The sequence below is a fragment of the Gymnodraco acuticeps genome, unplaced genomic scaffold (genome assembly GCF_902827175.1).
Source record: "Gymnodraco acuticeps unplaced genomic scaffold, fGymAcu1.1, whole genome shotgun sequence".
Taxonomy (NCBI): domain Eukaryota; kingdom Metazoa; phylum Chordata; class Actinopteri; order Perciformes; family Bathydraconidae; genus Gymnodraco; species Gymnodraco acuticeps.
In genome coordinates this window covers 78,577-150,665 of record NW_022991000.1, presented here as the reverse complement: position 1 = coordinate 150,665, position 72,089 = coordinate 78,577, and the positions used below count along the sequence as shown (strand labels likewise).

General features: G+C 41.0%; 5 protein-coding genes across 5 annotated transcripts; 2 read left to right on the top strand and 3 right to left on the bottom strand.

Annotated features, from left to right (window-relative positions):
- Positions 1-3,775: 3,775 nt before the first annotated feature.
- Positions 3,776-7,026, bottom strand: edn1 (endothelin 1). Its single transcript, XM_034235957.1, has 5 exons — positions 6,788-7,026; positions 6,398-6,542; positions 5,832-5,987; positions 5,536-5,637; positions 3,776-4,626 (listed from the first exon to the last, which is right to left on the bottom strand). Exons 1-5 carry the CDS (start codon positions 6,846-6,848, stop codon positions 4,485-4,487), a joined length of 606 nt encoding a protein of 201 aa, XP_034091848.1. The 5' UTR covers positions 6,849-7,026; the 3' UTR covers positions 3,776-4,484.
- Positions 7,027-9,074: 2,048 nt separating this feature from the next.
- On the bottom strand, positions 9,075-14,593 carry pomca (proopiomelanocortin a). Its single transcript, XM_034235954.1, has 3 exons — positions 12,378-14,593; positions 11,228-11,349; positions 9,075-10,486 (listed from the first exon to the last, which is right to left on the bottom strand). The coding sequence occupies exons 2-3, from the start codon at positions 11,342-11,344 to the stop codon at positions 9,941-9,943; spliced, it is 663 nt and encodes a 220-aa protein (XP_034091845.1). The 5' UTR covers positions 11,345-11,349; positions 12,378-14,593; the 3' UTR covers positions 9,075-9,940.
- A 14,364-nt stretch (positions 14,594-28,957) lies between these two features.
- ndufb9 (NADH:ubiquinone oxidoreductase subunit B9) lies at positions 28,958-35,976 on the bottom strand. The gene is made up of 4 exons (XM_034235958.1): positions 35,817-35,976; positions 30,172-30,364; positions 29,666-29,779; positions 28,958-29,331 (listed from the first exon to the last, which is right to left on the bottom strand). The coding sequence occupies exons 1-4, from the start codon at positions 35,903-35,905 to the stop codon at positions 29,200-29,202; spliced, it is 528 nt and encodes a 175-aa protein (XP_034091849.1). The 5' UTR covers positions 35,906-35,976; the 3' UTR covers positions 28,958-29,199.
- Positions 35,977-36,238: 262 nt separating this feature from the next.
- On the top strand, positions 36,239-41,685 carry tatdn1 (TatD DNase domain containing 1). The gene is given in 13 exon segments (XM_034235959.1): positions 36,239-36,450; positions 37,079-37,144; positions 37,222-37,271; positions 37,548-37,611; positions 37,695-37,851; positions 38,599-38,640; positions 39,376-39,461; positions 39,546-39,586; positions 40,277-40,353; positions 40,803-40,818; positions 40,820-40,874; positions 41,189-41,315; positions 41,458-41,685. Coding segments are annotated over 13 exon segments (1,029 nt in total). The 5' UTR covers positions 36,239-36,305; the 3' UTR covers positions 41,561-41,685.
- Positions 41,686-42,225: 540 nt separating this feature from the next.
- rnf139 (ring finger protein 139) lies at positions 42,226-57,284 on the top strand. The gene is given in 7 exon segments (XM_034235955.1): positions 42,226-42,753; positions 49,339-49,994; positions 51,499-51,646; positions 51,747-51,853; positions 55,045-55,296; positions 55,947-56,503; positions 56,505-57,284. Coding segments are annotated over 7 exon segments (2,091 nt in total). The 5' UTR covers positions 42,226-42,590; the 3' UTR covers positions 56,713-57,284.
- Positions 57,285-72,089: the final 14,805 nt, after the last annotated feature.

Below are 72,089 nucleotides of genomic sequence, written 5' to 3'. Positions count from 1 at the left end.
TAAACCCTCTGAATTTGGTCTGTCATCACATGTGGGCGTGAGAGGATGACACACTTCTCAACAACAGAGGAGAGTCACTCAAGTTGCCAGTGTTGACTTTCTCTTGCAAAGCTAGACTAACATTTTCCAAAACATCAACCGAGCGTCCCTGACAGGTTTCCCGCAGTGCTCAGTCACGCAGATGACTCCTGGTGACCCTTTCAGACAAATCCTGAGTTTGACTTGACCTGCCTCAGTAATGAATCCCCTCTGGTCGGGCTGCCTTTGCGAGATGCTCGCTCACAGCTGGGATTGTTGCTTGGAAAACAGGGCGTGTTGGAGGTAAAGTCGGGCGTTGGTCAGACGTCAGAATTGGAGGCAACTCCTCCCCACCCAGATGTTCCTGGCACATAGTGCTATTGTTCTGCTGCTGAGCTGGAGGATTCCTGTCGTGTCGAGGAGCGTCCTCGCTGTGTAATGGGGTATTATGATAGCGCTGGCTCTATTCAATAGACTAATGACTTATGCCAAAAGCTAATGTCTCAGGGGAGTTCCTTGCATAGAGCGGCATAGTTTAGAGGGTAAGTGCCATTGTGTTTGATCCCGGGCCGTCTGCATGCTGTTAACCTCTTCAGTGTGATGGAATATGAAGGCATGTCCTTTAGAGCAGTGGTTCTCAACTGGTGGGTCGCGGACCCGTTTCGAGTGGGTCGCGGATGTGTGAGTGAAGACAAAAAAATGTAAAGAAAAAAAATTGGAATTGTTTTTGTTTTTGGGGGGAAAAAGTCAAACTTTTATTTTGAAGGCCCAATTTTCCAACGCTGTGCATGCAGTCGGCGTTGGACTGGAAGTACCGGAGACCATAAACGGTTTTAAATACTTCTGTCACGTAGTGATAATCTTCTCAATAAAATATCTTTGCTGATGTTTTTCCGAGTCTTCTGGACAATCAGAAAGATTGTTGCCGGAAGTCCCCACGGAGAATAACTTTGCGGTTGAACTCTTCTTTATACATCCATGGGTACAACTTCAGATACAAATGAACACATAATGAAATATGACCCCCGGTTTGATGATTGACAGGTCACAGAACAATGGGGGCTATCTACCCTTACCCACAATTTAAAGTAAGTCACACAGACTATCTCCTCTTTACTCTTCTCGCAGCAAGATGTCAGAACAAAGTGAAAAACAAACAATGGCATAAAATATTATTAATGTCGGCTAGTAATAGATTTATTTATTTTCTTCTTAGAGTGTACCAGAATGCGTAGTTTGTTAGTATTTCTAAAAATCTCCTGGGGGAGAATCCCCCCAGACCCCCCTGCTGGGGTTGGGTTTTCAGAATGTGTGCCTTTTTTTATAGTTCAGCTTTGATTCCTTCATCTCATTAAACCTTTTTTAAAGCATACTTTAGTTCTGTGAAGGGATATAAGGGATATGCACTGTACTTCACTTTCATTAATATTGTAAGCTGAAAAGCGTATATATATATTATAGCACGATTTTTTTTGTTGAATAGATTTGAGTGCTTCAAAATGTTGGGTCGCGATTTATTGACAAAGGAAAAAGTGGGTCCCGAGGCCTGACCAGTTGAGAACCACTGGTTTAGAGCAATGCCTCTGCAGAACTGGAAGATATATAAAGCCGTGACTGGCTTATGGCGTGGATGCTTTTGAAGATATGAGAGAAAAAAGCCCAGTCATAGAAGCAAACATGATAAAGGTGATCTGATAAGCTATGGAGTCAGCGTTGTGCATGAAGAGTAAAATGTTAGTGGTGGAGAGAATCAAAATACTTAGTTCAGTAGCTACTATTTGTAGGTACTTGTCCTTTAATATTTCCATTAAATGCTATTCTAAGTTTGAGGGAGATATTGCACGTCTTTGTCCACTACATTTGTATTTATGATTAACCAATCATTTGTACCTGAAATGAATTTTTTCTGTTGTTTTAAGTCTATATCCTAGGCCATTTAGAGTACCTCAAAGTTTCAATTATTTCAACTTTTATCTCTTTTCCACTGACCTTACGACCAATCAGCCGACAGCTGTATGTAGCGGCGCAAGCTAGCAGGGGAACTAGCTTTTTTCACCGCAATGCTCTGTGCGCAAACATGTTGAGCAAAGAGCAAATTGCGTACTGTGTGAATGTAGCTTCACTCACTAATGGCTTCTGGTCTGAAACATGTTGCATGTCAAATATTACATCTTGCATTTCATTCATAAGCCTCTGAGAGAGAGATATGTACGAACATATTGTAATTAAGCCACTTTTAAATTAGAAAAACATCACTTTTACTAGTCAGTGTTACTAGTCGTACATTAAGACGAATCTCCAACACAGCGTTTCCTCTGCGTCCCAGGAGAGTGCAGGTCTGCCTCCATTAACAGGAGGTGGCTCAGCGTGTTGTGCACTCTACCTTTCTCGTTGGATTGAGTCCAGCTGAACACATTTCTTGCTTGTCATCCAACCCTTCTGTCTATTATCATCTGACTGTCTCCTGCCTGTCGCCTGCAGCGGGCAAGTCTTTGCAATTGTGTTGCAAACAAAAGTAGGTCTTGCCTGGAAAATATGACATCAGTAATATTATGATTGCACTCTGCACGCAAGAGGACACGACGGGAGTTTCTTTCAATAAGCCTAAGGCGCAGAATTCACCATGGATTTGTTTGCTAAATGGGCTGGAAAGATAAGACTTTACAACCAATTTGCATTGAATTGTTCTCCGCTGCCAGATCAAGCAGCCCATGATGAGTGATGGGAGAGAGTGAGGCGCGCCAATGTTGGAACCGAACCCAAGAACAACTTGTATTACATTTCATCATATTTACATTCGAGATATAGAGGGGACCAATCGGATTCATTCTTTAATCTGAAAAATGTGTGTGATGGTGGAACAAGTCTTATTCTCTAATTCAGCACTTACTGGTTAAGTCTTAGTTATGGATTGCATGATCCCTGGGTTTAAAAACTACTCCATCTTGGGCTGCTTAAAACACATTTTCTTATCTTCAGAAATGCATGAGCCTTAATTCATGCGATGTTTGGCATTTTTATGACACAGCGTTTTCTTTTTTGACGGCAGCCAAATGTGCTTGATGAGTGATTTACTGGAACGAAAGTAGATTTATGAGCTAAAGTCAAATTAGAAAGGAGGTTTGGCTTCATCTTGGAACCAAACCGATGCAAAGGCCTCTGGAGAAAGTGGTTAAAGGTGTTAAACGTTCAGCGGTTGTAAATTACGGTCTTTATGTGCGATAATGTCCGAGACCAAGGCAAGACCTCATTTTGCTGAGTCACAGCAAAAGTAAGTGAAGCTGCAGTGTGAAGGTGGGAGATATCTAAAGGGGTGAAAATAAACAACGTTCTGGAAATCTAAGCTACTGAAAGAAGCTTTCCACTCTCAGCTGATTCAGAAATGCCAGTGTTTGGCACGGAGATGAGAGGGCAGCGTTAGCCGGGTTTTGTTGCTCTTTGCCTCGTCGTCTTCCACATCAACACGTTCTGTTTATCCCCCCTGAGTCTGTCTCCCCGTCCATCAAAACTTTGTTTCACTCATTTATCTTTCACTTTTCCTTTTTGTGTTTTATTTACCAAGTTAAAAACCTCCAACACTGAACAGACTGCTTTTGTTACACACTGTTCACAGAAGATGTTGGCACTCAGTTCCCTGTTTTAGAGTAATTATCTTCAATTTGAGTCAGTGATCTATCATAGCTTCAAAGGTCAAATCCATGCCACATACAACACAAGACAGCATGTAAACAATAATGATGAAGGACTTGATCAAAAGTTTTTTTAAATAAGTATTTATTTTACAAAATTGTGTAAATTTGCCAATATTTGGCACCTCAATGACAAAACATTTCACAGAAATGACAAACCGGAACATGTGACGTGCCAACATGGCAATCCCATTGCAATGTGTAGAAAATAATAAATAAATAGAATGTATGTCGTGAAAAATATTTAAATTATGACATGTATAGAAATCCGATAACATGAGCATGAAAGACTCCCAGCAGCTACTGCACTTCACAGCTACAAAGACCTGGCAGGCAGGAGACTACCTGTTACGCAAAGGCACTGAATAGTTTCAGTCGGTGAAAAAGTGTCAAGTCACATAATCCCTTCTATGTAGGCGTAATAACCTGTTATTGCAACTGTATGATTGCATTGTGGAGTACAATGAGCAGGACAGCAGTGATTCTGACTCAGTTGAAATGCTATTTGATAAGGTTTTGAAGGAGTGACCGTGACAGCAATACAATCAATGAATATCATTGATTTCTCCGTCCGCTTCTCTTCTTTCTCTTGAACTCCCTGTATTGTCTCTGACCTCGTTCATCTGTCTGACGAAGCGCCACTGATAGAGAAATGTCTCTGCTCTGGCACCACGAAGAGAACTGTCTTCGACCCTCTTTGGGCTCTTCATTGTCATCCACTGGCTTTAGAGTTGGGAACCCTTTTTCCCCTCTGGTGCGGAGGAGGGTCTGTGGTGTTTAGGGGGCCCTGCTCTCCCCTTCCCAGGTTCTCCCCCTGTGGTGCTGTCTCACCCTCCACTTCTCCAGCAGCAGACGTGTTTTGAGGGCAGACCTGATGGCTAGAGGCGACACCCGTTTCTTATTGTTTCTTTTCCTCATCCTGTAAACAAAGACAGATAACAGTCAGACATCTGAACCATCGATCCCTCAGCTTATGGAAAAAGTCAACCTAGCGGGGTGGATTTGAGCTGTCACTCATATTTAAGCTGCTAAGTGTCCGAATTTTATGAAGAATTATGAATGTGTCAGGAAGTGCAGACGGATGGCGCCGCAAACTTTGAGAGGCGAGTTTCAGACATGATGGCACATGCTGCTCAGAGGGTATCTCTGTATTACTCTCATGTTGAGATACAGAGCATTCAATTGCACACAGTCTGAGAGGTTAGGTGGAATTTATGGTTGTGCTTGTCAAGCTGGGAATTCCTTGCTTGGGGGTTATTCTCAAAATTCCATGATGACATCTCTCAAGCAAAAAATATGTACACTGCGATCAGTGGTGGAATGTAACCGTGTACATTTACTCAAGTACTTGATCAAATCACAATTTAGAAGTTTGTACTTTATACATCTAAAAGGCACACGTTTTTCTACGCCACTGTATTTGATTTAAAGCTTTTTTTGCAAAAAGTTAATATGTGCAATATATATGTGAAGCTTTGCAGCAGTATTATGAAAATCAGTACACATTAACAGGCTGCAACATTTAAGTTATAAACTGATTAATGCATCACTTGTTATAAGAAAATATGATTCTGAAATGGGGTCTTTTTTAAATGATGTGCTTTTGTTATGCTTGTTTTTTTTAACTTTTACTTAAGACAATAAATGCATAGGCTACTTGTATTACTTGTAACAGACTTTTATTGAAGTAAAACATCTAAATGCTTCCTGTATTTACTGAGATATTTTTGCCTCACAATACCTCAGTGTTGCGTGTGGTAATAGGCTAATTACCACTTGCACTTATTTAGCAAATACACTTTAGGTAGCCTATAGCCTGTTTTTTTACCGTGTAATCCGCCCGGTGTCTGCCGCCAGCCGGGGCTCGCACTGCGGCCCGACACAAGCATCGCGCTCTGCGGGGAGAGTCTCCGTGAGGGAGGCTTCAGACCTGCAGGAGAGAGACCACATGTCATTTATTCATCCCGGACACTTTCCACACTTTACATTTAAGACACGGAACTTGTTTTCACGTATTGGAAACAAGCGCTCGTGCGATTAGTAACCCTGACAGTAAATATGATGAGTGTTCGCAGTATTATTGTTTTTTCGGGAGCTGTGTTGAAAATAGATGACAAAGCCTACCTGAGGAGGTTTTCCAGTCCGCAGAAGTTTCTACACGTGTCGTCGTTTTGATTGACACACCTGCAGCGCAGGGGTCCGCTGCTGGTTGCTATGGATTCCGCGACCGCGCGCCTCTTCCTGGGACCGTTGTTGCCCAGTCCGTATGAAACCACGCGCCTGGAGGAAGAAGAAGGAATGAGAATTAATCAACTGAAATTAAAGTTCAAAACTATTCAGTTTAAAAGCGTTGTGTTTAGGGTTTAAGCTGTCAAAAATAATCCTTTCGCTTTCTGAATTTCGCACTTCATTTTTAGAGTTAGATTAAAACTCTTATAGCCTAAGAGGCCTATGTTAATCGCACTCAAAGAAAGCCCGGAATAAACACATGCACAAACACGATACACATGCAAGTCCGCGCTTTCTAAGAGGTCCGATCGGGACTCGAACCCGGCGACCCTTCAGTTTCCGAGCCAAGTTCCAAAAGACTGAAATACTGCTTTCTAAACTCGCCAATTGCCGATAATAAAACGTCTGATTCTATGCTAATGTTGCTGGAGAAAGTATGGAATCCGTGAATGTAGACTTACTCAGGAGTGTTGACCCAGATGATGTCCAGGTGGCAGAAGTACACGCACTCGTTGTCCATGAAAGTGGCGCAGGAGCAGCGTTTGGTCCGCACATGGCGCCTCTGCGAGTCGGCGGAGGGTGTCTGTGCAGCTGGAGCTGATAGCACTGTAAGGAAATCAAAATTATCAAAACACTGCGTACCAGATATTAAGCCGACCTTATGTCAGGACGATTCATATAACAGAAACATTGCAGATGCGTTGGCTTTACTGTGCACTGTGCAGAGATATAGTTTAACTGACATGATTTGAATCCAAATATTACTATACAATATATGTATTAGTGTATATGCACAAATAGTTAAATGGAAAAGCACAAGACAAACAAACAACTAATTACGCAAAAATTACCTGCGCTGAAAGTCCAGGAGTGCATCATTGACACAACGGAAATCAAAATGTATACATCCATTTTTGTAGGCTTTTTTAAAACAAAAGTATTTATCAAAAATGAATAATCCTCCAGGAGGGTGAAAAATATCCAGTGTATCTCCTTCGCAAAGTGTTTCTGTGCTCGTCCTCGGAGATTGATGCAGAGTTCTCAGTGTCTCAGTGTCAGTGCTGCTCCACCAGCGCAGCCTCCTCACTTTATACTCCCAGTTGCCATACCCCCTCTCCTCCCCCCCTGCAGCAGGGCCGCTGTGTCCTTGACTCCTTTGGCTTGTTCCCAGACAAAGCTGTTTGTTAGCGGCCGGCTGATAAGCAGCAGTGTAGACCAAGCAGCGGGACTTTGAGATGCCTTGGATCCGACTGTGATGGGGGAGACTCCGGGTGATTCACCGCGACCTGTGCCTTCCTCTGGGGGAGTCTGAGCAGCAGTTACACCTCTGAGCAGCAGGGGGCAGGCCAGCAGCACGATCAGTGCACTGATCCACTGTGGTGTGGAAGTTATATATTATAAAGGATAAGTGTAGGCACTCTAGGCTAAATATTGAGTGGTGTTACCTTAACCAAAATGTAAAAGTAGAACATATCCTATTACTCAAGTAGAAATAATTCATATTTGGCTGAAAACTACTGAAATGCAAACATTTGCAATGCAAACATTTGAAATGTATGAAGCCCTTTGATGAGCTGGATTGGACAGTTGGAATAAAGAAATCAAAGTTTATTTGTGCATCCTTCTCTGTCTATAAGAATATGTTAGGGTAATATTTACATTGGCCTGTGTGACCAAGTGTGGAGGGGTGGCAGCAGTTGCTTGAGGTTATAATATGTCAGGTGAGAAAAGAAGATGCAGAGTCCAGGTGAAGAGTTAACATCAGTACAATTACCAAGAGAAAATGTGCCTATTGGGATATTTACACAGAACATTGCTTGATTAGAGCTGCAATTATGAATGCTATTGTAATGGAAACACATGGACGCACACAAACTCACCATGGATGTGAAATAAGAACTGAACTCTGGACCCAAAGATGGCGCATATTCAGTCAAATGACAATTGCTCGCTTCTCACATACCATGGATGTATTATAGAGAGTTCTGGTTGGAGACAGAACCCGGTTCACATGGAAGTTGCTAAAAAAAAAATCAAGTATAGTGACAAGGTATAAAAATGCACGGATTTTACAGTAATCTACCACATCCATAGTGCCCATAAATCAAGCGTGCCCAAGACTTTTGCTGCCCAATCTGACTTCCTGATTAGATATGCTAACATGAACATTCAATCATGTAGCGCTTCTAGACATTACAAAGGCTGCATCCTAGGAATTACATTTGTATGGCATCACATGACAGATCAGACTGTTTGGCCACTGTCTCAAATTGAATATAAAGACTGCTGGTCAAGATGATATCCTGCATTCATATCTTAATTAGACATTCAGACTCTGGGAAGTAGAGCTGTTGTCCTCCATTGAAAGGTTGATGGTTCAATCCATGGCCCGCTAATGTCTTTGGGCAAAATAATGAACCCCCAATTATTAACCCATGAGTATGAATGGTTATTGCTCCTGAATACCAGGTGGCAACTTCTATCAGTAGCACTATACACCACTATTCAACATTCATTCTTATCTATATCAGGAAGAGGCTTGTTATTTTACTGTTGATAACATGTTCTGATTTATTCCTTCGTCATTTAAGGGTTATGCAACGATCTCTCTAAAATTATCTCTGTAAATAACTCCTATTCACTTTAATAAGTCAACAAAATATAACAAGAATTTGAAACCTGGCTTTACCCAATGTCCAGATTTCTGTTAATGAAATAAATGCAAAATACAGAAAAAAGCAATTGTTATATGTTTTCTTTATACGTTTTATGGTTTTATCTATTAGTTAAAACACTATTTAGTATCTCCCCTAATTTTGTTAAGATTATATGTTCATATATATAATAACAAGAATAAATCCAGTGATATATTGCTGGCTTTGTTGAAAACAGTTTGCCTCAGGGTCAGGTAAGGATTTCATAATTTCAGTATGAATGGCTTACAATTCTTATAGTGACACAAAGTATGAAAACACTCTTATGAAAGAGTCAGAACTAAAACCATTTATATTTCTTCTCGTGTGTGCAGCTGGAATCCGGTGCTGCCCTCTTGTGGACGTGTTATGCTACTACACACATGTAAAAGTCATGACAGACAGTAAAGGAAACATCTCTCGTGTTTTGCTTGCAAATCCCTTTATGTTTTCATTTGATTTACAGTTATTTACACAAATCAATGTATAAAACATGTTCCTCTCTTTCTGACTCTCTCATGCCAGTCCCTGCGGTGAAGTGACTGACAGGCAGAATGACAGCGGGATGAACATTAGTTTTCCTTCTGAGAGTAAACATTCAATCATGACAACAATAATAACAACCATCTATATGAATCAAACGGATTTAGAAGACACTGACAACCGATGCCTTCTTATTCTCACCCTGTATCTTAGAAATTACGTTACATTAAATGACTTTTGTACAACAGCCAACATGTTGTAAAACATGTATGTGAAGTCACACACAACGCTTAATGAAAGGGAGGGGGAAATATGTCTCAATCATTTGGAAAAATTACCTTATTTTAAAAAGAAATCTGTTAACAATTGTTTTTAAATCACCTAGTGCCAAAGTGCCTCTGAAGCTGAGCTTTTGCAGGACTCAGGGTCTCCACCAGATTAATGATCTACAACTAGTGTCAGTCAAATCCCTATTTAAATATGTTTTAAGCAAACAAGATTCCTAGTTGTAGAGTCTCTCTCAATTGTGCACATTTACTGCTATTTTCAGTTTTATATCATTGCAAACTGAATATGTTTTGGTTTTGGACCCAATAAGAAATGTGACAAGGTCTATTTAGACTGTGTGACATTGTGTAGACCTAACTATGATCAAGACACAGATGAATTGATATTAAAAAACGTATTGTTGCATTGGTGTAATTTCTAGGAGGCAGGGTTGCCTGCTGATAGGGAATCAGAAAAGTGGGTCTGTTTGGAAGGCAGTGACAATCAATGTGTGTTTAGTATCCGTCCTCTCTCTACCTCCTCCCTCCCTTTCCTCCCCCCTCACTGCTCCCTCTCCTGCTGTCCATCTTTGTTGATGACGTTTTTGAAGAGTGTGAGCAGGGGCCTCTGGCTGTGCTCGTCCCAGCTCTTCATGAAGCCGCCGTAGCGTTTGACGGCCGGCGGGCCCCCCCAGCGGAAGTGCCTCATCTTGTAGGTGCCGTCTTTCTTCTCGTGGACGTCCCCGGGGACCAGCTCCTCGTCCTCTTCTGCCTCCTCCTGGGTCTTCCCACCCTCCTCTGCTGCCTCCATCATCCTGCTGGCCAGCTCCCTCCTCCTCATCTCCCCAGGGAAGAGCTCCGCTGACTCCTCCTCCACGCCATTGGAGGTGTACACTTTGACTGGGCGGCGCTTCCGGCCAACAGGCTTCCCCCAGCGGAAGTGCTCCATGGAGTAGGAGCGCTTGGCCTGAGGGGATGAGGGGAAGGAGGTGGAGGATAAGAGGGATAGGGAAGCAAGGGACACAGGGTCTGACGGAGGAGGAGGGTGGAGGAGGGAGTCGACGGGCACCTCGGCGCTGAGGTCGGAGCGACAGAGCTGGATACACTCCTGCAGGTGGAGAGGAGAGGAGAGTTTACTGTATCTTAAGAAAGGGTGATATGGCAACATCTTCCATCCGGATAAAGGTAATTACCAGTGATGGAAAGTACCATTTACTCAAGTATTGTACTTTTTTGTACATATTTGTACTTCAATTGAGTATTTCCATTTAATGCTACTTTATACCTTATCTACTCCACTACATTTCAGAGGTGAATATTGTACTTTTAAAAACATTTATTTAACACTCAGTTACTTTGTTCATAGAAAAAACACATGATATGCTGATTTAGTATAATGCACTACTGTACTACACGGTATCCTAATTTTGTAAAGTTTCCAATCTACAATACTAAAATACTCTTACATGTATAAAAACAGGATGAAATAGTAATATAATACTGTGAGAAATATCCATTCTGCATAACAAGTACTTTTACTTCTTCTACTTAAAGTATATTTTGATGCTTACTTTTGTACTTTTACTTACATTTGAAATCACAACTTTTACTTGTAATGGAGTATTTTTATACCATAGTATTTGTACTTTTACTCCATTAATGGATCTGAGTACTTCTTCCAACACCGGTTATTTAATTATCCAAATAAAGAGATATTGCACTATACAGACGTGTGTGTGTGTGTGTGTGTGTGTGTGTGTGTGTGTGTGTGTGTGTGTGTGTGTGTGTGTGTGTGTGTGTGTGTGTGTGTGTGTGTGTGTGTGTGTGTGTGTGTGTGTGTGTGTGTTACCATGATGCTACTCTCAGAGTTGATCTCCTGACAGCTCGGATGTTCCCAGCACTGACTGACAGCTCCTCTGGCCACGCCCACCAGCGCCACAGCCGCTAATAACCACGCAGGACACATTTTCCCTGCCAGCCAATCAGAGACAGCCACACAAATATTACAAACTCTTATCAGTGCAGAAATGACTAAATAAAAACCTCACTTTTACAACGCATACAGTCAAATGAAAATCAACTTAATTTGCTTGGCTTTAGTTTGTAGTTACCAAGGTAATGTAATGTAAATAAATAAATCATACATACAGTAACTAATATACCTACAAATACTTATATTGGTAATGAAAAAAATATATATTTAACAACTTCATTTTAAAGCATTCCTTAAACAAAACATAAGAAAATGCCAGATTATAATAATATAGTAGTATTTTCTAAATATACATTCATAAATAATATTTGCCTATGTATGGTAGCTTTCAGTGTCCTCCTTTTGTTCAGATGAGAAAATTAAACATTTATTTGTCATGAAATATTTGCTTTTTCATAGCCATAAATGTTCTTTTATAATCACAAAAATGTATTCTTTTAAAGATCACAAATGACTTAGTTGTAATAATTTAAATGACAAATTAGAGAGAATGTTATGTATGTTGACAATACATACATTGTTGTATTGTACATTGATACATATGATGAACATTTATTTTTTTAAACTGTCGGATCGAAGATTCTCCAAAATCAAAATGATTTTTCCTGTTGAGTTATTACATTACATGACATGTCACTTGTTAGACACTTTTATCCAAAGCGACTAACATACTCAATACTGTGGACAATCCCCACAGGAGCAATTTGGGGTGAAGTGTCTCAGGGACACAACGACATGCTGACTGCAGGGGGTTTGAACCGGTTTGAACCTGTGACCATCTGATCCCCAGACCAGGACTCTAACCACTGCGCCACACGCCGTTATTGTTTCAAAAACATGTTAAGTTTGTGATTATTCACATAGGATATTTCACATCCTATGCTCTTAATGGTAAGTGTATTTGAATATTATTTCTTCCTAATTATTTTTTTAAATGAAAACCCAGAAAAAGCAGATAAAATGGGGTTAAATTAATATTATATGAACAGAAAATGAAGATACTCACCACGCTGTCTTCTCTCGCTGCTGATTGTCGTTCGTTGGGCAGAGACTTCTGTTGTTCCTTAACCTTTGTCTCTGCATCTGACCAGGAGACTTTATATCCTGTCAGCCAAGGACGTGCGCACGTGCACGCGCACACACACACACACACACACACACACTCTCACAGATGACGTTGTACTGAAATATTATACCTCCGGTTCCCCCGACCACACAACAACATCCTCATCATCATCCTCATCATCGTCATCATCATCAACTAACTTAAAATGTATCTTTACCGATTTATTTCATTTTCATTTAAGGGTAGTTTATTAAGGCAGAGACTAAATATATTTGTGTCAATATTTTGTTTAGAAAATTATATCATGGTTAGCCAATTGATATATAAAAATGAAATCCCATTATTTAAAATAAATACGTTTTTTTTCTTTTTGCATCAGGCTGAGTGACAGGTTTTAATGCTCTAAACACACTTTAAGTAAAGGCTTCCTTCCTCACATCTGTTCCCTATTGTTACCACACAGTTTATTTTCTACCTGTAACTCTCTATAGTTGAGGAATACGTTTCCTATGGTTCAACAATAGGAAATGTATACAATATCTTTACGGATGGAAAGAAAGGCCACAGCAGAGATTTAATGTGCTTTGTGAGTATTTCACCGTCCAGGCACTTTGTTTTCTTTGATTTAGGTAAATAAATCTTAGAAAAGTTTCACATGAGCCTCAAATGCAGAAACGCACAATATTACCAAGTGAATAACGATGTGAGAGAATTGCGTAGGTTTAGGCACCAACATTAAGGCAAGAAAAACATTTAGGGTTTTGGTCAAAAAAACTCCTGATGTAATGACACAGGACTTAGTGATGTATCGTAACGTGACCACTTCGCATTACACAAGACACATCACACAGGAAAAACAACTAGCTCACAAATGGGACACGAGCAGGTATCTCCTGGGTGAAAGTCATGTGCAAGTTTGACCCAACCATCAAAATGGACGTAATGGTTTGTTGGAAGTAACTACCAGTATCAATCTCTTGGGATATAGGTCTCTTGCTCTGCGATTTCTTCGTTGTACGTCAATGGCAACCATTTTGACATTTGACGCGTCTGGGATTGGCAGTTAACACATTCCTGATACATCTACACTGATGTTTCATAATGCAAATGTTGTTTATTTGTGTGCCAAACCCACCTGTCTTCAAACACCAAAACCCTGTCGAGACTGCAGACTCCAAAGACATAATGGCACACAAAACACACCATGAAAATCTCCATCCAATGTTCTACTTGTTAAATGTCAAACTACGCATCAGACAGATTAACACCAAACCGACATGTTGTCAGAGGATGGAAGTGGGGCTTCAGACATGTGGGTGAGAGTGTACAGTTACACCCAGACTCACCTGCCGTAGCATCTTCCCTTTGTCTAGGGCCTCTGTGTGACGTGTGATCAATCTGAAGGGGATTGACTTGTTTAACGGACCACCGGGGAAAAGGTTGAACATCTTTTTATCAATGCTCTGTGTCCACGAGGAGCCTCTCTTTAAGTTTTTAATAAGGACCCACGTTTAAAAAACAAACAAACCCAGCAGCCTTCATTTTAAACCTTTCATACATTGTCAATGGAAGTGCTTGGCTATAAGTGGTACAGTGTCTGAAAAACGACCCGTTCCAACCTTGGATCTGGTATAATAATTGTTTTGTGTGTGGAAACAAACCAACAATGAAAAAAGGTGATTTACCCTTTTTTCCCCTTAACTAGGGGACACATACTTTTGTGTTCCTTCCACTTAAATGCTGAAATGCGCTTACTCTGCTTAACGTAACCAGCTTTATCCACATTTACTTGCCAAATAAACTTTATTATAGCTTGAAAAAAACGTCATTGATGATTTATAATACATTTGTGAAAAGCTCTAAATAGTTTTTAAGCTAATGTTAGCTGGCGAACATTAGCTATCGAACGTTAGCGGGCGAACGTTAGCTGGAGAACGCTCGCTGGTGAACGTTAGCTGGAGAACGCTAGATGGTGAACGTTAGCTGGAGAACGCTAGCTGGAGAACGTTAGCTAACATATTTATAAATGTCAACTCTCTGTGCTGACCATGTGCTGACCCTTGCCTTTCAACTCGAGCATCATATTCGCGTGACGCGATCTCGTGCTAGCCAATCAGCGGTGAGGATCTCAGCCTGCCGTCACTGATGTTCAACCAGAAAACATCAGCCGTTAGCAGTTAGCACACAGAGCTCACAGCTCCTCATATCTGTTCAGAAACTGGACAAAAGTTAAACAAGTACAAACCACAGATTGTCTGTGTCATGGCGAATACAGTCGCTGGTTTATTTATGTCTGTAGGCCGTTGTTATGAGTGTGGACGGAGCATATACAACGTTAGCTTAGCCTGGTCGATCCAATCTCCATTCAGAAAACAAGCATTTTAAAAGGTTTTTCTCCTGCCGTCTTGTCTGCAGACTTGTCAAGCATTAATTCATGGCTTTTACTAACCGGCATCAGTATGTTGTTACTTCGGCATCATTCAGAAATGTGTATTACGAGGTGAAATATGTTAATTTTGTTGTAGTTGTAGCCCCCGAGCCAGCGCGTCTTGTTTGAACGATGCGAGTAAACACAGCTGACAGCCGCGGTGAAACTCGAGCGTTTAGATCGTTCTTATTATACATCCATGGTTTAGATGCGATGCGAAGCTTGCCGGCGGGCGTGTCTGAAACTCGACCAACAACCAATCACATGAATCTCCCGCCCCTGACACACAAGCAGCGGTTTGATTGGCTAAAGCTTGTACTGGCATATGATTCGATTGGCTGACGCTTCTGCCGAGGTGTCAAAAGTTTAACATTGCTCAACATTTGCCGCGAGCCAGCAAAGCTCTGCGTCGCTTCCCACAATGCAGTTCGGCAAAAAGTGACGTCACACCATTCAAAGTGAATAGTGAAGCGCACGCCGCTGTGTGGACAGGCCGTAAGAGCGATTAGGGCGAAGCGAATATTCGCATCGCGTCCGGTGTGAACGCAGCATAGATGAGAGTAACAAATGCGTCACTTCCGGGCAAAAATAACGGCTCCGCCCACTTTTGGGGGAAAACAACGCTGTCAGTTGAACGGCGGTCAATACAAATTCTGAAGTTTTTGCCAATCCGATCAGAAATGTAAGAAAACCGGAGACTTTTGGATCTTCAAAGAGCCCGATTCCAATGGCCAGACAGGCAAACAATTGCATTAAGCCATTAGAAATCGACGATCGGGCTCGATATATGGTTAAATATAGCAGTAGGCGATCGATTTTCATAGATGAGAGTAACATCTACGTGACTTTACGGCCCGCCCACTTTTGGGGGAAACAACGCTGTCATTTGAATGGCGATCGAGCCTGAAGCCACAGAGCTCTTCTGTTACTGTCCTTTCTTCTTAGAGGAAGTACAGAAACACTGAACTCTTGATTATTTTTTAAGTAGCAGCTTTTTGGCATGTTAAAACTATTATGTTCCGCCTCGCTCATGAGAGTAACAGCTGGAGAAATTACAGGCTCGCCTACTGATTTTAATTTAACCATATATCGAGACTGATTGTCGATTTCCAATGATCGAATGTAATTGTTTGCCTGACTGGCCATCGTAATCGAGCTCTTTGAAGATCCAAAAATCCACGGTTTTCAAAAAAATTTGATCGGATTGGCAACAACTTCAGAATTTGTATTGACCGCCATTCAAATTACAGCGTTGTTTTCCCCCAAAAGTGGGCGGGGCCGTAATTTTTGCCCGGAAGTGACGTAGGTGTTACTCTCATCTATAAGTAAGAAAATAAATGTATTTGTCTTTTTTTCAAGGTTATTCTGAAAAAATACTTGGACCATATCTAAGTGCTCATACTTCCTTTGTTGTGCTAGATAAATGTGCAAAACGTAAACTTTTGGTACATAGCTAAAACTTGAGAAGAACTGAAGTTTTGTTGGCTTGATATCAAGCCTCTTTTATAATCACGACATAGACTTAACTTCTGTTGTATTCTGTTTTTCTAATGGAACAAACAGAGCAGCTTCGAGGGGCAGGATGGTAAATATAAACCCATTAGATGACTTCCACGGCCTTGAACCTCCATTCAGCCCATTATGGACACACACTCTAGTATGTTCAGAGAAGACACTAAGGTAATGGCACTATGGAATAAGAGTCAGACTAGACGATCGATGACATTATTGATGCAGTTTGGGAACTGGAGGCACTTTATTCACCAACTCCTTCAACTAAATTCAGTCGGTCTTTCTGTCCTTTTGTCTACACTGAACAGAAATAATAGATGTTTAATATTAAGTTTAATCACATTTAAAAATTAAAAACAGATACACCGTTTATTTTTCTCTTTGACCAGGCCAAGAGTTATATTTCTGCAAACATAAAGTAATTTTTTATATCAATTACTATTTATTTGAAATGGCATTTGGCAATATCAACGTTGAGTGGTTTGTTTTGGTCAACATCTTCATATACGAATACATATGTGCCGAGTCCTTCACAACATACAGTCAAATGCTTTGCCTTAGTGCAGAGATGTTCACAAGTCTTTTTTTGCAAGTCCAAGTCAAGTCTCAAGTCTTTGGTCACGAGTCCAAGTCAAGTCTCAAGTCTTTGTGGGGTGAGAGTTGATCAAGTCTCAAGTCTTTGGTCACGAGTCCAAGTCAAGTCTCAAGTCTCTAAAAAATAAAAGTCTCATGTCTCTTCTGGTTGTAATAAGCCTTCTATTGTCTGCTGCTATCCAGTCTGTTAAGAATACTGCACAGCTATATCTAAGAAATTCAAAGCATTTGCTGTATTATTATCACTCCTATATCTATTAGCACACAGTATCAGTACTGATTAGTTGTTTGTTATATGATCACTTTAAACAGGCTATTGCAATGCAATATGAGGAAAAACATCACACTTTAGCTAAATGCAAACAACTTATAAGCAAAACACTTCAGAATCAAAAATCAGTATCACAAATACTTTATTAATCCCCCGCAGGGAAACTGTGTTAAAAGTACTTAAAAGTATACATTTGTTCTGTGCCATTTGCAACTAAAAAACTATTGCTGCAATATTATCTGAAATATACTGAACTGGTGATATTAAAACATGACCTGTTCCAAAAGAGATATTTACCATTAACACCATTTACCAGCCAAATGCTGGTAAATCATGCAAGTGGCTGGTACTGTATGTTGCACGCACCAGCCAAACATAACAATGGCAATCTATTGAGTGGCTGGTAACATTTCAACATTCACTAGGCTAGCCATTTGGCCAGTGGACAAAAATGTTAAAATTTGACCTCTGCAACCGTATTGTTTAATTACACTGGGTCTCTAATTACATCTTTTAAGTCTACTATAAATAAACATATTCCTCTATCCTCTCACTCAAACCCAGTGTAATGGTAACCTGATAAACCTGTAACATTAACGTTACGTGGTCAACAATAAACCTGTAACCTGCCCAGGGTCGGCGTCATGGGGGGTCATTCGAGGGCCATGCCCCCCCAAATGAGTCACTGTGCCCCCCAACGCAGGGTGGGCAAGCCTTGCCACTTTGCCGTTTTTTTTTTTTTTAATCATATAAGTGAAAACGTTTCCACTAAAGGTTTTTTGTGTGAAATACATCAGAAATAAAGAATACAAATATAAAACACAGCCTGAGGTGTGCTCACTGCTGCTCTCTGATTGGTGTGTTGCTTGATCAATGACCCCCGACTTTTGTTTTGTTATCATTACGTGGCTGTGTGTTTTAGATGAAAGCCGGTGGCAATCTGTTCATCTGTTACACTGATTATACAGTAAAGCCATCGAAAATAATATGATATACAGTACAGTACAAGTAGCCTACTTCTGGGTCTATGTGTTTCATTCAAGCTCGGCTCTCTGTGTGTGTGGCACGATCGCATTTTGTGAGTGCGCGAGCGGTAACATGGAATGTTGTTGTTAGCATCTGGTTAGCTGGCTATGCTAACAGATATAAAGAGCTGTTTCTACACCAAGGTGGAGGAGAGTCCTCTCCTGTCAGACTGAGAGGATCTTATAACGTCAGCTCAGTGAGGTAAGGACTCTCAGTGTTTAGATAGTTCACTTTAGTGTAAGTTATCTCAGTGGGTCTCAAACGGTTTGGTCACCATTTATGTAAACAAGTATTTGCGAGGAACACATGTATATGATCATTAGCCTATAGCCTAGTTATTAAAAAAATAAGAGAATAAATGAAAAACGGGTATGAAATACTATAGGACAGTAACACAAGAATACAGTTTAAAAGGGGAGTGATTAGTAAAATATCCATAAAGAAAAAGTAAATCTGTACAGTTCTGTTTCATATGGATGCTGAGAGATGTAGGCTATCCATAGATCTCTTCATTTTGCTCTCAAAGTGCACCAGATTGATGCATTTAACTTCAATATTTTAAAAATAATCTTCCCGGGGGAGCATGCCCCCAGACCCTCCTAGAGGAGGTTAGGTCCACCCCCCACCTAAAACATGTTCACATGGATAGGATACAAAATACATTTGCACACTTTTCATATGGTGGCCTATGTCCATATGTTTCTGTTTTGGTGGTTGTGCCACAACCGTGCATGTCTGCACAAGTCATAGGTGCGCTAGGAAATAGCACATACACCCCTGCAATGTGTGTGAAAGACAATAGACTTTACAGCATGTTTTTTTAAATTGAAGTTGCGTTGGTGTTTGTGTGTTGGTTGTTGACGGCAGTGTGTGCCCCCCCTTGGTAAATGATTGCCCCCCCATTCGATTTGTTCTAGAGCCGACCCTGAACCTGCCTATAAACCGACAGATGTATTTATGTATGTAACTATGTATTTTTCTACGTTTAACGTTAGCCAGTATATGGTGGCAGCGGAATGTAATGATTAACGTTACCGACCTTTTTTATGTCATGTCAAGAGTTGGATGTCAACGCCACTCAACGCAAACAAGTGTGACAAGCAAACATTCACTCATCTTTTCAAATATTCAGTTACAAAGCTAGTAGCAAGCTAAGTTAACATTACATAGCTGATGCTGAGCTAAACATGTTTGCTAACCGTCCATATGCGTTAATGTGACTGACCTCTCCGGGTGAGTTTTCAAGTGCCTGATGAAATTTGACGTTGTTGGCACCAGCATCCTTGATTTTAATATGGAGAGGCGAAGTCCCTCCCCTTCCGAAAGCCTCCATGGGACCCCGGAAGCGGAAAATTATACATTGAAGTCAATGGAGAGAGAAAGGTTATCTTTTGATCCCGTTTGAATTGTACCACGAATGACACATATGATGTTTGTCAATTTAAAAGAACATTTTGCAAGTCAAAAAAATAAAAATGTGTCGTAAAACTGTGAAGTTACAATTTTTTTTGTGTGAAACCGCTCAGTGAACTACAGGTCTCTGGTCTCGCACAATACGCGTCACCAACATAAAGATGGCCGTCACGTTAGCACATTTCACCACATTCTTTCAGAATGAGAATACAATTATTTTACGAGGTGAAAATCACTACAAGTCTGGGCACGTTGAGAGCTGTACCTATATGAAAGGGGAGTTAGTCGGTTCTGTAAGAGCCAGCATGCGGGACCGGCTGTACAAGGTTTCGGTGAGTAATATGAGTGCAATGTTTAACGTTAATGTCAGCTAGCTAACATTAGCTAACAAGGTACACTAACGTGTTTTGTTTTAGCAACTAGTTTTCTCCTTAAGAACTTCGTGGTCTCTGTGTATGCTGTGGATAACATTAGTGTTCACAAGAACAAGGTACACTCCCGTGTTTTGTTTTAGTTGCTCTTCAGATTGAAGCGGCCAGTTTTATATCGACTATACTGTATGTGTGATCTCCTTTTTCTCGTTGTGTCATTTGAGTTTATTTGCTGTGTGTAGATTCAAGGATTTTGGTTATCTAGGCACAGCTGTGTGTGACTCCCTCTGGTACACTGGTATGTGTTTTCCTAATGTAGAGAGCATTGATTAATTAATAAACTACACACTGAGTCTAGATCCTGACCAAATCCTTTTTTATTGTTGATCAAATGTTTTTCAAAAATGTATTCATACACATTTAGAAAAATACAATGTACAATCACAACCAATACAACACAAATTACAAAAAATACAGAAAAAACAAACAATAACAACAGACAACAGGACAAAACTATGGAAAAATAAACCCTCCCACCCCCAGATCCGGACCATCCTTGTATTATTGCTCATTCAATCTATTATAGCATGCTAACAAATGGTACTTACTTTATTTTTACAGATCTGCATGGGAGACGATGGCACGGTGCAGAGCGCTGTCTGTGATTGTGCACAGGGGATGTACAAATGCAGCCACGCTGCAGCATTGGCAATATTTGCCATATGTGGCAGATCAGCTCCACAGATGTTGAGTGCCAGTGGAGGAAGCCTGGCACTTAAAAAGTAGTCCAGCCGGTGTCTCAACTTTACCAACAGCGAGAGGAGACATACAACCCACTGGCCAGAGACATCGCCAACTGTCAACTGGGGGGTTGTAAACGAAGCCGAAGGGGTGAAGGCTTTTGTGGAGGCTTTTGTGGAGGCCTATCAAGTGACAGTGTTCGAATCGAGTCTGGTCTCTTTGTGAGTGAGTCGGGTGTTTTGGGAGCATCACCCGATGGATTTGTGCAGCCATCTGCCCTGCTGGAGGTGAAGTGTCCACACAGCCAGAGGAACATGACCATCGCGGAGGCAGTCCAGTTACCATCCTTCTGTCTCCGTGCGGAGGGTGGGTCATATATTCTCAAGGAGAATCACCCATACTGGCACCAGGTCCAAGGGCAGCTGCATATCACAGACCGGAGTCTCTGCTACTTTGTTGTGTGGACCACGAAGGAGGCGATCATCATCCCCATCCCCAAAGACCCTGCATGGCATGGAAATCTCCTCCTCCCGGAACAATTCTACACCCAGCATATGCTCCCTGTGTTGGCCAGTAGAGAGGAGGACATTTCAATAAACATACTCTTAACACCCTCGGACTCTGCGTTGTGTTTCGTATGTGTGATGGGGTGTTATGCAGAGGGGAGGAAAACAGGACACAGCAGATTGGGATTGTGGTGGAGATGCTGAGCAGTTATTTAATTGTTGCATGTAATTATTATTATACTGCGTGCTTCTGAGTTATTCCATCTTTTGCTGTAACATGGATCTGTATGTAACTCTATATTTACTTGTTATCTAACACACTTCTTTCTACATCATACACCATCATTATACATGGTGTATATAGGATATATATATTTGTATACATATCTGTAAATTGTATAATTTTATTTAAACGTCTTTTTGATCTCTCAAACTGAGTAAGATTGACAATAAAGTTGACTTTGAAAAATATATATATATTCTTTATGAAAATAGTTGACTGTTGTCAAATGAAACGTTGGATTGAACTACAACTATGCCTTTAAATCTCTACGGACTGTTTTTCAGTGGGATGGCAAGTTCCTATCTTTAAACATTTATTAGTTTTTTCTCAGAACAGATTTGATTTTCTGAAGTTAATTTAACTTTGCCGACCATGTAAGGTCATCATTAAAAGGTACAATCAATTTGTTTATGGTTGACTAAAATAATGAAAAACATTCATTTGGATAATTTACTGACAGAATAAGAAACTCAATGATGCTCTACTCACCTGTTCCTTTTTTATAAAGTGAAACAGTTGAAACGATAGATTTTAGTAAACTTAAAAACAACCTTCTCCAAAAGCTATCAAGGAATATACCGAATACTTGTTTTAGAACTTTATTACATATTTGTATATAAATAGTTTGAATGATCCATAATTGACAGAAGCTTGTGTTTACACTGACCTGTTACTCATATATGAATGTCTTTGTAACTTCAGTAAACCACTACCTCACTCATTTCACTTTCATTCATCACGGTTCAGTAAACTAAGTGATACATGAACCAGTTTAAATCATTATAATAACGTAGGATTGCAACTCTTTGAAACTGTAGGTGGCTCTTAAAAGAGCCGTTGTGTTTGGGTGTGCTGGTCTCAGGTCAGTCTAAGCCCTCTCTCCGCGGATGCGGCGGGCCAGCTGGATGTCCTTGGGCATGATGGTGACCCTCTTTGCTTGGTTCATCTTACTGGGGGGCAGCTACATGGATGTCGGTTGCAGTCCACAATCATTGCGCAGTTGAAGGCAGAATGAATTTATTATTGACTCCGAATGAAGCACAACTTCATGTCATACAATACAATGACTTTATTTGTAATTGTGTAAAAAAATATGAGCATTGATTAGCAAGCAGGACCTGCAGGAACAGAGAATGGTGATGGATGGAGCTGGGAAGAGAGAAGAATAAAGAAAACAGATCAACTTTATTATCGGATATTAAAAATTCAATTTCAAAACAAGTTGCCGCTCCTACAGTTTTCTAGTATGTAAAGATGATTTCACATGACCTATGCAAAATATCACACTCAATACATGTGTGTCTCTGGGGGGTGCATTGTGCCTTTGATGTATATAAATAATATACCATAACCAAATACTATTACGTACAGTGGAAATCAGGTTGCCAGAGCAGGTCAGTGTGTTCCTCAACGTCTCAGCAGTTACAGGTGAGGTAAAGAAAATAAAAGAGAAAAAGGTCAGTAACAACACTTTAAAGTAACAACACTTTGAATAATTATCTCTTCTAACAATTTTCTCTCAATAAGCACACAACGACTGTCTTTCCAACAAACAGATTGTCATCACAATGAAACACGTCCAGAAGAATGTCATGCAAAGCTCCATGCCTGCCTTCGACTCTCCCTGAACTGCTTCCTTAGCACCCGGTGGAGGGCGCAGTAGGCTACTCTTCAAATGTTTCACGAAATACTTACCATCATGTTTGGTTACTGTTTAACATTTTGGTTTACTTCATGTAATAAAATAATAACTTCATGGTAAGGCTACTAAAAATGACACGGCTAAGTAATGTAATGCTAACTAACGTGCTCGCTACTCGTCGCTACTAGCTAGGTAGCTAACTTGACTATGCACATGAACATGCACAACATGTATATTACCTATGATATTACCTGATATGTCTGATCCAGCGACTCCTGGTCCTTTCATCAGACGGGAATCGATAGAAGGAGCAAGTGGTATGATCACTTTTATGACTACAACCTGGTACAAAGCACACAGGCATCTTGTAAAAGTGAATTTATTTTAGCGATCTATAATTTATTGGAGGGAAATAAATCAGTTATGAGATCTTCTTCTTCTTCGCTTTAATTACGAGTCTTATTATAAATCACCGAGCATGCCTGTGACATCACTTACGCGACCCAGAATGGGATTTGGGATTTGTAGTCTTTGTAGTAGCGTATTTTTCATAGTCTTATATTTCAGCAGTTTTACGACAAAATGTGACTTTTTTGACATGGAAATGATTGTTTAAGATTGACAAACATCATATGTGTAGTTCGTGGCACAATTCAAACGGGATCAAAAGATATGTGTTCTCTCTCCATTGAATTCAATGTAAATTTTTCGCTTCCGGGGTCCCATGGTCCGGAAGTAGATGGGCGTGACTTCGCCTCTCCATAGCAGACTTTGCAGTGTGCGCTCCTTTTGTTGGTGCCGCCGGCGTTTTGTTCGAAGTTTTTATAGTTTAACCTAATTACAAGCGATACAGCTGCAGGTGTGCCGCCGGTCGCCATGGTGTTACCATGATGTTACCATGATGTTAATGTTAAAGGTGGGGTAGGTACGTTTGAGAAACCGGCTCGAGATACACTTTTTGTTATATTCTATGGAATGCTCTTAACATCCCGATAGCCGGCCCGGCTAAAATAACTGGATGGCCTACCTGCCTGTCAGCCTCCCTTCTGGGCACAAACTTATCTCGTGCCCTCATTGGTCATGTGCGCGTTCGTGTGTGTTGGAGGAGGGGCTCTGTGAGGAAGTGGCAGATTTTCTCCGGTTGTGTATTTTCAAATTCTAGCGATCTCGAGCCGGTTTCTCAAACTTACCTACCCCACCTTTAATACGCCAAAAATAGAAAACACAATGATTGTTCACGAGTCCCAAAACACGAGTCCAAGTCGAGTCCGAAGTCTTTTGAGCAGGAGTCCAAGTCAAGTCTGAAGTCTCTGTGTGTGCGACTTAAGTGCGACTCGAGTCCGAGTCACAAACTCGAGTCCCCATCTCTGCCTTAGTGTCACTGTGACATATGCGCTTGTTTTTTTTTACTAATGTTTTGAAGCTTCACGTTTGGCATACAATTAATTTCCATGTTACAGTTGTAAGGTGAAAATACTGGACAAAGGAACAATTGGCAAATTTTCTCATAGACTTCTATACAATCTAAATGTGTTGTAACCAGTGAAGTCTGATCCTGCTGGCCATTAGAAAGAATGCAGGGTTTAGGCACTTTTCAGTTCACTTTCACCTGGGTGAATATATAAAAAAAGACTATTTATAAATAAATGTATCTACAATGTTGCTGTCGAAAAATAAATAGCTTGGCAGACATGTTCAAAAGTTACATTTAACACTCCAGCGGATAATGGTTGATTATTTACATACAGCAAGTAACTGTTAGGTTCATCTCCTGTTAAGCATAAGTGTTATATACAAAAATGTGTAATGGTTTTATACCAATACAATGTTGTTTTAAAAAACATTATGTAAACCTTTTAATGGTTCCATTTTATATTTTTTATAATAACAATTGGGACTCCTCATATGTAGACACATTTTAAATTTCCAATATCGTCTTTTATATTCAACCCGTTATGGTGCCTTCTTATGTTTGCTTATAACTACTATACATTTATTTTATAAATCGTTTTAACAAATCAAACCTTATAATAATAATAATAATAATAATAATACTGCTAAATCTGGGAGGTTAGTTAAGTGCAGAGAGTGAATATTAGACTTCTTCTCATCAGGCTGACACCTAGAGTTGGAATATAATGTTGCTCTTTATCTGCTGGATGTGTAAAAAGGCAGCTATTAAAATATGCCACAGGTTCCGAAGAAGATAATGTGAGGCCCTAGAATCTTGAGTTAGACAAGAGAGTGTGGATCTTCCAAAAGTGTGTCACCATGAATTGCCACATGTCCTTAACCTGAAATCCAGTCAGTGCTTCGGCTAAAGACTTGCATTTTTTGAAACTTTAAAATCACATATTTGATATGTTTATCTGGATAAGCATAAATAAAGTAAAAATGAGTGAACACATGGACCTCAGCTTGCTCTCTACACCAAAACATGTATTGCAATGTTTTGGAAAAAGGATCATAATCCGAGCATTACTCATTGGTTATGACGGATGTTATCAAGCAGGGCCGTCCCTCCCTACAGGCCGATCATGCAGGCTGCATGGGGCCTCGCGCAGGGGGCCTCGGCTTATGAGCTCGGCTTGTGCGCAGTTATCCGCGCAGTTATCCGCGTATAGTTCTCCGCAATATCAGTTTTTGAGCATGTAATAAGCATGTTTTGTCTTGACTATATTACAACTATATTATAATACAATAATATACTATTTATATTATTTAATTGATTATTATTATTAGTAGAAGTAGTTTATTTGCACTAATTATATTAAGAACTGCTCTGGAGATGTTGTCATTTCTCCACAAAAGCGAGTTACAGGAACTGTACCCAAATCTCTGGATTGCCCTCCGCATTGCAGTAACTCTTCCTGTTACAGTTGCGTCTGCTGAGAGAAGCTTTTCCAAACTGAAGCTTATGAAGACGTACCTCCGGTCGTCAATGGCACAAGAACACTTAAGTGGCCTGGCTATCATAAGCATCAACGCACAGTTGGCACAGCAGCTGTCATACGATGACCTTGTAGATGACTTTGCATCCAGGAAATGCTGACGTATTCACCTGTAAACGCATACTGAACGACATACATGCACATTTACCATTTTATCTTACATATTCAGGCTCTTCAGAATATATGGAAGCCCTTTATTATTATTATGTTTAAGATTTGGATTGAACTGACGATCAAATGGATGACTAATCGTCGTATGCAGTTTCCAAGCTTGTATACTTGTTATATCCGTGTTTATGTCTAGGGGCCGGCCCTAGACATTTTGGTGCCCTAGGCGAGATTATGATTTGGTGCCCCCCCCCCCCCCCCCCCCCTCCAAGCACTACACAATAGAATATATGAAGAATAAATGAAAAATCTCTACAAAAGACCAATACACTACAAAAACTGAAACGTATTGACATGTTGGTTATATACACATAAAGAAGGTTTCAAATGAATGAACACATTTTAATTGGGGGGTGGACGTCACATCCTCTAGGTTAGTGGTTCCCAACCTGGGGGGTGCGCCAAAGATCGCAGGGGGTGCGCCAGGCCTCAGATGATTTGAGGCCAAATATCATATATTTAGACTTTTTTTACTTTTGTTTTACATATAATTGTAACGCAATACATGATTGTCGCCAAAAGCCTTGTCTCTACATTACAATAAAATATAAAAAAAATTGATTAATTAATTTCAATACAAATTCAAGTTAGTAGCTATTAAAGGCATAAAAAGACAGAAATGTATAATTTTTTCTTTAATAGAAATGTTTCTTCTGCCCGTAAAGTGTCCAAAACAGGCTTATCTGGATAAGCGCATTTTTAAAACATAGTCATTGTCCATGCCGGTTTCAGTTGGATTATTTGCAGTTGCTCCAATCAGATCGGTCTCTTTTAAACTTTAATTAGGTTGGGAAAAGGTTGGGAACCCCTACTCTAGGGGGGGTCCGGAGGTATGCCCCCCCCCCCCCCCGGAAAGTTTTTTTTTAACATTTTAAAGTAAAATGCTTCAATCTGGTGCACTTTGAGCAGAATTACTAGAGATTAGATCTAGGGGGTACAACTCTAAACACCCATATGAAAAAGATCGGTTTACATTTTAATCAAATAAGTAGTGAACATAACCAATAACCTACCATAGCCAATAACAAATAAATGCAACGTATTTTATTTTTGTTGTTCATTCATATCTTATTTTAACTAGTAAACATTTATTTATTCATGCATTTTTTTTAATATCTCCAGTTTTAAACGATATTTTTTGGTTACTGTCCTATAGTATACATTGGAATGATTTCAAACCTGTTGTTATTTATCCTAATAATTATAAAGGTGTGCCTTGGAAATATTTGTTTACATCAATTGTGACCAAACCGTTTGACACCCACTGAGATAACTTAGACTAAAGTGAACTATCTAAACACTGAGAGTCCTTTGCCTCACTGAGCTGTAGTTATCAGCCTCAATCCAACAACAATCCGCGGTACCGATGCGCGCCATCTCTCTCTCTCTCTTGCTCGCTCGGAGGCTCTCTCTCACTTGGCTGTGAGCTGCAGGCGCCTGATAAGTCAACATCCCCCACTTTCATCACTTACAGCGCCCATCGTACAGGGCAAATGCAAAATGTTGCCGGCCCGGGGTGCAAAGGGTGTTTACTTTATTCCAGCGCAGCACCCCTCCAGATCTGGCACCCTAGGTGACCGCCTAGTTCGCCAGTGCCAAGGGCCGGCCCTGATGTCACGTTTAGGGTTACTGGCAAAAGATGCATTGCCATTGTGTTGTTATACAGTTGAAAGCAAGTACTATTATGAAAACTTTCTTGAATGCGAGTGGCCTAATATTTGAAAAGGACATAGATATTGTATGAATCTGCAAAACAAGCAAGATGTTCTATGAGAGTGTTTTCAATGTTGGCAATTAGTAAAATGTCAGAATATAGAAGTGGTGGAAAGTTACTAAGTACATTTACTCAAGTACTGTACTTAAGTACCATTTTTACTTTTTCCCCCACAAAATGTAGTTACTCGCTACTTTGCAGGTTTTGATTTATAATACATCATATAAATCTATGAAGTATTATAGGTTAAGCTACCAAGCAATATATCAAGTAATTTAAATAACCCCCACCTTTACCAAGTGCAACATTGATATTAAAGCATTGATAATTATAATACAAAATGTTATATTTTGTAATTCTGATATGGGCCATACTGGAAAATTAGTACTTTTACTTGAGTACAGTTTTGATTGCAGGAATTATACTTGTAACAGAGTATTCCTACACTCTGGTACTTCTACTTTTATTTAAGTATCAGGATCTGAGTACTTTTTCCACTTCTTGAATACAGTAACAAATGTCAATCCCAAACTGTCGAAGTCCAAGGTAATGTCTCCACAATCCATATATTGAAGAGGCTGGAAACTCTATTTTCTGAAATGTGTCTGAAAGAAAAGTTGATGACCACAGAAGAAGCCTAGCATAGTTCTTATATAGACAAGTAAAAGCACCAGTATATCAATTTTCTGGAGAATACCCAAAAAGCTGTGTCCATGCAGAATAAGATGAGAAAATCTATTAACGTGCATTCAATTGGAGTGGATATTTGGAGATGCAAAGGATATTCTGACCAAATTAAAGTAGATTCATGCTCTACATTTAACTCATTGTAGATGTACAAAGAGAGTACTTTCTTGTGAGTTGTGTGTAAATATGTCTTTTTGTGCACAACAAACACAATTTACATTATATATATATTTATTGGAACAATTACAGGTTTTAATTGATGCATCTACAAGACCAAAATTCACAAAGCTCCTTAAACTGACTACTGAAGGATCAGAGTAAATTCAGACAGGTTGTTTCCTCGGCAACCTGAAGGTGAAGACTACAAATCTTTCTTTACAGACAGAGTTCAGATGGCGATCAGCCAGGAGTCCGTGGAGATGGCTTTCCACCCAGGAGGAGGAGGTGGAGGGGGTTTATGCGCCTTGCGCCCTGGGGCGGGTGACGATATGCCACCACAGAGGGGGGAGGTCTCCATCTATGCGGGCGGGGGGGAGGGCTTCAGTCTTGGGGCCGCCGGCTTCAGCCTCGAGCTGCAACTGGGCGATCTAGAACAGACAGGAGCAAAGAAAAGTTTATAAACTGGTGAAAACGTTTTCATTATTTCAACGTTGACCTCAATCGTCGGTGACCTTTCGCCGCGTAACCAATCGGATAACAGCCGTTGGATAAAAGAGACTTGGATGATGCTACACGAGCTGTGTGAGAGTTTGTAAACTAATGTTTGATATAGTTTTGGTGATTGTCAATCATGGCCCCCATTCATTTGTCTGTGCCAAATGAACAAATGGTCATTTTGGGGGTCACATTTTGGAAAAACTTCTTGTCTGAAGGTGAGCTGAAATGTGCCTGGGGAGGGTTAACTGTGTGCGAGCAGCCCACCTCTTTGTCCCAGCTCTCCAGCCTCAGTGTCTTCCACTGCTCTCTTTTGGAGAAGTAGTCTGGGTACACAGCCTTCTCTGAGGGGTGCCAGTGTTCCAGAACCCACTCAGGGACCTACAGGGACAAAGCAGAGATCAACACTATGATCATGTCACATCAGGATTGTCTGTTTTTTCCCACTATACTTTCAATTTCCAATATTTGATACAATTATTTTTTGAGAATTCAAAAGATGAAGTCTTTTCAAAATCTGAATTTATAAGAATTGGAGATCTGTTTAAGGTAGATGTAGATACAATCCAGTTGCACTCCCCTTACATCTCCAGCAGAGGGCGGTAACATTGGACAGGCACTTCCCCACATCTTACAATTTTTTTGTTTTACATTCTCAAATTATTATAAATAAACCCTAACCCAACGTAGGCAATAACTCTCTAGCTATACACACATTTTCTTAGTCATGTAAGAGAAATGATTGAACAAGATGTCCTGGTCGCAGGCCTCACCTTGTAGCACTCGTATCTCTCGTAGGACGTCCCTCCGGGGGAGTCGGGGAAGATGTAGGGGGAGGGGTGCTGTTTTGTCCAGAACTCCTCCTCTCCTGTCTTCAGCAGCATGGTGGCCTTCACCATGTCCTTCTCTGCTATGTTTTCATTGAAGCGACCCCGTAGAACGCAGGCATGGAACCGGTAATCGTGTCTAAAACACAAAAACAACACAATTCCATTTGAATATCGCAGTAAAAGGCATCTCTCCCTTACACAAATAAAAACACAATGCATGTTTATTTCTTCCTCTCAAGAGAAGCTCTACACTGGTTCCAGCATTATCTTGCACTGTAACATCAACATGTGAACATATAGAATATCAAATTAGTTTAGATTCCTCTGCAATGTACAGTTTGAAAGGGAATTTTAACGACCACAATAACAGTATTTTAATCCAACAACAATATTGCAGAACAATACCCAACATGTGTTTGTATTTGAGCACATAGATAACAAGAAATCCTTATCTAAAAACTTAAATATTAATCATATCTTTAAGCTTTAAATTATAGTTACTATCCTCAAAGGTTCGGTATGATTTAAACTTTAGGGTCTAATTTAGTTTTTCGGACAAAAAAAGTCAGTTTTAAGCGTTAAATATTGTGTAACTTCTTACAGATATTTAAGGTTGTACATTGACTACATATAGAGCATATTTATGAACTACTATATGTTTAAGAAAGAGAAGCCTTAATACTTTATATTAGGGATGCTCCGATCGCCAATTTCGGGGCCGATCGCCGGAATCAGTATCGGCCGATACCGATCGCCGATCCGATCGAGTGGGCGGGGCCTAAATGGAAGATTTAAACATCACTTTAAATCTTCCATTTAAAATGATGTTTAAAACTCAGTTAATGGGGCTCATTCACTGGAGCTTCCACAAACAACAATCAACTTAATTATTACATTCAAATGATGTACATTATTCAAGTTTACATTCACTTTGGATAATAACACGGGAGAAATTAGCGGAAGTGCTCTCTTTTCCTCTCTCCCTCTCTCTCTCCCTCTCCTGACAGCCAGTCAGTATCTCATGCAGCTCACTGATCCAGTAAGAGTGACCCGACAATGAAGAATACATATTTATAATAACTAGTTTAGCTTGTTCCAGAGGTAGATAAAATAGCTAAGTGTGTTAGGTCTAACTCTTACGCCCCGTCTACACTACAGGCATCGAAAAATGCTTTCAACGCTTCGCCCATTCATTTGAATGGGGTGACGTAGAAGATTTTGAATCTTCGCCGAACTGCATTGTGGGGAGCGGAGCATGGCTTTGCAAGCATCGTGAGCATCAAAAGTTGAGCAATGTTCAACTTTTGATGCTCCCGATGCTTTCGAAGCTGGCATCAGCCAATCAAATCCCGTTTATGCAAATCCCGCCAGTACAAGCGCTAGCCAATCAAACCGCGTGCAAGCTGCGAGAGCCAGACCGCAGTTCATTTCCTCATATTCCAAACGAGAAATTACGGTAGCAAATCACCCGGTTCTTTACGACCAGAACTATTTGCCGGGATACAAACCGGAGGAGCCAGGCATGGAGGGAGGTGGCAGAGACAGTGGGGGAAATTGGTAGGTTTTCGTCTGTTTGGGGATTTTATATCCAGTTTACTTCGTTTTAACATTGCTATTGCTTTGTATGTCGGGGGCGGGAGATTCATGTGATTGGTTGTTGGTCGCGAGAAATCGCCAAGCCTCAGACACGCCCAGCTTCAAGATTTTTTTATGCCTGTAGTGTAGACGGGCCGTTACAGCTTTTAAAAAATCTTGAAAATCTTGGAGCTGGGCGTGTCTGAAAGCTTGGGGATTTTTTGCGAGCAACGCGACCAACAACCAATCACATGAATCTCCCGCCCCCGACATACAAAGCAAAAACCCCCGGGGATTTTATGCGAGCAATATATATATATATATATATATATATATATATATATATATATATATATATATACACAAACAAACAGGCGAAAACCTACCAGTTTCACCCACTGTCTCTGCCACCTCCCTCCATGCCTGGTTCCTCCGGTTTGTATCCCGTTAATGGTTCTGGTCGTAAAGAACCGGGTGATTTGCTACCGTAATTTCTCGTTTGGAATATGAGAAAATGAACTGCGGTCTGGTTCTCCCTGACGACGCTGAAGTTGGCTTCCGATTCAGAGCATCCGATTCGGCAGTTAAGGGGAAAGTTAAGGGACATTTAATTTACAGCGCTGAGCGAACAATTCTCCGTGTTTGAACCTCTTAAATCGCTGTATAACCGATTTATTTGGACTGGATTATCCCAGAAAGTCTAAATAACCCAGTTTGAGATTTGTGAAACCTTTATTCTATTTGTGAAAATACAAACAAGGGAGATTTCAGTGCTTTTTTTTACATGTAGACCACATTAGACCAGGTCCTGATCTGAAACCACTAGACCTACACTCATCTAATCGGGTAAGTATGGACAGCTAATTAAGGAAGAATAAAGTCTTTACTTCTCAAATGTATTATAATTTTGTGTTGCAAATAAAAATTCAACAGATAAGTAGGTATACTTATATAAACTTAATTTATCTACAGTTGCAGGCAAAACATTTCAACAGGAAATTAAATATAGTCTATAACTAGCATTGGTCAAGTTTACTTTAAGCAACAAGCTTTGCCTAATTACAGTATGTCATCTTGAGTACTAGGATTGCTTGGAATGTGAAAAACATTATAAGATTAGAAAATAACACTTTGGTAAAAATAATTGCTATTCATATTTTGCTTTAGGACAAAGCAGGTCACCCTTGAAAAAGAGATCTTTTGATCTCAAGGGGCTTCACCTGGTTAAATAAAGGCTACAAACAAAGCAGCAGAAGCTGTTCAAAGTGGATGAAAGACTGAAGGTTAGCCTTTTTCTTTATCTCATGAACCTGAATTCCTTTAACATCATTTTCATTTTTTTGTTTGGTATGAAACAGTATTTAAGATACGAAAACTTTGTAGATAAAGAATTATCACCTAAATGAGGAGCATATACTTATTTTTATTTATTTGTTTAACAGGGACAGTGCACATTAATTAACATTCCTGTAAATGTGCCAGAGTTAGCCAAGAGGCTATTTTTCATATGTTGTCCCTGGACAGATTTGATAAGTGAACCTAAAACAAATTTCATTTAAACAAGTAAATACAATCAAATTAAAACATGCAACATACATTACTGGAATACTTAAATAAATAAAAAGACAGAACAATAAAACAAAACAAAAGAACATGTTGTGACGACCCCTCCCCCCTTCTGCCTGTCAGTGCTCCCTGCCTTGCTGTCCTCTGGCAGGTACTGGGAGTGTTGTCCTGTTTGTGCCCGCCCATCTAGAGGCGGAGCCTCAAGATGGCATAAAGGCTTGCCCAGCTGGCAGGTTCACTTTCTGATCCTGGCCTGCTGCAGCAACCTCAGCCTTCCACCTGTGTTTGTATTTTCACAAATAGAATAAAGATTTCACAAATCTGAAACTGTGTTATAAAGAATCTTTAGACCCTCTGGGATAATCCAGTCCATATTTGATGAGTGTAGGTCTAGTGGTTTTAGATCAGGACCTGGTCTAATGTGGTCTAGATTTAAAAAAAGCACTGAAATCTCACTTTTTGTATTTTCACAAATAGAATAAAGGTTTCACAAATCTCAAACTGGGTTATAAAGAATCTTTAGACTTTCTGGGATAATCCAGTCCAAATAAATCGGCTATGCAGCGATTTAAGAGGTTCAAACACGGAGGATTGTTCGCTCAGCGCTGTAAATTAAATGTTTACGGCCCGTCTACACTACAGGCATCGAAAAAGCTTGAAGCTGGGCGTGTCTGAAGCTTGGCGATTTTTTGCGAGCAACGCGACCAACAACCAATCACATGAATCTCCCGCCCCCGACATACAAAGCAATAGCAATGTTAAAACGAAGTAAACTGGATATAAAATCCCCAAACAGGCGAAAACCTACCAGTTTCACCCACTGTCTCTGCCACCTCCCTCCATGCCTGGTTCCTCCGGTTTGTATCCCGGTAAATAGTTCTGGTCGGAAAGAACCGGGTGATTTGCTACCGTAATTTCTCGTTTGGAATATGAGGAAATGAACTGCGGTCTGGCTCTCCCAGCTTGCACGCGGTTTGATTGGCTAGCGCTTGTACTGGCGGGAATTGCAAAAACGGGATTTGATTGGCTGACGCCAGCTTCGAGCAAGCATCGAGCCTCAAAAGTTGAACATTGTTCAACTTTTGACGCCGATAGACGCTCGCGATGCTTGCAATGCCTTGCCATGCTACCCACAATGCAGTTCGGCGAAGTTTGAAAATATCCTACGTCACCCCATTCAAATTAATGGGCGAAGCGTTGAAAGCATTTTTTGACGCCTGTAGTGTAGACGGGCCGTAACTTTCCCCTTAACGGCCCGTCCACACAGCGGCGTGCGTTGACGCTTCACCATTCACTTTGAATGGGGTGACATCACTTTGCACCGAACTGCATCGTGGGAAGCGACGCGGAGCGTTGCTGGCGTGGCTCGCTGCAAAAGTTGAGCAATGTTCAACTTTTGACGCCTCGGCAGAAGCGTCAGCCAATCGAATCATATGCCAGTACAAGCTCTAGCCAATCAAACCGCTGCTTGTGTGTCAGGGGCGGGAGATTCATGTGATTGGTTGTTGGTCGAGTTTCAGACACGCCCGCCGGCAAGCGTCAACGCACGCCGCTGTGTGGACGGGCCGTAACTGCCGAATCGGATGCTCTGAATCGGAAGCCAACTTCAGCGTCGTTTCTCCCTGTGTGTGTGTTTCGCTGCGCTTACCGGTCCGGCGGGCGGAGCTGCAGGATTTCTGCTTCACACACGTTGCATACCGCTATTTTACTGTCTTTTTCGGACACCTTAAAATAATGCCAGACCGGTGAAGCCATTTTGGCGAGCATGTTTTGCCGCTCACAGAGAAAAGTGTCATGTATTTTACGTCATGCGATCGGCTCTCGCGATCGGCATGTTTAGAGAGCACCAATCGATCGGTAGAGAGTGAGTATCGGCCGATCTCGATCGGAGCATCCCTACTTTATATAATGCAGTATGATAAAATAACATAACATTTATCAACAAGAGAACATTTGTAATTATCAAAAGATGTGCTACTACTATAATAAGGTTGCTTAATTAATTACTTTAAAATGATAAGATACAGTAGAGTCATGTATTTAGAACTGTCAAAATTCCTAACTTATAATATATTTGTATTGATATTAGGCCTGTGTATTATGATTTGTAGTTACAGCTATTTATATGTGTTTGAGAGTCAAGCTTACATTTTGCTATTATATTTCCTTTGCTAGCTCGACCCTTTTCAAAGTACAGATTAACAACTGCTCTTTGATCTATTTCATGGTTTTAATAAACAGTCAAATGTCAGGGATATATTCTTGTTTTGATGCAGAGTGGGTTAGTTGGTGAAGGGTGAATATATTTTGCAGGAGGACGGCCAGGAATGAGTGACCTGACTAGCAGTTAGCTTAGCTGTTAGCTTAGCAGCACAGCAAACAGACTCCCGGCGTCCTGTTTGTTGCATTTTTCCCCACAGAGCTTCAACGAAGACAGTTCCTCTTACCTGTTGTCGCTCCACGACTCAAGGTGTCTTAGTGATTTCTTGTAAAGCCGCAACACCTTTTGGTGGTGAGTAAGAAAGGCAGAGGCCATGTTTACCGTCCCCTGTCACCTTCCCAGCAAGCGGCGCGAGGGATTGTGGGATTTCTTCTGTGGACTGTATGACCGTAAACTCGTGGGAAATGCGCAACAGTTCTTCTTATCTTGACACTTTCTTACTCTGGAATACATACAACTAATACCAGTGTGGAAATGCTCCGCTTCGAGTTAAAGTCCTTCTCTCAAAATCATGTTTATTTTATTTTATAAGCCTATCCCTTTTCCGTAAATTAACTAATATTGGCACCTAATGTAATGGAGTGCAAACTGCAACATTTCCTGTTGTAGAAATACAAAGATAATGTAGCATAAAATCAAAAAAAGTGGAATACCTTGTATGTACAGTAGTACTTAAGAAAATCAATTAAATTAGATTGTATCACTGGTATCAAGAATGTTACATAATTCTTACTATTTCAGAAATGTAACCCCTGTTACAGTTATTACGGTATGTAGCATGGGATTGCTGCTGAGAGCTGCATGTGTGCTTCTTTTCAGGAGGAGAGCTCTTACAACCATGGCTCAGCACAAATTCATTGGTGAGACACTTGTGTTTAATGAAAATGTTAATACAACAGTGAGAAGGTCAATAACTGAGTGTCAGTGTGTGTAAGTGAATTGTGTAAGAAGACAAGCCTGCATGTGATAGTTAGCATGATGCTAGTTTGAGTTAGCCCTGCTGAAAATGACAACACAGCACTCAAAGTTTGCAGCTGTGTGTGGAAACTTCTGATGGATTGTTTTAACTCCTGGTGACAGTTTATACTGCATTACTAATGCTATTACCTTTATCAGCTATTATTACGTTGGGATTAAAGTAAAGAATGCACCATTATGTCATTTACACCTTTTTATGTCACTCTTTTACATCCTTTCCCCTTTAATTCTCAAGTTTATTGTATGTTTCAATGTTGGAGGCTGGGATTTAAGATTTGCATTGCCCACAACTATTCGGTAGCTAATGTGCCTATGACAATAAGGTATTTGAATCTTAAATATTGAATCCAGATAGTGTCATGAAGGTTGATGTGGAACATTTAGATTTTACCTCTGTTAGATTCAACCGCTTAACCGTGTCTCTCATTGTGTAATTTCACTACGTACACTACCAATGACAATGAAGAAATGATAACAACAAAATTGACATTAAGAACCTTCCCTCTCCAGATATTGGTGTGAACCTGACAGATCCCATGTTCAGAGGACTCTACAGAGGGAAGCAGAAACATGACGGTGAGCAACTCCTTCACTTTTCACCTGTGTGCTGTTGAGAGCAGAACATCTGAGACATGTTGTGATTTTTTTGACAGATGACTTCAATCAGATCATTGACAGAGCGGTCACAACCGGAGTCAAAAAGGTAAGCCATGTCATCAACACTTTAACATAACTGTTACAGTTGTTGCAGCACAAGCAGCCTTTCTTCAGGGATTAGAATGCTGGTCGTCTTCTCTGTCCACCTCTTTAGTCAAAACTAAAATATTTTTGACAAATATTAAATCGATTGTCATATAATATTTCACCAAACCTTGAATGCCTGCACTACATTTGAATAATTGTTGTGGTACACGGACAAGCCATTTTAAAATTATATTTTTGTCTCATCATTTCTGTAAAACCTGGTGCTTTGTTACAGTTTATGATCACAGGAGGAAACCTTGAAGACAGCAAGGAGGCCCTGAAACTAGCGGAGACCAGAGGTGATGATAACAATGATGAATGAGCAAAATCGGTCTCTTCTCCTATATCTCTTTGTATTTTTCCTTTGTCATTGTTATTACAGATGAGTTCTGCTGCACGGTGGGCTGCCATCCCACCCGCTGCTCTGAGTTTGAGCAGAACGGAGAGTTGGAATACTTCTCAGGGCTGAGGGAGCTGGCCTCACACAGAGGGAAGGTGGTGGCCATCGGAGAGTGTGGACTAGGTGTGAGCTGCTGACAGTGCTGCGTTTGTAATATAACACAATAAGATGCAACACAGTGATGAAATGATTCACATTTCTATCCTCAATAAATGAGTTACTTATGGCTCCTTGCTTTTCTATACTACTGTGAGTGTCAACATGTTATTGGAATACATATTTTATATTTAATAATTCATTATTAAAGGTATAATATGTAAAATGAATGCATCTAAACACGACATATATCTTATCCAATATCCACAACCCAGATACATTTGTTAGTTAGTCCATTCTATCTGGTCGTGACGTGGCTGTCTGCCAGAAGCTGTAATTAATGTACTTTTTATCCAGTTATAAGCCACACTTTTACATTTGAACTTGACCAAAATGAGCAAAAACGATGTGAGCAACTGGGCTAGCAGCCTCTTCAATACGTCTGTGTTCTGCCAAACTGCATCCGTGAAATTAATTGATTCAGTGTTTTAACCAGTTTTCTTGACTCTGAGAACAACTCCTGGTAAACACTTCCTGAATGATGAATAGTGAAGGATTTCTAAAAGGAGGATGCTGACGGAAAGGACAAACTATGACGATCCCATGTTACTTCCAATGCCACCAGATTCTGTCTTTCCATTGTTTTGATTAAGAAACCACTTTTGGCAACACTTTACATATTATGCCTTAGAGTCCCAAGTGTGGGAGTAAGATGTGTGGGTCGTATCAAAAAGTATTTATTTTGTTTAGTTATATGTTGATGCCGATTGTCTTTTTTCCGTTTTTCCAGATTTGACAGGTTGGAGTTTTGCCCAAAAGAGACTCAACTAAAGTAAGGTTATTTGTTTTATTTGCATATTAACTTTCAGTGTTTGCATGTGCTGTTTAGGCCTTTAAAGTGTACTTTCTGGCAGTTGTGATGCCTCATCAATAGTTTTGGGTTTTGTCACTGAGAAGTTTAATCAGAAACTTGGAAATTAAGATTTCTCCTTCTAACAATTTTAAATTAAACTAACATTTTCAAATGAATTCAAATGCTTTTTGGAGGTTTCAAATATATCCAGTGCATCCTACAATTGCAGATGTTCTGATGCCTTCCAAGCATGGACAGAAAGGCTTGTTAAACTTAATGTTAGAAATGCACTTAATGATTATTTTCCTCAACATCTTGTCTATTCATTATTTGTTTCTTAATTGTTTGTCAAAAAAGTATAAGGAACATGTCCACTGCAAATTCCCAGACCACAGAGACATCTTAACATGTGTTGTTGTGTCCGACCAGCAGAGAAAAACACATGTAAAGGTGAAGCAATTGGATATACAACTCAAAAGCAGCAAATCCTCACATCAAGGAAGCTGGGAACTCCACGAGTTGGCCTTTTAGTTTGATACATTATGAATCACTCATCAACATTTGTCTATTCATCTTTTGTTGATATACTCCTTGATATTTCAACTGTTTTAGCACTAATTGGAAATAAATAAAGCATTGTTACTGTCCATACTCCACAATGATAACAATAAGTACAGCCCTGAAAGAAAGCCCTCTGTTCTTGGTGTGTAACAGATACTTTGAGAAGCAGTTTGAGCTGGCAGAGGAGAGCAGGCTGCCCATGTTCCTGCACTGCAGAAACTCCCACCAGGAGTTCATCGGTGGGTTTCTGCTCCAGGAGGTCTGCTGCATGAGAGGGACTCTTTACACAATCACCTTACCGTCCATTTGTCTTTGCTTGACAGAAATCATGAAGAAGAATCGGGACAGATGTGTTGGAGGAGTGGTGAGGACACTGTTCTTTATTTTTATTAAGCTATCTTTTTGGGCAAGAGGGTCTTTATTGGACATCTCAGGGGTGAAATGGGGAGACAGGGGAGGACGTTACTGGCAAGTCTCAGCCTGCTCGGGTTTTGAACCAGCTTACTAGGCAGCGGTGACTGCATATGAGCCGCCAGCTCGAACTGCTGAGCTATCCGGCGGCCCAGATCATTTGTTTTATACTTGTTTATTACTCTAGTATATACGCCACACTGTTCTCTACAGTTAGCTGTTTAGCTAAAGTACACAAGAAAGTATTGCACTAATAGATTTATAAACATCAAAAATTACATTTTATATGTACGTTTTACTTCAAGATGTGGTGGAGGCTGTCTTGAAATTGTTTTGATTAGCTTTGTATCACTCTTCAGTGTCCATTGTGCATTGCATTGTGGGATACTAGAAAAGTTAGAGTTTACAGGAAGAGATTAATTTAATCCACACATTTTAAATTACAGTAAAATGTATACTCCTGTAAAACCGTGTTACTATTTTAGAATGCGCTATGATGATACTAATTATCATAAACCAGTTGCTTTAAAATGTTAAAACAAATGCAATAATCATGATAAATACAAATGCAGTCATCAAAATGAAATGATTAAGTTGTCAATTGGAATATGATGGTCCAGCTACCTGTAATCTCTCCTCTCAGGTCCACTCATTTGACGGGACAGCAGAGGACGCTGCTGCCCTCATCGACCTGGACCTCTACATTGGAATAAATGGATGGTGAGAGGAGTTTGTTTTCTGCTGAATCAGACAACCCTAACCTCATCTGGGCTCAGCTACACAGATCTAATACACCCAATATCTGATGAGTGCCTACAAAGCAGACTATTGCCTTAAAGCTGGGAAATCTGCAGCTGCTTACATGTTATGGAGGAGAAATATGTAATTCAATCTTTAGTGAAGGGAGATGTTTTAATGTGGAAGCATAACTCCTACAATATGCATTTTTGAGAGTTTTTTGTTAAACGTTTGTTCATGTAAAGTTTAAACTCTCATCAATAACATGGACAATACAGAGTCCTGATATTGAATATATGAAATACTGAAGATAAAACACTTTTCAGCTTTGTGGATTACACAGCAAAACCTCTGTTTTAAAACAATCAAACACCATTTTATTATTTATTACACAATAGTGCAACTTGAAATCTGTTTTATTTTATTTTCAGTTCCTTGAAAACAGAGGGCCAATATTGAAGCCATGAAGTCTATCCCCACTGAGAGACTCATGATAGAAACAGGTGAGATAAAGCGCGGGTTTATTGTGTCAAAGAAGGTATTTGAATCATATTCTTGAATCTTCAAATAAAGCTAAATACAGTAGCATAAAGCCACATGTTACTGTTACATTCTCAAAGTGAAATAGAACCAAGTATTATTGTTGTTTTGCAATCATCATTTATATCAGTTTTAAACATCCACCATGCTGTGTTTTTACTGCAGCATTATAGAAAATAAACTAACATTCTAGATATGTAGTGTATCACATTGCTGTTGTAAGGTTGCTAAGCAAACTATTCCATTTATTTATGCTTTGACACCGTCCTGCTCCCAGATGCTCCATGGTGCGGCGTAAAGAACACTCATGCAGGCTCCAAACACGTAAAAACTACATTTCCCACAAAGAAGAAATGGGAGGCAGGACACTGTCTGAAGGACAGGAATGAGCCCTGTCACATCATGTGAGTAATGTTGTGGTGAAGAAAGAGGGACAATTCCAATACAAATAAATTGACCAATTTGCAAGCGAGCAGAGATCAACGCTTTTAAATCACTTAAGCAATAACTGTAAATTGATGAGGTTTCACTATTTGTATTTTTCAGACAAGTGCTGGAGGTGATGGCAGCAGCGAGGGAGGAGGACCCTTTGGAGCTGTCCAACACCATCTACAACAACACCATCAGAGTGTTCTTCAGCTCCAGCTGAGGATGGAGCAGGAGACACATTCAGGAGACGGACTACTGTGTGTGTGTGTGTGTGTGCGCGTGTGTGGTTGTGTGTGATGTGTGTGTGTGTGTGTGTGTGTGTGTGTGTGTGTGTGGGGTGTGTGTGTGTGTGTGTGTGTGTGTGTGTGTGTGTTGTGTGTGTGTGTGTGTGTGTGTGTGTGTGTGTGTGGTGTGTGTGTGTGTGTGTGTGTGGTGTGTGTGTGTGTGTGTGTGGTGTGTGTGTGTGTGTGTGACAATGGTTGATAAACTCTCCCTTTGCCAATTTTGAATTGTCAAATAGTTTCTGGTCTTATTCTAAAATAAAAAAGTGTTTTCCCTGAATGCATTTACAATTGGTTATTTTTTTTATGTTTCGTGTACACCACGAGTACAAGGTCAGCCTCCATTTTCCTGTAATTAGAAGAACTATGCACAAAATGGGAAATATAAAGGGTTTTATAATTAAATAAATACAATTAAAATAACAGCATTGTAACAGATTCAATTGAACATGTTTTTAAAACAACAAATGCAACATTCCTTTGTGTAGGACAAAGTCTTTTTTTGTTTTTATGTGATATTACAGATTTTCAAAATGTAAACGATTGTTTTTAAAGCTACGTCAGCTGCCACACCCACTGACGCAGGAAGTTACGTCACGTTACGTCGGAACCAACAGCCTGGCAACTTCTGCGGTGTTCCCAAAGCAACCAAATTGTCATTCAAGAATGATCCTAATATTTTAAACGATAACTGACGAGACGGGATTGGGGCAGGAGTCTGAAGTGTAACTGTTGGAGCCATAACTCTCCTGATGGGAGCAGCCACACATTAAACAGAAGAAGAAGAAGCAGCAACAGGAGGTTTAGCTGGGAGGACATGGCGGACGTCAGCAGGTTACAAGCTATCGCCTAAACGCCTAAACGCCAGGGAAAGCGAAACCGAAGCGGCTGCAGGAGGACCTTCATTTAGTTTAATGTTACATGGATAGCCGGAGCTCCTCAGGACTGTTCGCCCTACACTGAACCTGCATGGCGTCCACTCAAGTCCGGCTAGGCCAGCAGGCCTTAGCGGTACTTGATGTGGCTCTGCGAGTTCCCTGTATCTTTATTATCGACGCCATTTTTAACTCTTACTACGACCCAGGTTCGGGATGGGCCGGGGCGATGGGGAAGGTGTTGGTCAGAGTCATGGGTGAGTATTTGAAAGTCCAGAACAGGAGCCTCCATATAGTGTCAACAACAGCTAAGCTAACTGACAGCTAAGCTAACTCTTAGCCTGTCATCAGTGTGGAGCTATGTCAACTGTCACACCGACTAAAGCCGACTTAACCACGGGCTATAACATCAATAAAAGCCTGCCACTTCCCACATGGTGCTAAAATAGTTAACCTCAAACGTAATTCAGTCTAAGTTGATGCTCAATATTCGCTATAAGATTAGCTAACCGCTAACTTCAGGTATTTGTAATCTCAGGTGTCGTGTCAAATTCTGTGTCGACGCCGGAATCCAGCGGTGGTCCTTCAAGTAGCCTATCTCTGGGGGACATTAGGAAGCCTAGCACCTGACTGTAAAAAAACACTTTTTTGTATCCTTGTAACCTTGACCTGAACTCTTATCTTATCAGAACCAGGGTCTGGGCTCTGTGAAGTTGAGGTTCTTAACCTTGTTGGCAGGTGTCCCCCTACAGCCTGTCAGATAAACTACCCTTCCTCCCTTATCAACACCGCCTGTCATGTTGCAAATATGATCTAAACTCATTTAAAACTGGGTGTTTTTTACACTCATGATTACACCAAAGTGGATATTGCTGCAACTCATACGTTTGCCAATATGGTCAATATATGATGTTCTACAAGTACTTCTTGGAGTGGCAGAAACTTGACAATTATGTATCCATTAGTTTAATATGTACACCCAGTTGCCAATTTATAAGTTACCCTAGCTAAAACGAATCTGATCTTTTTAGTTTAGGTAGTTTTTGTGAACCAATAATCACTTTTAGTTGAATACTTCACTGATTATCTGTTTAATTAAGCTTTTACAATAGTTTACCAATTACCTTTAGCTGAGCGTACTATTTCAAGTAGGTTCATGAAATATTTCTGAGCTAATTAACAATCTTTCATATACCCTTGGTAAGGGATCAGTGCTGTATACTGTAGGACTTGGTGTAGGCATCTGGGATAATAGCAAAAATGATATTGCAAAAAACCACTAGGGCTGCAACCAAAGATTATCTTTATTCCATTCCTGATAATTGTTAGTCCGTAAAATAGTCAAAAAGGCCCATGACAGTTTCCAAAAGCCCAGGTTGACTTGCCTAAATGTCTTGTTTTTGTCTCACTAACAGTACCAAACTCAAATCTATTCAGTTATTTATCAGAGAGAACCAGCCTCTCTCCGTGAGTCATTAGCAGAAAACACTGTTCCCAGACAAACATCTACCACGTTATATAACTGTCCATTTGTACAGCTAGAAGACCTTTGAACAGCGTAGGCTCAATGGAAGTCCTTTTGGTGTTAGCACTCAGGGTTTAGAGGGGCAAGGGGCTAATAAGGTTAAAGTCAACCAACAAGATCATGTTACCTCAGCCACAATCTTTTGATGTTTGTACATGCACACAAACAAAGACTATCTAAACTAGACTTTGGGAAATAACGATAAAATAAAAGAACAGTATTTCAATCAATTCCAATGAAGACATCCACAAATACCTCTGGTACAACAAAGTTCACGGCCCTGAGTCAATGTAGTCATTGAACTCTGAAAGCTGGTCCACGGTTAACTCTGTCTCTGTGCTCCTCAGACAGTTACAGGTTCATGTTGGAAGGGAACTAAGGTCAAAGTGGAACACAAGCAGTGGGATATAAGGACAGTGAAAGCCAGTAAACTGACCTAAAGATGAGAGCAAAGAGTAAACTGTTGCTGCTACTCAGTTTTCAGATGACGTGAGTCTAGTTTTGCTGTGTTCAGTTTAATATCTTAGTTTGTATCTGCTGAGACCCCAACTGTTTTTGTTACAGCTCAAAACGACTTTATGTAGAGGCCTTGAGGTACACAAGTAAATAGTAAAAGTGTATTCATTAGGAAACCAAAACAAGTTTAAACTCTGTAACTTGCGTCGTGAACAGAACATAATTCTATCATTTGATATAACTTATTACTGCATTGCCAAGATACAAATAGAAATGCCAAGGACCGTCTGACCGGTTCCTCCCGTTCCCTTCAATAACTGTGCTGATTTATGTTAGAAAACAAACATGTCATGACGGTCATGCATGACGAAGATAAGGGCAAAACAAACAGTATATAGTTGATGCTACACACTCTTATGTGTATTGTTGAAGGCATTCCTTTCACACTCAGGCTCATTCAATCTGAGGACTCTTTAAGTAGAGACATACATACTGATATACACCTGAACATCAGCAGGAGAGGACTCTTAAAGTAGAGACACTACATACTGATATACACCTGAACATCAGCAGGAGAGGACTCTTTAAAGTAGAGACACTACATACTGATACACCTGAACATCAGCAGGAGAGGACTCTTTAAAGTAGAGACACTACATACTGATATACACCTGACATCAGCAGGAGAGGACTCTTTAAAGTAGAGACACTACATACTGATATACACCTGAACATCAGCAGGAGAGGACTCTTTAAAGTAGAGACACTACATACTGATATACACCTGAACATCAGCAGAGAGAGGACTCTTTAAAGTAGAGACACTACATACTGATATACCACCTGAACATCAGCAGGAGAGGACGCTTAAGAGTAGAGACACTACATACTGAATACACACTGAACATCAGCAGGAGAGGACTTCTTTAAAGTAGAGACACTACATACTGATATACACCTGAACATCAGCAGGAGAGGACTCTTTAAAGTAGAGACACTACATACTGATATACACCTGAGCATCAGCAGGAGAGGACTCTTTAAAGTAGAGACACTACATACTGATATACACCTGAGCATCAGCAGGAGAGGACTCTTTAAAGTAGAGGACAACTACATACTGATATACACCTGAACATCAGCAGGAGAGGACTCTTTAAAGTAGAGACACTACATACTGATATACCACCTGAACATCAGCAGGAGAGAGGACTCTTTAAAGTAGAGACACTACATACTGATATACACCTGAACATCAGCAGGGACTCTTTAAAAGTAGAGACACTACATACTGATATACACCTGAACATCAGCAGAGAGGATCTTTAAAGTAGAGACACTACATACTGATATACACCTGAACATCAGCAGGAGAGGACTCTTTAAAGTAGAGACACTACATACTGATATACACCTGAACATCAGCAGGAGAGTACTCTTTAAAGTAGAGACAACTACATACTGATATACACCTGAACAATCAAGCAGGGAGAGGGACTCTTTAAGTAGAGACACTACATACTGATATACCCTGAAGCATCACAGGAGAGGGACTCATTTAAAGTAGAGACACTACATACTGATATACACCTGAACATCAGCAGGAGAGGACTCTTTAAAGTAGAGACACTACATACTGATATACACCTGAACATCAGCAGAGAGGACTCTGTAAAGTAGAGACACTACATACTGAATACACCTGAACATCAGCAGGAGAGGACTCTTTAAAGTAGAGACACTACATACTGATATACACCTGAACATCAGCAGGAGAGGACTCTTTAAAGTAGAGACATCTACATACTGATATACACCTGAACATCAGCAGGAGAGGACTCTTTAAAGTAGAGACACTACATACTGATATACACCTGAACATCAGCAGGAGAGGACTCTTTAAAGTAGAGACACTACATACTGATATACACCTGAACATCAGCAGGAGAGGACTCTTTAAAGTAGAGACACTACATACTGATATACACCTGAACATCAGCAGGAGAGGACTCTTTAAAGTAGAGACACTACATACTGATATACACCTGAACATCAGCAGGAGAGGACTCTTTAAAGTAGAGACACTACATACTGATATACACCTGACATCAGCAGGAGAGGACTCTTTAAAGTAGAGACACTACATACTGATATACACCTGAACATCAGCAGGAGAGGACTCTTTAAAGTAGAGACACTACATACTGATATACACCTGACATCAGCAGGAGAGGACCTTAAAGTAGAGACACTAATACTGATAACACCGTGAACATCAGCAGGAAGGACTCTTTAAAGTAGAGACATCTACATACTGATATACACCTGAACATCAGCAGGAGAGGACTCTTTAAAGTAGAGACACTACATACTGATATACACCTGAACATCAGCAGGAGAGGACTCTTTAAAGTAGAGACATCTACATACTGATATACACCTGAACATCAGCAGGAGGAAGGACTCTTTAAAGTAGAGACACTACATACTGATATACACCTGAACATCAGCAGGTAGAGGACTCTTTAAAGTAGAGACACTACATACTGATATACACCTGAACATCAGCAGGAGAGGACTCTTTAAAGTAGAGACACTACATACTGATATACACCCTGAACATCAGCAGGAGAGAACTCTTTAAAGTAGAGACACTACATACTGATATACACCTGAACATCAGCAGGAGAGGACTCTTTAAAGTAGAGACACTACATACTGATATACACCTGAACATCAGCAGGAGAGGACTCTTTAAAGTAGAGACACTACATACTGATATACACCTGAACATCAGCAGGAGAGGACTCTTTTAAAGTAGAGACACTACATACTGATATACACCTGAGCATCAGCAGGAGAGGACTCTTTAAAGTAGAGAACACTACATACTGATATACACCTGAACATCAGCAGGAAGAAGGACTTTTTAAAGTAGAGACCACTACCATACTGATATACACCTGAACACTCGCAGGAGAGGACTCTTTAAAGTAGAGACATATACTGATATACACCTGAACATCAGCAGGAGAGGACTCTTTAAAGTAGAAGGACACTACCATACTGATATACACCTGAACATCAGCAGGAGAGGACTCTTTAAAGTAGAGACCCCTACATACTGATATAACCGCTGAACATCAGCAGGAGAGGACTCTTTAAAGTAGAGACACTACATACTGATATACACCTGAACATCAGCAGGAGAGGACCTCTTTAAAGTAGAGACACTACATACTGATATACACCTGAACATCAGCAGGAGAGGACTCTTTAAAGTAGAGACACTACATACTGATATACACCTGAACATCAGCAGGAGAGGACTCTTTAAAGTAGAGACACTACATACTGATATACACCTGAACATCAGCAGGAGAGGACTCTTTAAAGTAGAGACACTACATACTGATATACACCTGAACATCAGCAGGAGAGGACTCTTTAAAGTAGAGACACTACATACTGATATACACCTGAACATCAGCAGGAGAGGACTCTTTAAAGTAGAGACACTACATACTGATATACACCTGAACATCAGCAGGAGAGGACTCTTTAAAGTAGAGACTACATACTGATATACACCTGAACATCAGCAGGAGAGGACTCTTTAAAGTAGAGACACTACATACTGATATACACCTGAACATCAGCAGGAGAGGACTCTTTAAAGTAGAGACACTACATACTGATATACACCTGACATCAGCAGGAGAGGACTCTTTAAAGTAGAGACACTACATACTGATATACACCTGAACATCAGCAGAGAGGACTCTTTAAAGTAGAGACACTACATACTGATATACACCTGAACATCAGCAGGAGAGGACTCTTTAAAGTAGAGACTCTACATACTGATATACACCTGAACATCAGCAGGAGAGGACTCTTTAAAGTAGAGACACTACATACTGATATACACCTGAACATCAGCAGGAGAGGGACTCTTTAAAGTAGAGACTCTACATACTGAAATACACCTGAACATCAGCAGGAGAGGACTCTTTAAAGTAGAGACACTACATACTGATATACACCTGAACATCAGCAGAGAGGACTCTTTAAAGTAGAGACACTACATACTGATATACACCTGAACATCAGCAGGAGAGGACTCTTTAAAGTAGAGACACTACATACTGATATACACCTGAACATCAGCAGGAGAGGACTCTTTAAAGTAGAGACACTACATACTGATATACACCTGAACATCAGCAGGAGAGGACTCTTTAAAGTAGAGACACTACATACTGATATACACCTGAACATCAGCAGGAGAGGACTCTTTAAAGTAGAGACTCTATATACTGATATACACCTGAAAATGAACAGAATAGGGCAGAAATATCTAGACTATTTGTCTCTGTTTGCTTCACTTTGCCCTGCTGCTTGTTGTATCTTTGACCTGTCAGGATTATTGCACTGAAAGCCGATTGTTCTCCTGCTAATCTCCTTTGTGTTTCGGGCACTCATGCCATTCTCTCTATAAGAACCATGTTTACATCCTTCACCTGTTTTTGCAGACAGCTTTAGCACGTTTCATATCAAACATTACAAGCTACAGTCGGCAGAAGTCTTCTGTTCATTTTCTATGTGTGACAGGAAGGGAGTTCCATCACGTCCATTTTTGCCTGATACTTCAGTTGCGAAATGTTTTGATATCTTACAGAATTATTATGTTTGAAGTATTATCTTAAACATAATATAGAATACCATGTATAGGCTGGGATATATCTGCAGCACCACAATACTTCATTGAGATATTTTCATAAATGTTGCCTTTACCAACATTTGCTGTGATTTGTATGAATTGTGCAGCCCTAATCCTCGCCTCTCTGCTGTGCCTCAGGTATCCTCATCTCCAGCATGGTGCTGCTGCTCTCTCAGAAAGCCTTGTTCAAGTTCTACACCCTCTTCTTTGCTGTGCTCCTCGGCATGGCAGCGGTGCTCATCAACTACTACGCCACCTCTCACATAGACTTCTACAGCGCCTACTACAAAGCGGCTCTGGGCTTCAGACTGGTGCCTAGAAACGGGCCGACGTTGTGGCTGGGCATGGCTGCCATCCAGCTTGTTTTTGGAGTGGGCTACGTGTTCCTTCTCAACCTCCAGTCGGTGTTCGCTGCTCTGGTGGTGCTGGACATCATGATCCCTCTGTGGGGGCTGATGATCGAGCTGCCCGTGGACGTGCGGCAGCTGGTGGCCGTGTTCTCGGGCCTGGCGCTGGCGCTCAACACGGCCGTGTGCCTGGCCATGAGGCTGAAATGGTTTTACTACTCGTGCCGGTACGTCTACCTGCTGGTGCGCCACATGTACCGGATCTACGGGCTGCAGCTGCTGCTGGAGGACACCTGGAAGAGGATCAGATTCCCAGACGTGCTGCGGGTGTTCTGGCTGACCCGGCTCACTGCCCAGGCGCTGATCCTGGTGTACGTGGTGCGGGCCGTGAGGAGGGAGAGCGGAGACGCTACAGGCAGTCTCACAGACGGAGGCTCCGACTCACAGGTGAGACCAGGACCATTGAGTCTGCTTTAAAGCTCATATCTGCCGGTCTTAAAACACTCAATTCATTCCCCTAGAAAAGGTATTGTTGGCTATTTATGTTTTGTTTTCGCTGTTGAAAATAAAGTAGGTTGTAAATATGTTATGTGTTTGCAAGCTGCTCTAGAAAGCGTTAAATGATCTATAAACTTAAAGTGTGATTTTGGCTCCAAGCCCTCCGGATTTATACAATGAACTGAATGGATATCCTTGTTATAAACAATTAGTAAGAACTGAGTTTGAATAAACCACCCTGGATGCATGTACTTAGACCTAGGGTGTTTAATCGTGGGTAGCTAGAGTATGGTAGATTTTCAAATGCTCCAACTAAATACCCAGTATTAGTTGCAAGCCCTTTTTCTATGAGAGGAGCTAGCAGCACTACTGTAGCTCCAAAAGTGTCTAAGTCAAAAAGTCGGCAACGCTGACAGACAATTGTTTACATTCAAAACCACTCTCCCCGAAGTTATCATCTTGAACAGAAACATATCATAATGAATGTAAACAAGAAACTTGTCTATTTTTTAATGTAAACAACAAACGTGGCTATTTGTAGTACTCACAGCTGTCAAGTTAGCAGTTTGTGATAAACTGTGTTCAGGTAGACGGGGCTTCCCTGGCTGCGAGGGAGTGCGTCGACTTTCAACCAGAAGGTTGTGGGTTTGATCCCAGCCTGTGCAGTCAACACGTCCATGTGTCCTTGGGCTTAATCAGTACTTCATCAGTTGCTCCCGACGGCATGGCCAACGGTGTTTGAATGTGTATGAATGTTAGTTCCTAGAGCAAGGGGCACTGCTCTGTCTGAATGAGGTGTGAAGGGGTGAATGATGACATGTAGTATGTAAAGCGCTTTGAGGGCTCGTAAAGACTGGATAAAGCGTTATATACGTACAGACCATTTACAGATGGGTCTTATCATTTTATTTAGCCCCAAAATTATAATGAAAATTAAAAAAACAATAATAATTAGACAATTAAAAAAACATTTGATTCAACAAACAGGAATACAAACAAAACGTACTTTGTGTTTTGTCTGAGAATTGGTTTATTAATTGCTGTCGATATGTAGAGAAATATATACACATTTTCCTTTTTTTGGAAAGACCAACTCGAGATTTAATGCATTACTATAAGCCGAGTGGCCCCTACTGTTTTTTTAAATCATTCTTTGACGATTATGACCGTAAATAACTTACATTCATTTTTTTATTTAAAAAGGCCATTAAACCCATTTTGTTAATTGCAGATGTGCAAAATATGAAGGTCAAAATGTCTGTACTCGGCACCAAAATGTGTAACGCCAAGCAAATGGCTTTCCCCTGGGAGGATTACATCTGGTACTAAGATCAGGAGTACTGCCTTCATGGAACGCCATATTATATCGTAGCTTGCATAATCTGAATACAAAGAGTAAAGGGAGCTCTAGGTGATGCTGACATGCTTCCTTGTGTGACCTCTCTGTTGCCAGGGTTACCTGTTGAGCTGGGATGTGTTCTGGGATCTGACCAGTAACCTGATCATCTCCGGCTGTGACTCCACGCTCACCGTGCTGGGGATGAGCGCCGTCATCTCCTCTGTGGCACACTACCTCGGCCTCAGCATCCTGGCCTTCATAGGTACGGCTGAGTGTGTGTCGTTTACAAACGTTGACTATCTGATGTAACTGCTCATAAGAAAGGTCCTGGAATGCAAATGTTGTCTCATGTTGACCCTCAGGCTCGACGGAGGAGGAGGACAAGCGTTTAGGCTTCGTAGCTCCTGTTCTGTTCTTCATCCTCGCCCTGCAGACCGGCCTCAGCAGCCTGGACCCCGAGGAACGCCTGGTAGGGGAAATGAGTCAATCGTTTCAGTTTGTCGACAGTTGGTTTATTACGATTTGACCTTTACTGATATTGTGGTTCACGCTCAACATTGTATTTGTAGTCTTATTTAAATGTCCTATTGGCAAAACTAGGTTAAGCTTTCTGAAGTAGATATGTCACAAATATGACACTTCGGTACCAAGTCGATGCCAACATTTGGAAAGTGCAGCATTATTGGCTTTGCTACAGCACAGGGAAGCATAAGACAAAAAGAAAAGTAATCAAGCTACCCAAATGTTTCCATTTTCTCTGCCCGTTTGCGTATTTTTATATATATATATATATACAGTGGCGTTTTTATATGTACAAAAGTGGTGGGGCACAAAAAACTTAGATGTCTATATATAAGCTTCTGCAGTGAGGTTCATGGCTGGTGAGGCTCTGACTCTTCAGGTTTACAAATATTATATTTTGACCTAAATCAAAATATAATATTATTTTCAAAAGCTTTTTTTTGTCTGATGCTTCAATTAATTTTAAACAGACAGTTCAACAAAAGGATACCCAAAAAATGTAATTTTATCATTTAAATATTGAATTATTCTCTCTTAGTAAGATCCCATTTTCAATACAATTGCGGTCTTACCTTGACATGAAGATGAAGTCCATTTGCCTATCCTTCTGGACAAAAATCTCTATTACTTTTTTGTAAAAGTCCTCCTTATGTTCTTGTAGTTTCAAAAGTCTATCATAAATCTGATCTAATCAATAGATTTATGATTAGAAAATTATAAAAGTAGGGTAGACATGTGGATATTATCCGGCTGAACAAAACGTGCATTTATCTAACAGGTCCCACAGACCTTATTTGGAGCTATTTTCTAAAATCCTATGGAGAAATCTCATTGCTTTTTTGTGGAGGGAAGCCATGCGCAGCTTACTTCCGGGTTGTAGGACGCCTCACTGCAGCTCTCTCTCCTCCTCTTCACACACCACACTTTTCGCGGCACATGTACTTACAGCCAATCAGCTCTGAATTATGTGAGATGATGTATGGTGGGGATGGCAGCACTATGCCCCTATGGTCATTATTTTTTTGCCACACACATTAAATAGGAAAATATTCTGAGCATGCGCAGTGTAGTTTTTACAGTCACCGTTCACTTAGACTGTGAGAGGGAGGGGCAGGATCGGGTTTTGTCCCACATGGCTCTAAACAGCTCAATCGGCACACACTGTAGACACTAATTAGAAGAACACAGACTAAAACAGAAATGTACAGACGAATCAGATGATTAAACATGATCTTAAAATATATTTAATATATTTTTTAATTTATTTTTTGCATTTTGTTGTAATCATTATTTTGAATACTTTCTGCTGACACTAGGTGGGGCTGTGCCCCATCTGCCCCTAATGTCCAGTCGCCACTGTATATATATATATATATATTAGGGGTGTAACGGTACACGTACCCGTACCGAAATTATTCGGTACGGGCCCTTCGGTTCGGTACAGGTGTGTACCGAAGTGTACCGAACGAATATAACGTTAAACGTAAAAAATTGAGAACGTAAACAACTTTTTGGAAGTAATCTCAGGTGCTGCGTCGCAGCATTCAGAGTAATTTGGTCACATTGGGTTCAACGCGTCATAGAGCGAGCAAGTCATTTCATTGGATGAGAGGCATACTATGAGAGCTGGTCAGAGGGATGCGTTCAAATGTAGTCAGTAATTTGAAGAACTGTCGAAAATTAATGGCGAACGCAGATAAAGTTGAGCTCGAAAATCCTCCAGCATCATTGAAGTCTCCGGTTTGGGAACATTTTGGTTTCGCAGTTACGTACAAGGATGAAGGACAAAGACAGGTGGACCGAACCAAAGCTGTTTGTCGGCATTGTTCAACTAACATTGGTTACGCGGCTGGCAATACATCAAACTTGCACACTCTTGAAAAGGCATCACTCGAACGTGAATATCACCGGTACCAAAAGAAAAAAGACTGAAGTGCAAACCCAACTCCCACTAGCATTTAAGCCTCCACCACTCGCAGAGAGTTCAGACAGAGCCAAAGCTATTACAAACGCCAAATATCCTTATGTTGCCATGTTAGCAAAGCGCTACCTGGCTGTATCTGCTACCTCTGTCCCTAGCGAGAGGGTGTTCTCCACAGCAGGAGACATTGTTAGTGCCAGCAGATCTGCCCTTTCGGCAAGCAATGTGGACAAGTTAATTTTTCTTTAAAAAAACATGAAAATACAATGACAAGCCAGTCCTAATGTCAAGCTGGCTGCTTAGGAACTAGTACAGTACAGTTCAAATACAGATTATTTCAGTTCATCGAAAAGCTGCACCTTAATGTTTATTTTATTATATTTTGTATTTATTTGAGTGAATATTCAGTTTAATAATAATTAAAAACCCAAAACTAATAGTTTATGTTTTGTGAGTACTAGTAGCCTACAGTAAAGTTCAAATACAGATTATTTCAGTTCATCGAAATGCTGCACCTTAATGTTTATTTTATTATATTTTGTATTTATTTGAGTGAATACATTATTCACAGTTTAATAATAATTAAAAAAATATATTTAAATATGTTTTGTTTTGTGAAAAAAAAATCTGCTGTACCGAAAACGTACCGAACCGAACCGTGACCAAAAAACCGAGGTACGTACCGAACCGAAATGTTTGTGAACCGTTACACCCCTAATATATATATATATATATATATATATAGTTGGATGTGCACGGACAGGCCCCTGAACAAAACTCCAGGAACAAGTCTTTTCCCATCACTTTTGCCTCGGAATCACAGATGCTTCAAGCATAGATCTGGCTTTGCTGTAGAATCTTAAAAGACGCAGTGACCTCACTATGGACACGTCCTGGGTACACCCCTTTTGCCCCCTGCTAGATAATAGCAGAGGGTTGGCATCGCACTCCTTGGTTAAATAACAGAGCAGCGCTAGGTTCTACTGAGTTTGATTACGGTGTGTTCAAGCTCTATTGAGTAAAAATGTGTATTGAGGGAGGGTATATACAAATGTTATCATGATATGTTTAAATACAGTGTTGTAAAATGTAGTTTTTGTTTCAGGAGCAGTATTAACAATTGATCTGATTATGTGGAAATCATCCTGTGTGTGAAAGTAGAGGACATCATTTAACATTTTGTATCAATGACGAGACCCTCTGGCTCTGATTTGCAGGTGCGCCTGAGTCGGAACATGTGCCTTCTGCTGACCGCCATCCTGCACTTCATCCACGGCATGACGGACCCCGTCCTGATGTCCCTCAGCGCCTCCCACGTCTCCTCGTTCCGCCGCCATTTCCCCGTCCTGCTGGTGTCCTCTGCGCTCTTCGTGCTCCCGGTGGTGCTCAGCTACGCCCTGTGGCACCACTACGCCCTCAACACCTGGCTGTTCGCCGTCACCGCCTTCTGCGTGGAGCTCTGCCTCAAGGTGAGTGGGAGAATCTGCTGCTACTTTAGTTTAAGAAGTGACACACAGATACCTACTATAAGTCTCATCAGTCTGTGAGGTTCAGTGTGTGAAATGTAAGGTCGCAATGTGTTCCCGTCAGTGTTTCCTTCTGTCTGTCTTCTCCTGGTGATCTCACATTATTCCAGCACTTTGTGGCTTTAAACCTCTTTCCTTTTCCTCTTTGTGTTTTTATTTTCTTTAAAGGACAATATTAAGCTGTCTAACAATCTCAAATGTTATGCACCCTCAATATATAAAGATGAATATTCAAAAAGTATTCCACTGTGTTTGCTGATGGAGTGTCAGACAGTGCTAAAGTTCAAATCAGCGGATTGACATGACTGCACAGTCAGAGCGTCCTTATCAGCAGTCTGCTATCCAAACCTCTGAATGTCCAAATGTATCAATCAGAATCCAGTATTCTAATAAGCCATGTAATAATCTGTGATAAAAGATTGAAGTTCACCCACTTCCCCTCCGTCTTTTCACTTTTGAAACTGAAAATACTCAAATCATTTTTGGCCCTTTTGAAAATATAAATAAATTGGTGATGGTTCATTTGCAGATAAGAGCAGAAAACGTTGTTTCTGTTTGTGTAGTTATCTGAAACAGTTTCTATTTCCCTGCAGGTGGTGGTGTCCCTGACTGTCTACGGCCTCTTCATGGTGGACGGCTTCTCCAACGTCCTGTGGGAGAAGCTGGACGACTACGTGTACTACGTTCGCTCCTCGGGCAACATCATCGAGTTCCTGTTTGGCGTCATCATGTTCGGCAACGGCGCCTACACCATGATGTTCGAGTCGGGCAGCAAGATCCGCGCCTGCATGATGTGCCTGCACGCCTACTTCAACATCTACCTGCAGGCCAAGAACGGCTGGAAGACCTTCATCAACCGCCGCACGGCCGTCAAGAAGATCAACTCGCTGCCGGAGATGCGCGGCGACCAGCTGAGGGACATCGAGGACGTGTGCGCCATCTGCTACCAGGAGTTCGCCACCTCGGCACGCATCACTCCCTGCCACCACTACTTCCACGCGCTGTGCCTGAGGAAGTGGCTCTACATCCAGGACACGTGCCCCATGTGCCACCAGAGGGTGTACGTGGAGGACGAGAGCCGGGACAGAGCGGCGTTCTCCAACAACAACGGGGGCTACGCAGCGCCGCAGGACGTCGCTGCTGAGGCAGAGGGGGGGGGACCAGCACGGACAAGAGGACGCAGAGCTGCCGGGGGAGGGAGGGGCAGCTGGGGGTCAGGCTGCGGGGGAGCCGGACAACGAGCTGCTGGAGGACAACGACAGCATAGAGTACGACGAGGACGAGTGGGGGACGCAAAACGGCAACGCACACATAGAAGAAGACTATATCAACGACGACACAGACTCCACCGAGGACTGACAGCAAGAGATCTATAGAGAGAAATATACATATATCTTTATTATATTTAAGTTAAAAAATAATTATAAAACACTATCTTAATTTGTTCTTCAAAAATGTCAGGGATATCATTCTCCGTTTCCTCTTTAGTCTCTTTTTGATTTGGGATGACTCTATAAGGGCTCATGGAAAGAGTAACTGCTGCTCTCGTTCTGTGTGTGTGAGGGAGGACTGCATGATATACACCAACAACTCCTAAGGTTATTTTTTTATAATTGTATCCCCAAATGATCGGAGATATATATCTTGCTATGCGGGCACAGCTGTCTCAACACGTTTTCCCCCAATGCCTCAAAGCTGATGCGCATGACTGAGTCAGCATCATGTATGTTCTGCAGCACGTATGTTAGCAGGTGTGGAAATATATTTTCGTCCAAAGAAAAGAAAAATAATTTAGATCACAACTTTGTTTCGATTTGTGCAGCCCCTGTGTGTGTGTGTGTGTGTGTGTGTGTGTGTGTGTGTGTGTGTGTGTGTGTGTGTGTGTGTGTGTGTGTGTGTGTGTGTGTGTGTGTGTGTGTGTGTGTGTGTGTGTGTGTGTGTGTGTGTGTGTGTGTGTGTGTGTGTGTGTGTGTGTGTGTGGTGTGTGTGTGTGTTGTGTGTGTGTGTGTGTGTGTGTGTGGTGTGTGTGTGTGTGTGTGTGTGTGTGTGTGTGTGTGTGTGTGTGGTGTTGTGTGTGTGTGTGTGTGTGTGTGTGTGTGTGTGTGTGTGTGTGTGTGTGTGTGTGTGTGTGTGTGGAGCCCGAGGCATGTTGCGCGTCAAGCAGTTTGTTTCCAACCTGCTGCTCTTATTTTCTCTAGGTTTCTTTTGTAATCGTGCCAAATAATATCTGTTAGTCCCTTTGATGCTTACTGGAGTTGTTCCCTTTCCTGTAGTGTGTGTGCATGTAAATGGTCAGCAGAGGCTACACTCCCTGTGTTCCCTCCAGATGGAGTTTCCCTCCCACACACTCTGTAACAAAATGACATCACTAAGTAACACTTGCACATCTATAGGCTAGCGCTCCAACATATTGTATGGGATAGGCTAAAGAGTGCAACATCTGTAAGTGATTGACCAATCATAACAGATCTGGCAAATTAACCAATCAGAGCAGACAGGGTTCTGGTTTCAGACGGAGGGTGAAAAGTGCCTCTGTAGCACAGTTGATCCAGAAATATTTGTCTTACCAAACAAGTGCTCTCAAAGCCTGACTTACAGATGGATCACAGCTCAAGGAAGTCACACAGCTGTTCCACGTGTGTGTCTCTCCTAACTGAAACAGTGTATTCGTGTCCAGAGAGAAAATGAAGGCAGGAGAGTGAAGCGGTTTTCTCTCAACCCAGAGACAAACTGAGAGGTGTTTGATTCTAAAGAAGAAGTGACTTGCTACTGTAATCACTGATATACCTCTATCATTACTTACTACTGGTCTATTGTGCGACCTCGCTTACAATTGTGTACGTTATTGTACATATAATAAAACATGTGCACACGCTCTCCCTTAGGAAAAGAGAAGACTTATTTTTCTTTCAATAATGCACATTTCCACATTTCTCTTCACACAAATCAGTATTTCCTTTGGTTAAGTTCTTGTTTCAAACCCAGAAATAGTTTGGAAGAATAATGCAAATGTATTGGGATTATTTATCTTTGCTTATTGTAATTGACACATACAGTATGAAAAGATGCCACTTGGTTCGTCTACCATGAAGTACTGGTTTCACAAGGAACGAAGTACCGTGGTTTGTTTTAGGTGTCTGTTTTCAGCCATGTTGTAACACCAGAAGTCATTTATGTTCCCATGTTATTCAGTAAATCACTGGTACAGATGGACAGGAGCTTTATCCTTCTGTCCAACAGCTACAAGAAGCAATCCCTCACTTGTTTTCCAACAGCAGATGTCCTACTGAACACTGAATACAAATCTTGAACTACTGGAATGAAAGAAAGAAGCAGAAAATATTTAAGAGCCATGTTTTCACCTTTTCGACAGTACAGCGACGTCAGAGGTCTTCATTGTGAATTTGTGTTAAATCACTTTCAAGCACAAGTCCTCCGAGTATGACATTGTTTAGACTTCCACAGCCTGAACGTCTTTAAGAGTTTGACTATAAACTCGTGTTCATTACTGTTGTAATTACTGCTGGCAGAAGAGAAGCTGCAAGGAATCCGTGAACTTCTTGATGATGATGCGCAAGAGATGCGAATTTGATTAGAAAGCTGTGCTTTTTGACCGGTTTCAGCTATGAAGGACTTTGATTATTAGTTTGATTGTTCTGAAAGCTTTTTCAAAAGGTAAAAGCTGTTTCTTTTTGCCTTTTGTTTTAAAAAGAGTTATGTAAATAAAATCATCTTTGATATTGCGTTTGGACTGTATCTCAGATATCACCCATAAAGGACTGTCAATCAATCAACAACTTTATTAATCCTGCAAGGGGCAATTGGTTATGAGCAGCAGCTTATGTCATTAACACAGGCAGGAACATACAAGAAGAAAACCCACAGATACACCCGGGAGCACAGATGTGGATAATTCCAATTTACACTATAAATAGTTCAAAGCATCACAATAATAAATAAATAATCAAGTTAAAAGCCTTTTCAAGAATTTAAAAGTTTGAGTGCAGAAGGGATGAATGATTTAGAAAAGCGATTAGTCCTTTGAGCAGGTAGAGCATATCTTCGCCCTGATGGCAACAGACGAAATTCATGTGAAAGTACATGACCTGGAGAGTTCAGAATGCTCTCTGCTTTCCGCAGAATCTGTTGCTTACAGAAGGAATTTAAGTCTCTCTGTTTCACGCCGATGATCTTGGAGCAGGTTTTAACAATGCTGTTCAGGCTGTTCCTGTCTTTCAGTGTAAGGCTATGGAACCAGCAGATAAAAGAAAAACAAATAAGGCTCTCAATGAATGCTTGGTAAAAACGACAAAGAATGAAACGCCTGACAGAGAAAGAGTTCAGTTTGCGAAGAAGGTGCATTCTCTGTTGACCCCGCTTCAAAATACACTCAGTATTCACATCAAATTTGAGGTGGTCATCGAAAATGGTGCTCAAGTATTTGTATGATGTGACCATTTCTACCTTGTCATTGTGTATGATGCACTCCTTAGGAACATCCTTGTGACGTCTAAAATCAATGATCAATTCCTGGGTTTTTAGAGACATTTAAATCCAGAAAAGTACTCATGTGACACAAAAGATAATGTAGCTTCTGCATTGCAATCATCCACTTTACACATGAGAGTACAGCTTTCTGTGTGTAGATGCAGTTGACTGATTGAACCAGCAGATGGCGTCATTGCACAATGTTTTATTTATTAACCCTGTTGGCTTCGGGTCAAATCTGACCGATTTACTACTTTCATCAATCATAACTTTTTTGTTTTACATTCGATTGCATTAAGGCTTTATGATATCCTTCACAGTAGACATTTGAACATAGAAAATTGCTGATCACCACTTTTATTGAATTTTGGATGATTTAGTCAACTTTGTAACACCCATGGTGTTTATATACACACACACACACACACTATGGTTCCACCCCTCTTATGTGCCCAGTTCTTTCTCTTGTCTTCCCGGGCTGCGACCCGACAACATGTCAGTTTCTGCTGCTCATTAAAGCCAGCTTCATACCTTCATTGCACCGCCTCCGACTCCCTATCTCTCGACACTACATTGGTGACCCTGACAACGTCTCGTGAAGTTTCCGGGACTGACCCGAACATGGCGAAAAACGCTGTTTTTCTCGATATGCCGGAGATTTTTGGAGACGTCCGTGGCTGCCACCGGCACACGGACTGAGGCTCGGTGTGCCCCCCACGGAATGGCTGAGGACGTCGCTCGCCATTCCCACATCGTCTCGGCACTGGAAGACAGCAAGCCTTCCGACTACACGGAGACGATACACGACCTGCTAGGTATGGGAGAACCCGGCTTCTGCCTCATGGGGCTGTTTCTTCGGGACGTGCGGCTGCATGTCCAGGCTGCGCTAGCTAACACGGCTAGTGTTGAGCCCCTATGGTTGAGCCCCGCGCTTTAGCCGGAGAAGCTAGCCGGTTCTTCCTGGCCGCCCGGCGATTTAACCCTGAGGTGCTGGCCACTATACGCAGCGGCACCTTCCCTGGTAGAGGCACGCCGCCTAACAGAGTCCGGGGCCGACGACATCGACTAACGGCTGCCGGCTTACGGTTAGCGGCCGTCGACACCAGCTAACAGATAACCACGACAGCTAACAACGGCTAACAGCTAACGACAACTAGCAGCTAACCACGACAGCTAATGGCTAGCAGCTACCGAAGACTATCAGCTGGCGGCTAACGACGACATCTAACGACTAGCTACAAACGGCTATCGACATCCATCGGTTCACATCTGACTTGACAATTTTTTTGTGGTGCCAGAGAGGAGGTTCGACCTAGTCTCGTTGGCCTCGTGTGGATCCTCTCACAATTTCGCCCACCGGTTTTTGAGCGTGGGCAGTACAAACCTTTTGAGCTTTTCCCTGGTGCCTGAGAGGAGGTTCGATCATGTCTGGTCGGCCTCGTGTGGACCCTCTCGGTTTTTCACCACCTAGACAGCGGCTTAGGACGTCGCCCACTCTTTCATCGGCGCCTGGGTGGCGCGCTTCTGGACCCCGTCTCGCCTCGACTCTACACGGTTTTGGACGTCGCCCATGCCTTCATCGGCCCATGGGTGGCGTGCTTCGGGACCCTGTCTGGCCTCTTCCCTCGCCTCTGCGGTTTCGGACGTCGCCCATGCCTTCATCGGCCCGTGGGTGGCGCGCTTCTGGACCCTGCCTGGCCTCTCCTCTTACCGCGGCTCACGGTTCGCCTCGACGGCGGCTTCGGGCGGCACCCCGTCTGGCCTCTCCCCTGTCCACGGCTCCTTCCTCCCGGGGATGCTGCTCCTGCCCCCCTGGGTCACGGCTCCTTCCTCCCGAGGACTTCGTGCCCGCCGCCGCTGTGCCCTCGAGGGCAGCGCTCCTTCCTGCTGGGGACCACCGGGTTATTCACGCCCGTCCCCACGTCGCGGCTCGGCGACCCAGCTTTCTCCGACTGGCGGGTGAGTTCTTCGTTCGCCACGACGCCTACTGCGGCCCCCCTTACGACGGCCCGTTCCGGCCCACCCCCGGTGGGGATTCCCTCGCCCTTGTTAGGGCCCCTACCGGCCCTCGCCTGCGGCCCCACCCTTCTCGGCCCCTGTGGTGCTTCCTCCCGGAAGCGAGGATTGTGTCCATGGTTGAATTCTGGGGGGGCTTGTATAGTGATCACTTATTAACACACTTGACACATAATTCACACATGGAACTACAGGTTGGGGGTATTGTTTCCACACGGACATATGTGTTGCTACCCGTAAGGGAAACTTCTGCAGCAATGGAGAGTCAGGACTCAGAGAGACAACAGGAGCGTTGGAGCTTTGATGTCAAACAATGATAGTTTATTACAAGGGTACGGCCGGAGAATTCACATCACAAGTCACAGCAGCAAAAGGTTCTGACTGCACGGGTGGGTTCTCATGTCAATTCTGATCAGCATATCTCTCGATAGACCTTTTAACTAGTTTACAGAGAGTTAATGAGCATAAACTCCCCTATCAGGCCATACAACTTGACACTAAGACTAAGTGCTGGAGCACATTCGTTAAAGCTGGCGTCACAAACAGGATTTGTTATTAACGTCAACAGGCAATAAGGTTAAATATCTTAGGAGTAAGGAAGAAATATTCTCTAACAGTCTTCTCTTTTTATTATCTTTGATAACCTGAAAACATTAGTCTAATAATAATTTGGTCAATACTTAAATCAATAGGCGTCTTCAGATTTGAGTGTGGTCTCACCGTACATCAATTACATCACAAAGTAGAATAAGATTGAAACATTCAATCACAATGATTGCTCAACCAATCATAATAAAAATCATCTCTCATCAATGTTTGGATCATCTTTTGTCAAAAGCACAATAATGAACACACATAAAACACAGATGCACAATAGCAAAAACATCTATTTCAAAATAATATGTTTTAACAATTAACCATTATGTAGGAGCCATATGTTAAAATGTATAGTCTGATATTTTTGAATATTATAATCCTTTGTTGTTAGTGCTATCATTTTATTGGAACCAGCCGTGTGAAATTAACGGCATAAGCCGCATTAACACCGCAGGACTATCCCTGGTACTTTGGTTCTTTAGTTCCGTTAGTACCAATAATGTCGCGTTCACACCGCCGGGACTACTCAGTGCCGGGAACTCTTTTGGCCATTTTCAGTCCCTGCTAGAGAGGTGGTACGAACCTGGTGATAAAAGAGTGCCAATTTCTATTCTATTTCTATTGGCTGGGCGAATTGCAAACCACGCCCCGTTAGACTCTGATTTTTTTTTGTTAGGGAGCCATTTTTTTCCTCGCTACAAAACCACATCCACACCTGAGCGAGTAGTTTTTTTGTACTTTAAAGCAGTTATGACCACACGTACTACAACACCGGAGCGGTGGAATGATGAGGAAGTGTCTGCGCTTCTGGCAATTTACTCTGAGGATGGGATGCAGCAGCTTCTACAGAAAGCAGTTCCCAACTCCAAATGTTTTGAGCGATGTTCGCAAAAGCTACTTGAGCTGGGAATCGTGCACAGTGCACACGGATGCCGGGTAAAAATAAAGAAACTCAGGCAGGACTATAAAAAAATTAAAGACCACAATAATAAGAGTGGTAACGATTTTCTATTGTTATTATATATATATATATATATATATATATTGCCACTGTTTTTTAATACTGACACCTAACTTGCACTAAGCCTGGTGTGTCTGCTGCTATATATTGCCACTGTTACATTGTTTTGAAACTACTTACACTTTATATTACATTTCACACTTTTATTTAACTTCAATTTAAATTCATACGACACACCTGGAACAGCGTGATGCCGTTATTGTTATGTCTTGACTGTGCAATAAAACAAACAAACTGGCGAAGCTTTATTTATTGTGTCCCACCCCAAATTTGCAGAATAGAAGAATGTGAGAGCAGACAGGTGTCGGTGGTTGAATTTATCTACAATGTTGCAACCTTGTGCAGCAATGGCAGGGGCAGAAACACAAGTCTTACACACATAAACACAAGTAATTTATCATGTCATTTGTTTTAGATAAATAAGGGAAACACACCAAACAAGGGTTAATGTCCTTTTCCAAAATCAGCCTGAGGGGGTAATATATAATAAATACATAAAGATAAAGTCCATTGTTATAATGGGGTATTTTATTTGTAAATTACCCTTATTACCCTTATGAACTCCATCATGTCTGAGGTCGGAAAGTAAACAAACGCCTCATACAGCGGGTGGGCTTTATACCCCCTCCCCCGTGTAGTTCTTCTTCTCTCGTTTTTTTTGTACCTGCCGTGAAGTGGTTTTGCGGCCTGCCAGTAAACCCAGAGAAGAAGAAGACGAAGTGACGTCAGCGTAATCTTGCCTCAGGGAAAGTACTGCGGTGTGAATGCGATTGGTACTAGCCCCCTGGCGGATTCAGTGCCGTGGTACTTTAGTGCCGGCACTAAAGTACGGCAAGTCCTGCGGTGTGAAAGCGGCTATAGACGACCGCAGCTGTTCGTGATTACGAGACGTTATAGCCGACGGCAGCTGCTGGTGATTGGGGTGTGAGAAGTAGTGATGGCAAAATGAAGCTTTGAATGAAGCGTCGAACCACTTGGACAATTGTGTCGGAAATAGGTTCATTTCTCGAAGCTTCAGTTACAGCGACCTCTCCTGGCGAAGTGCAAGGCTGCAGTGGGTTTAACGTATCTTTGCCTTGAAAAATATTCGATGCACACACTCACACTAAGACTGAATATCATGTTCTATTTGCAATTAAAGATTGATAATTGTGTGTATTGGGTTATTGAGAAGAGACTAGAGAGTGCTAGACATGTTTTTGGGCCTTTTATCAGTTATTAAAGTTGAAAAGCAATGATTAAAATACGTCCATTCCGGGATTTGAACCAGCTGCGCGGAGGACATCGCCGCATTCGGGCCGCCGGCTGTACCCACTGGGCTATCTATTGCTTGAAATATTGAACTGTTTTTATATTACTGTCCAGTCTATCTTCAGTAGACTGGACTACTGCAATGGTGTCTTCACAGGTCTCACTAAAAAATCTATTAGGAAGCTGCAGCTAATTCAGAACGCTGCTGCTCGAGTCCTCACTAACACTAAGAAAGTGGATCACATCACTCCTGTTCTGAAGTCTTTACACTGGCTTCCTGTGTGTCACAGAATAGATTTCAAAATACTGCTGCTGGTTTATAAAGCACTGAATGGTTTAGGCCCAAAATACATTTCTGACCTCCTGCTAAATTATGAACCATCCAGATCTCTCAGGTCTTCAGGGACTGGTCAGCTTTCTGTCCCCAGAGTCAGAACTAAACATGGTAAAGCAGCGTTCAGTTATTATGCTCCAAATATCTGGAACAAACTCCCAGAAACCTGCAGGTCCGCTGCAACTCTGACTACTTTTAAATCCAGGCTGAAGACTTTTCTTTTTGTCGCTGCTTTTAATTGAACTATTCATATCTTAGACTGCACTGTAACTTTTATCCATGTACTTTTTTCTTTTAATGTTTAATTGACAGCACTGTAACTTTTATCCATGTATTTTTTCTTTTAATGTTTATTTTATTAGCTTTTCTTTTTAATGACTGATTTTAAATGCCATTTTCTTAATCTCTTTCATTTTTTGTAAAGCACTTTGAATTGCCTTGTGTTGAAAAGTGCTATATAAATAAACTTGCCTTGCCTTGCCTTGCCTTACTGATAATTGTCTTTTTGTTCACAACTTCTCCACATTTCGAAGTGTTTCCCGAGCCAGAACGACCTATCTTTCTTCCTGACTTGCTCTATAATGATATCAAATGCAATACCAACAACAACTCAACAGCAACAACGCAAACTACGACAACAACCCACACATTGTGCATTGTTTAGAGCGGTCATAAAGTGTTGAAGCACTCAAGTTTGAAACTGTTTCAACCTGTCAGAATCGAGACGAGGCAGTGCATTGAATCGCGTGAATGGACCGTGAACCAGTCAAGTGATTCATTCAGGAAATGAAGCAGTTGCTGCTTCGGACGTCACATGTCACGTGATTTGAAGCAGTTGCTGCTTCGGACGTCATATGTCACGTGATTTGAAGCAAGCTTCGAAGCACTGCTTCTATGGAATACGAAGTCCAGGGTTGAAGCTCCGTTCGAAGCTTCAGTGTCAAACTGCCATCACTAGTGAGAAGGAGAAAGAAGCACAGAGCAACAGTTTTTTGACCTGAGAGAATATGTGTTTGTTGTATTTGATACCTTTTTGTGGAAGTAAAAAACAAACTATCCTGAGACGTATCTTGTCCGAGTCAAGCTTATTTGCTATCTGTGAACCGAATTTTGGATGACTGGAACTACACATTAGTTGATCTCACTTATCAAACTATAAAATCAAAACCAGCTTGCAGTTTAAAGATTTACTTCAAGGCAATCATTAGTCAAAAGCATGTTTAAACTCAGGACCATAAGAGATCCAGCTAAGGTATACACTTCACAGTTGTGATTTGATCAATCTGTAATCTGCAAAATTGCAGTGTCTTCAATTTCAGGATTACTTTACGTTTACATCATTACATATTAAATCAAAAGACTATTAGACCCTCCAGAAAAACGCGGGCAAAAATCCTTGATTATGCGATCAAACATGCAGGGTTTTATGTGATTTTATGCGTGAAGTTGCGGGAAGTTGCGAAATATGCGGAAAGTTGCGAAATATGCTAAATATGCTGGAAAAATAAATATTGGGCTGTTTTATTTATTCTCTCTCACACACAACCTGCCACTAACATTAAACCCCTTTACTATTCAATTAAACATATTCAATGTTTATTTAATAGTTCTAAGTAAAGTCAGTACATTTTAAACCTCATGGTCCTCTTTAGTTCTTCAGATCATGGCACAACTCTTACTGGTATTCTGAGCTGACACAGTATTATGTGTGTGGATTTTTAATTAATAGTTGTCTGTTTCCTTGTAGGGTTGGCTACCAGGTGAGTTCAGATACCACGTGTGCCAGTATGAAGAGGTGGTTTCACTGGGGGACCACACTGGTTTTGAGGCCACTTTGAGGTTGGATGTCCACACTGTGGAACAGGTCAAGGAGTGGGTACAAAAGCTGAAGGGGTCATCAGGGGTGACATGAAGGGTGGATGTTACCCGACCCAGGTTGGGGAAGCGGGTGTCTTCAAAGTAAGTGTTGTCTTGTTGATATTTCTTGAAGTTACCTTTTAATGATCCTTTTTACTTTGACCTGTACTATAATAAATCTGCTTTATTTTGTTCAGGCAAGTTATAAGTGTCAGCATAGGGTGAACCCAAGAGCAGCCAAAAGCAGCAAGAACACCTGCTGTCAAGCAAAAATGCACACGACACTCAAGAGTACTCGTGGGGAAATGAAGTGAGTTTACTGATCCACATACTTATTATTTCACGTTTAGCTTTTTTTACATAATATTGATATATATATTGATTTATGTTATAGGACCGAAGACCCACACATGCCTGACCTACCATTTAAGGTTATTCTAATAAACAGGCACAACCACAATCTTTTTGTTTAGAGGCAGGACACTGGTATTCGGTGCCCCTCTACACCCTTTATGTACCTGTTTGTATATGTGTATGCCTTTCTTTCTCATTTGTTTTTCACCTTATGTCTTTGTCATATCTTATCCCATATATGGCCTGTACCTTGTCGTGGGAAGTGGGCTTTTTACCAAATCAGGCCTCAAGGTGTATCTCAAATGCTGAAATATAACCTCCCTGTTAATACAAATGCATTACCCTACATCACAGTATTACATGACTAATGCTACGTTCACACCGGACGCGATGCGACGTTTGGGGGCGGCGCGATTACATGTAAAGTCAATGCAGAGACACAATCAGACGCGAATTCGCTCCGACGGCGCGCATGAAGCGGTGGACGCGGCGCGAATCACGCGATTGAGGCGATTGAAGGGGGCCGCGTCAAACGCGAGAGTTCAATTTTTTCAACTCGTGCGTCAAATTCACGTGACGCGTTCTCGCGGAAGCCAATCAGCGGTGAGGATCTCAGCCTGCCGTCACTGAGGTTCAACCAGAAAACATCAGCCATTAGCAGTTAGCAGTTAGCACACAGAGATCACAGCTCCTCATATCTGTTCAGAAACTGTACAAAAGTTAAACAAGAACAAACCACAGACTGTCTGTGTCATGGCGAATACAGTCGCTGGTTTATTTATGTCTGTAGGCCGTTGTTATGAGTGTGGAGTGAGCATATACAACGTTAGCTTAGCCTGGTCGACCCAATCTCCATTCAGAAAAAAAAACATTTTAAAAGTGTTTTTGCCTGCCGTCTTGTCTGCAGACTTGTCAAGCATTAATTCATGGTTTTTACTAACCGGTATCAGTATGTTGTTACGTCGGCATAATTTAGAAACGTGTATTACAATTTAATCACGGTAAAATATGTTCATTTTGTTGTAGTTGTAGCTCCCGAGCCAGCGCGTCTTGTTTGAATGATGCGAGTAAACACAGCTGGCAGCCGCGGTGAAACTCGAGCGACTAGAGCGATGCGATAGGAGCGTTTAGAGCGAAGCGAATATTCGCATCGCGTCCGGTGTGAACGTAGCATAAAGGTCCACTGCCCTCTGCAGTCATGACATCTTTCCAGAGGCTGGTGTTGATCCAACCTAAAGGACATCAGATGACCCCTGCTTGACCTCCTGCAGTTGATGCAAACAGGTAAGTGGATCATGCAGTCCATTTGGGATTGTATCCTGGGACTTCAGCATTCAGCAGTCCCCTGTTCCTACCTCACCCCTCCCACTGTCCCAGCCTTCACCTGGTGAGACATACACCAATTAAAAGGCATGATTATTACACAGTCAACCCTTATTCAGAGTGCCTAATAAATATTATTTTTTTTACAGTGCGGATTGTGGCTTTTTTGGGACCATCGCACATGTGTGTAAGTAACAAGTATGCTGTATAATCTGCAACAACTGTCGGGTGGTGTTATTGATTATCTTTGCAAAAGAGCCCCCACCAATATTGATTTTGAAAAATATATTTTAATTGAAATATGGGAGCAAAAACAAAAGGGTAGAATTGATCATACCATATTATGTTATTATTGCAACTGTTTTTATTATATTGTGTTGTTTTGTTTATATATATGTATGTGTGTGTGTACAAATGAATTAATATAAAGTGTATAGTGAGTGTGTGTATAAATGAATGAATACATCTGTGTGTATACATGAATAAATACATGTGAGTACATATAAGTGTGTGTTTATATGTTTATAAATGAATAAATGTGTGTATATATATAAAACAGTATCATTAAATAATGCTGTGTGTATAAATGAATGAATACATCTGTGTGTATAAATGAATAAATACATGTGTGAGTACATGTGTATGTTTATAAATGAATAAATGTATATATATATATATATATAAAATAGTATCATTAAATAAATATATATATATAAAATAGTATCATTAAATAATGCTGTCAGATAAATGAAGTACACAGTAATAGTCAAGTCAATATTCTGCACTTACACCAGCTGATAAGATATTTAAAACGTATTTTGTTTGTCCTGAAAACGACATTTGAGAATACACACAGGCTATTTATAGATGATAAAACACCAGTAATACAATCTCAGGACTCTTCGATATGGCTTTGATTACAGGATCGTTTACTTTCAGTTAACAAATCCTTTAGAAAGACAAACTATTCAATATCCTGCTTTACCGCGACCGCTATAACTGCCGAAGATGAAGTCTATGACGCTATCGCGTAGAGCTACGTTCTTGCGTAATGCGGAAGTGGGCGTGGTTAAATCTAAACTGGGTTGGAAAAACGATAGACGCGGCCCGGGGGCCAAATCCGGCCCGCGACTTCATTTTATGTGGCCCTGCAAGAGCTTGCAAAGAATATAATACATTTATTATACGGTTACATGCTACTTTACAGAAGCAGGTTGCCCATAAACTACATGTCCCACAATGCATCTCGTTTTGTGGCATGCGCACTGAAGAGACTTGCAATTATTTGCCCTGGACTTCTGCTTTCAGACGTAGTTAATTACTAAGTTATTACCCTATCCGATAATAATCCAATTCAGAGGCAATAATGTAATATAATACATTATTTTATATATATTATATATTTATATAGTTACAACCGGCCCTTTGAGTGTAACCATTATGCGAATGTGGCCCGCGATGAAATTGAGTTTGACACCCCTGGTTTAGACTATGGCATGATAACATAATTACTAGGGCCGGGACTCGATTAAAAAAATTAATCTAATTAATTAGAGGCTTTGTAATTAATTAATCGAAATTAATCGCATTTTTAATCGCATATAAATATTTGACCTAAGAACAGTGAGAAGCAATTTTTTTCACATGGATTTTAGTATACCATTAGGCGCATTCACACTGCAGTACTTTTCCCACAAAGGTTCATGTGAACTTAGTTCATGTGAACTCTTTAGTTCGCATGAACTAAATACAGATCGCGTTCACACTGGAATAAATCCCTGAGGGAGGATTAGGCAAATGAAGCTGCTGACGTCACTTGTTCTTCTTCTGCTTTGGGTTTACTGGCAGGCCGCAAACCACTTCACGGCGTATACTGCCACTCGGAGTCCCCGGCCGGAAGTCCCCGGAGTTGGGGACTGGCTTCAGTAGAAGCTGCTGGGAGTCCCAGCAGCTTCTACTGAAGCCTTCCGAGTAAATCGCCAGAACGCCGACACCTCCTCATCTCCACCGCTCCCATGTTTTATTTTGTGTTGCCATAAATTAGTCTCTCTGCGTTTCTGCGCTGGGCTAATGCTAATAATGCTAATGCGAGGATAATAAAATGGCGGCTTCACAAAACTTTTTGGGAGTTTTACGGGAAGTGGTTTGCAATCCGCCCAGCCAATCAGAAATATAGCTCTTTTCTCACAAGAGAGCCGTACGAAAGTCCCTGCTCTCTAGCAGCTCTCTGCTCTCTAGCAGGGACTTTCGTGGGGGTAAAAAGGTTCTCATGAACTAATTTTAGTACCGGCTCTTTTTGGTGTGAACGCGATAAAAGAGGCTAACGTCCACGCTAGCTTCCACGCTAGCTGCTATATGTTTTGCATTGAGGTGATACTTGAGGCTTGGTGTGCTGCGGTGATATGCGAATTCCTTTTTGCATAATTTGCACACAACCGTGCTCTTATCGACGCTTCCATCCGTCCGTTTTTTAAAACAACATTTCCCACTGTTGTTCACTGTGGTTTGTTGTTGTCTGAAGTCATGAACGTTAGTTGGTGCTCCAGTATAATCGGTACGCCTGAAACTCATCCAGTGAGAAACGTTCCGCGGTGCAAAAATAAGTGCGATTAAAATGCGTTAATTTTTTTAACGCGTTAATTTTTGTGTAATTAATTAATCTTAATTAACGCGTTAAAGTCCCGGCCCTAATAATTACATTACTTCATCTATCAATCATGTCATTTCATAATCTGAAGGGAAAATTAAACAATTCTCAAAATGTTTAACAATCTGAAAAGGAAAAGTTAGGCAAATATTTGAAGACTTTTGTAAAAACCTGGAAAGGAGGGATTACACATTCTTAAAACTTGAAACATGATTTTAGGTCTGTCTTTAATAATAATACATAATAATATATTGTAATAGTAATAGTAATAGATAGATATAGATAATAATAATAGATGATAATAGAAAATAATAGATAGTAATACATTGAAGAGTAATGTTAAGTTACTGATTGCTGGACAATTAAGGATATTAACATTATCTGTTATCATATTAGAAATAACTTATTATTCAATACCTTATAATCTGAAAATATCAATTAATTAATTTTGTTTAGTGTGAAAGTGTAATCTGATCTGACAAAATATATTTATCACCACTATTTAACACATGTCTGTTCATTGGAAATATAAAACAATCATTAATTGTACATATGTAAACATCTGGTCATTCAATTCAAATGTTATCTTTGTACGAGAGCTGGAAAAACATGTCCTCCTGACTCGTTCACCTCCTCTCTTTATGACACAGAGGCTGTTTCTCAATCTCGAGGATACTGTCTTCCAAGCCAATATTTCAAGGATGCTACGTCATCGAGGGCCGCCGAAGGACTGTCTCCAATCTCCACCCTTGTATACAAGGTATATAAGTGCTAAGATCGTGCCTGAAGACCGTCCAAAAGCGATAACTAGCTTATCCTCTTGCGACACCACTACTCTATTCTAGTGG

Bases quoted from the DNA above. Each gene is read 5' to 3' on its own strand.
- edn1 (XM_034235957.1), bottom strand. From the start codon at position 6,848: ATGGATGTATACATTTTGATTTCCGTTGTGTCAATGATGCACTCCTGG. The intron at 6,543-6,787 runs GTAATTTTTGCG...ATTTCCTTACAG, and splicing joins CTCCTGGACTTTCAGCGCAG to TGCTATCAGCTCCAGCTGCA. The intron at 4,627-5,535 runs GTAAAAAAACAG...CTTTGTTTACAG, and splicing joins GACACCGGGCGGATTACACG to GATGAGGAAAAGAAACAATA.
- ndufb9 (XM_034235958.1), bottom strand. From the start codon at position 35,905: ATGGCCTCTGCCTTTCTTACTCACCACCAAAAGGTGTTGCGGCTTTAC. The intron at 29,780-30,171 runs GTGAGGCCTGCG...TTGTCCCTGTAG, and splicing joins AGAGATACGAGTGCTACAAG to GTCCCTGAGTGGGTTCTGGA. The intron at 29,332-29,665 runs GTGGGCTGCTCG...TGTCTGTTCTAG, and splicing joins TGGAGAGCTGGGACAAAGAG to ATCGCCCAGTTGCAGCTCGA.
- pomca (XM_034235954.1), bottom strand. From the start codon at position 11,344: ATGTGTCCTGCGTGGTTATTAGCGGCTGTGGCGCTGGTGGGCGTGGCC. The intron at 10,487-11,227 runs GTAACACACACA...CTCCACCTGCAG, and splicing joins ACTCTGAGAGTAGCATCATG to GAGTGTATCCAGCTCTGTCG.